Genomic DNA, 72,089 nt, shown 5'->3' on the forward strand with positions numbered 1-72,089 from the left:
TAATTTGAAACCTCATTCTTAAATCCCACTAATTCCCAAATAGGATAAATAAGTTCGCCTCTATTATAAGACTTAGCAGTCTAGGAGGAAGATCATGGTGGCTCAAACATGGGCTTGTTTCCATAATAGAGAACTGGAATGGTTTGAGGTGTGTTTGGAGTAAGATAACTGGACTTACTGATGGACTGGGTGTGGAGGTGATGGGAGAAGATCAAGTTAGCACAGGATTGTAAGAGAATAGATGTGGGAAATAGAGAAGGAAGAAAAACCCTTTTCATGGTTTTGAAAATTGGAAAACCCTTTCTCATCCACAGTCAGTGAAAGGCACTGACCTTCCAGTTTTCGCCTAACACTCATGGGCTCATAAAGTGCTGAAAGGAAGTATAATGTTCATTACCCGCCTCTTCATGGTATAACTATTCCTCTAAAAGTCCAAATGGTTACATCATAATAATTATTGTTTACTTGGACAGGTTATAATTTGCTTTCTTAGATTAATAATGTTGCCTAACATAGAGAGTAGAGAGATTCTAGTATATAAAAAGTCAATAGCTGGATACATTTAATGGACACTTAAAGTACAGTATAGAAAATAGTGAATGGTCTATGAAACCACATACCCACAGTCTGTTACTGCATTTTGTAAAATGCCTGCATAGATTCTCATTGAATTTAGAGGGTAGACATAAAAACTCTTTGACTGGCCTTTGAGATTTCCCCAAAGTTAGGCAGACATTCTTTAGCAAAGCTAAAGCTATGGAAAGGAGAGACCCAGATGATGGATGGCTGATTATGAAAAATGTATCTCTTCTTAATGATGACAACCTTAGGGACCTTCCTGACCATGATTTGGAAAACTGCACCCCTCACTCTAGCTTCCCAGGTGGCTCAGTGGTAAAAGAATCTGTCCGCCAATGTAGGACAGGCAGGAGACTCACGTTCGATCCCTGGGTCAGACTCTAGAGGAGGAAATGGAAACCCACTCCAGTATTCTTGTCTGGGAAATCCCATGGACAGAGGAGCCAGGTGAGCTACAATTCACAGGGCTACAAAGAGTCGCCTCTCGGCCTCCTTTCCTTTCTCCACAGTTCTTAACACCATCTAACTAAGTTGCATATTTACTTCTTTACTTTTTTACTGCTTGCTTCTCCTTTCCCAGATTCAGAATGGAGTTTTGCTATATGGTATATGATTTGTTTGCCACTGTGTCTTTGGCATAGACTAGCACCTCACACTGGAGAAGGAAATGGCAACCCACTCCAGTGTTCTTGCCTGGAGAATCCCAGGGACGGGGTAGGTTGGTGGGCTGCCGTCTATGGGGTCACACAGAGTTAGACACGACTGAAGTGACTTAGCAGCAGCAGCAGCACCTCACACAAGAAGTAAGCACGTAAGATCACTTGTGAAAGGAATAAATGCTTCACATTTGATTCTGGCTGAGGTCACTAGAGAATCTGCCATTTAACATCCATTCCGACTTTAGCCTTTTCAAGACAAAAGCAGGAGATGTCAACTTCCTTGTCACTTCTGACATCCCTGAACTAATATGTGATCAATGATTGTGTTGGCACATTGGCTATATCATATTTCATCAGTAACACAACATCTGTCATAGGGACATGGACTGAATAAGAAAACATTCACTTTTTTAAAAAGTAAGAATTATAGATGTAACTTGCAGTGGAAAAAAATCACATTACTTGCTTTTTTGTTTTGAAATTCTATTAGTCAAAGAAAAAAGGCATATTCTGTGTAAAACAGTACATATTTTATGAAGGTTTCAATATTCATTAAATGTAATAATAAAGCAGTTATTAAGGCCTCCCAAATATTTTAATAATTACCAAGTTAGTTTGACAGTTAATGTGTGTGTTAAGTGTGTCCGACTTTTTGTGGCCCCATGGACTGTAGCCCGCCATTCTCCTCTGTCTATGGAATTCTTCAGGCAAGAATCCTGGAGTGGGTTTTCACTTTCACTCCAGGGGATCATCCCAACTCGGGGATGAAACTGGAGTCTCTTGTGTATCCTGCATTGGCGGTGATTCTTTAACACTAGTGCCACCTGGGAAGCCAGGGGAAAAAAGAGAATATATTAGCTAAATGATGTATTTTGAACATAATATCCCTTTTATAGAAAAGTACATTTATAAAAAATTTAAGAGATAATTTTATCATACTATGACTCAAAAAATTAAAAAATATCTTTTAAAACTATATTTTATTTATGTCTGCTTAGACCAAGATTTGGAGAAGGCAATGGCAAGCCACTCCAGTACTATTGCCTAGAAAATCCCATGGATGGAGGAGCCTGGTAGGCTGCAGTCCGTGGGATCGCTAAGGGTCAGACATGACTGAGCGACTTCACTTTCACTTTTCACTTTCACACATTGGAGAAGGAAATGGCAACCCACTCCAGTGTTCTTGCCTGGAGAATCCCAGGGACGGGGGAGCCTGGTGGGCTTCCGTCTATGGGGTCACACAGAGTCGGACGAGACTGAAGTGACTTGGCAGCAGCAGCAGCAGACCAAGATTGTTACAAGAAAAAGTTCTATTAAAAATTCTTTATATATCTGAGGATGAAATAGAGCTAAAACAGTAAGCTTGCCACCTCAAAATTTCCTGAGAAGAAAAATCTCCAGAGACTTAGGACGTTTACAATAAATCATCTCCCATTCAGTCTAAAGAAGAACATAAGAAATACAAAGAAAAATGATGTATAAAAGTAAGTGAGGTACAAACAAACATATTTTGTTTTTATAAATCAAAATTTAACAACAGGTTTTCAAAAATGCATTAAGTGTAAGGTACACTTTTTATCAAGAGTAGATTTGTTCTAAATAAGGCAATTTCTTAGCGTGGAGTTTATTGAGGCTAAAGATGTAATCAAATTTGCTGAAATGATTGTGCTGGAATATCAAATATTTTGAATAATTGAAAACAAGATGATTTGAGAGCTACCCTAGGTACAAATGAGAGAAACAACTTATTTTCTTTAAAAAATGTTACTGAAAATCTTTTTTTCTGAATCATATTCTTCTGTAAAATACGGTTAGTGGTATTTAGTGAGCCTATAGCAAATAAGCATCTATGTGGATGCACAAATGTAAAAATCACAGTAGATAGCAATAATAAGCTGTATCAGTTCTGTTCAGTTCAGTCACTCAGTCATGTCCAAATCTTTGCAACCCCATGAATCACAGCACGCCAGGCCTCCCTGTCCATCACCAACTCCCGGAGTTCACTCAAACTCATGTCTATCGAGTTGGTGATGCCATCCAGCCATCTCATTCTCTGTCGTCCCCTTCTCCTCCTGCCACCAATCCCTCCCAACATCAGAGTCTTTTCCAGTGAGTCAACTCGTTGCAGGAAGTGGCCAAAGTATTGCAGTTTCAGCTTTAGCATCAGTCCTTCCAATGAACACCCAGGATTGGTCTCCATTAGAATGGACTGGTTGGATTTCCTTGCAGTCCAAGGGATTTCCAAGAGTCTTATCCAGCTCCACAGTTCAAAAGCATCAATTCTTCGGTGATCAGCTTTCTTCACAATCCAACTCTCATATCCATACATGACCACTGGAAAAACCATAACCTTGACTAGAAAGACTTTTGTTGGCAAAGTAATGTCTCTGATTTTTAATATACTATCGAGGTTGGTCATAACTTTCCTTCCAAGGAGTAAGCGTCTTTTAATTTCATGGCTGCAATCAGCATCCGCAGTGATTTTGGAGCCCAAAAAATAAAGTCTGACACTGTTTCCACTGTTTCCCCATCTATTTCCCATGAAGTGAATAAGCTGGTAGCTGATAATATTAAGAATCTAAGTCTTGCATTACTGATTGCCAAACTTGAAAATGTTCTTTAATGTCTATATTAAAGAATTCATTAATCAATTTTAAGATGAAAACACCTTTCAGTGAAATGTCTGTCTCGTAAATTACTGTTGTGTAAAGACGTTTTAGATACAGAACAGTAAGTTGTTTCATGTTTGAGTGCTTAGTTCTTAACGTGATGGAGATGCTCCTGATCCTGTGTACTGGGTGTTGATGACATAGCCTCCCACCAGGACAGCTCAACTTAGTGCATTTCATGGTAAGTAGTGGCACAAGGTGTTATTTATTTGATAGTGCTTTAAAATTGTTTATTGTAGCAAAAGGAAGATCAGCTCAAGAACAATTCTGACTGTCCTCTTAGAAGCATTAGCTTGACCCATGTTATTGCCACAATAAGCAAATTCTTTTTTTTAAAATTTATTTATTTTAATTGGAGGCTAATTACTTTACATTATTGTATTGGTTTTGCCATACATTGACATGACTCTGCCCTGGGTGTACATGTGTTCCCCATCTTGAATCCCCCTCCCACCTCCCTCCCCATCCCATCCCTCTGGTTCATTCCAATACACCAGCCCCTAGCATCCTGTATCATGCATCGAACCTGGACTGGCGATTCATTTCACATATGACTTGTTTCATATAATTATGCCATGAAATGGCCTTTGAAAATGGCATGGATTCTTTGATAAGAGCACAGGTTTTGAAAAATGCAGTTCTTGTATTATTTTCATATACATCATGATGCATGGTGAACACAAAGATTTTAAGAGTAGGAAATTTGTGTAAGAAAACTTTGAAACTAGCAATTTATCAAATAGATAAATTTTGCCTAGCTTTCTCTCAGTCACGCTTTTCTTCAGCCTGACCAACAAGAATGATCTTAGTCACCAATTTAACAATGTCTTCATGTCCATTGACTTCCAACAAAAGAAAAAGAAAAGATCTTGGTTAAAATTAGAATTCTTAATTAAAAGCATTTAGCAAAAATACAATATCTTTGTTGGCTTTAGGTTAATAAGAGCTACAAGATATTGATATAATCAATATCACATATTTATTATATAAAACATTAGAAAATACCTAGAATTTATGTAAATATAAATATTTTAATTTCTGTATTTCCTATGGAGGTATACTAAAAACAATCTAGAAATTATGTAAGTAAATCAGAACATTTTTATGTAAAGTTTTTATAGAAATAAATGTATATTGAAACCTAAAAATATTTCAATACACTGAAAACTTTTTTAAAAGCGTAGTATTGGCTATATCTTTTAACATATCTATACCCCATCAATTTTAGATATTTATGGAAAAGTAAACCAAATATCTAAATAAGATAATTTAAAATTTTGCTCCTTGTTACAAATCAAATGGAGAAGGTAATGGCAACCCACTCTAGTATTCTTGCCGGGAGAATTCCATGGACAGAGGGGCCTAGTGGGCCCCAGTCCATGGGGTCACAAAGAGTCGGACACAACTAAGCTACTAACACACACACACACACACACACAAATCAAAAGCATGTGGAAATTGAAACATGTTTTTGAAAATTTCTCATGTTTTTGGTGGAATATGCCCCAGCCATCTTTACCACCTACCATCATTGCCACCTACAAACATGAAAGTTTTCTCTACTGAAAAGAATGTTGAACGTTACCTCAGTAAACTGTATCAGGCTGGGAGCAAGGAATTTCATGTAAGAATTAGTATTTCCACCAGCTAACAGGAGAAAAAGCTGAAGTTCTGAGCCTCAGGATGCTCCACCTGCTGACTTCACTCTAGCAGCATGAAGTTCTGGAAGGAGGAAGAAAGCCCTGCCTCTTGGGGAGGGCCACACATTGCCAAGCTAGAAGAGCTCTGGTGGCATGTCCCCTTGGTGACCCCACTGACATGCTGAAAACTGTGGCTTCTGTTTCACTTTATAAATCTCTATGGGTTCCTCTCCTCAGCAAGTCACCAAGATCATTTCAGAAGAGGAATTTGAGAAATGTAGTTGGCAGCTTTGAAATGACTATTGACGGTGCCAAAGTGACAACAACGAATCAAGGGTCAAAAATACATTAACACTGTATTCATATAGTTTATTGAAGTATATCAAAAATTGAAGTAAATATATTAAGTTTCCAACATTACCTAGTCTTTGTACAGAGCATGAAGGGAGTGGCTGTAGCAAGGGTCCACTGGAAAGGGGCAGAGACTCTTTTGCCAGGTGTTTGGGAGAGAAAGCTTGAACTGAAAGTGGATACAGGTAGTGGGGTTGCAAAGATAGTCAAATAACATCCAAGGCCCTTCAAATACTGGCCTGCTAGGCAAATACTGGACTTTCATTCTTGCCATTTAAAAGGCTTTATATCTCCTTTAAAATAAAAATGTCTTACAATGGGTAGCTTTCAAGTAAGACTTGGCTATACCATTATAATCAAGAATCTGAGAGGAGATTTCAATTTTAGGAAAAGAGAAATGAGGATGTAAGCGCCCTAGTTCATTGAATGAAGAGCAGAGATAAAATGGACATACGTGTGTGCCTGTTTCACTCTACACGCAATGCCCTTAGCACTGCAGTGCTGAAGAAGACTCTTGAGAGTCCCCTGAACTGCAAGATCAAACCAGTCAATGCTAAAAGAAATTAACCGTGAAAAAAAAAAAAGAAGAAATCAACCATGAATATTCAATAGAAGGACTGATGCTGAAGCTGAAGCTCTAATACTTTGACCACCTGATGCAAAGAGCTGACTCATTGGAAAACTCCCTGATGCTGAGAAAGATTGAGGGCAAAAGAAGGGGTAACAGAGGATAAGATCATTAGATAGCATCACCGGCTAAATGGACATAAATTTGAACAAACTCTGGGTGATAGTGAAGAACAGGGGAGCCTGGCGTTCTGCAGTCCATGAGGCTGCAAAGAGCAAAGAGAAGGACACAATTTAGCAACTTAAGAACAACAACCATTTCCTCTGCTTGACAATAATGTTTGAACTGAGTCCGAGGGGTTTTTCCAAATGTTCTGACTTTCAGAATTACTTTTCTTTTTTTTTGGAGTGGGGATAGAGGTATAAACTATATATTCCAAAAATAGCCTAATGATATTATTATAAGCTTTATTATATTATGGTTCTGCCTTATTGTATGCATATATATATATATAATATATATATTATATATATATACAAAATAGTATCTTGATTAGAAAGTGATATTACAAACAATATTATTTGCCATGGTAAAAAGCACACTTGGTTTTGAAAGAATAATAATGGTTGCTGTCCTTCAGAGGGGGGATATCAGGTTTTAAACTTCCTTCAGCGTAAACTTAAGCCTAATAACCTACTTGTGTTTATCACTTAGTTGTGTCTGACTATTTGTGACCCCATGGACTACAGCCCACCAAGCTCCTCTGTCCATGGAATTCTCCAGGCAAGAATACTGGAGTGGATTGCCATTTCCTTCTCCAAATAACCTACTTATGAGGCCATAATTGTGTAGTGTTTTCAAATTAGGTGGAAAGTCTGTGGAAACTTTTAGTAATGCCTTTCACTGATACTAAAATTGTATTACCCATTACAAAAAACCACACCTGGAGGAGCCATAGAGGACAGAGTTAATTGAACTGTATTTTTAAGTGTTGCACATTTATAGAACATTTACTTTCTCAGAACACTGGAAAACACAGGTCTCAAAAAATAATTCTCCCAGTCATGAGGAAAGATGGAAAAAAATTCCAAAACTTATAAAATAGGATCCTGTTCCATATATAATTAATGCATTTACATAATTGAATCATCCAGTCCCCAAATTTCATTTCTCCTTGAAACTCATTCCAGAAAAAAAAATAGCCTCAGGGGAAATAGTTATAAATAGGTCTTCCACCAGGGTAGGTGTATTTCATTTTACTGAATAGAAAGTATTTGTTTCTATAATTGTTTTACTGGTCCCAGAAAATGTTCTTTGTTTTGGTGAGTAATTTGAGTTCAGCTAAAAGTTAGGCATTAAAACAAATCTATTAAGTTTGGGCTTTTATAATCATTGTTATTAGATTCAAAAAAATAAAATTCTATGAAGTGTCCATTTTCACTGTGGCTCTCCTCAGTGCTCCACAAAATGACTTTTGTCTTTCAAAATAATTCAAGGTCAGAAAAAAAAAATTATCACTAAGTCATGTCCTACTCTTTGAGTCCCCATGGACTGTAGCCTACCAGGCTCCTCTGTCCATGGGATTTCTCAGGCAACAGTGTTGGAATGGGTTGCTATTTCCTTCTCCAGGGGATCTTCTCAATCCAAGGATCGAACCCTGGCTCTCCTCATTACCGTCTGTGCCACCAGGGACAGAAAACTCTAGCATAAAATTGGAAGTGTGAGGCGCAGATTACTTACATGGTATATGCTGGAAAGGACAGAGAATGGAAGTTAGAAAATAGATGCTATCTCTTGCTGTTGTGTTACTGACAAAATATATGACTGTGAGTGTTTCATTTACTACTTCGGGTTTTGTGTCCCTTGTTTGTAATTTATAAGATAGGACAAGAACACAAGCGATCCCAACAGTGCAATATTTTATTACTATCGCTTTTTGTTACTGGTTTGAGAAAGGCTTTCAGAAAGACTGTGCTCCTAGGTAGAGAGGAAGGTGAGTCTGATGCTGCCTTTCCTGATGAAGTCCTGAGGGATAAAAGAGAAATTCTTCTAAGGTTTTTAAGAGAGGGAGTCCTAAGGATTTATATGGGGCATATAGCATGGCTCCCCCTGGGAACAGAAGAAGCTGTATATGTGCTTGACACCCAATAGAAAGACAGAAGTTTACCAACTGGTTAGTCTTTAGTGATGTTCCTTTCCACACATGGAGAAGTAGCGCAAAGAAGAAAAACCCAGTAATGGTTAAGAACATGGACTCTGGATCCTCCAGCTCTGTAGTCCCAGTTCTGTAATCCCAAGTCTACTGCTTACAAACCAAACAAATAACCTAGTTTCTTCATCGTATGTTGGGGGTCAGTTCTCCATGGTGCTTTCATATGTCTTGTGACAAATGTTACCTGGCATAACTTTCCAAGGGAGCTAGGCTAGCAAACAGTCTTGAAAGATAAAAATCAGTTCTCTCTGTGGGTAAGAAGGCAGATTTGTTTCCTGATTAAGGTAATATAGGTAATGACTCTCTCCAGGTTAAAGATTGTGCAGGTTTGCTAGGAGTCTCCTTTGTCAGTTGAGGTTTTATTAAGCTTGATGTCTCTTGCTTGTGACACGAAACCAATGTGTCCCTTTCCCGAAATACACATACATTTTAACTGTTACTGGCACATCTGTAGTTATTTCCATATTAAAAGCTCTATTTTGAAACCCAAAGACTTGCACTGGAATCCTGCTCCACTACTGATCAGTTTTGTGGGCTTAAGGAATTTATTTAACCTCCATAATGAGTACTTCTCTCAGTCCAAACTGTAAATTTAATTTTCTATACCTGAACTTAATTTCTTTTATAAGATCCATTCCATGGGATATAAAAAATAACTAACTAAATAAAAACAAAGCAATCCTTCATTAATTCAGGTTCTTTGCTTTGTTTGTCCTGGCTGCTGAGCACTGGAGGCCTTTGTGTTGTCTTGTTAGGGTTTGGAGAGCAAGGATCCTCAATTCTCTGCTGTGCATGCAGACAGACTGAGCTGGGTGTTATCTAGGAGTGGGTCCAGGTTTTGTATATATTGAAAATTGTACATTTAGTGATGGATGGAGGAGGCTGAATGAAAATAATACAAAATTAGGTACAAAAACAAAATTCTATTTAGAATGAGAAAATACATCATATCTATTTACAACTGTAAAACAGTTTTGACACCATAAATATACACTCTGGAAAAACAATACCTTACATTTTTACAATATTTTTTGCCTACAAATTTGACTGCGTATTAATCCCTTTGTCACATGACAAATTTTAAAGAATACACATAATTATGGGGTAGGAAATAGATAATTTACATTTTCTCCTTGGCGTTTTGTTATTATTGATAGGATTCAGTTCAGTTCACTTCAGTTCAGTTGGTCAGTCATGTCCGACTCTTTGCGACCCCAAGAACTGCAGCATGCCAGGCCTCCCTGTCCATCACCAACTCCCGGAGTTCACTCACACTCACATCCATCGAGTCGGTGATGCCATTGAGCCATCTCATCCTCTGTCGTCCCCTTCTCCTCCTACCCCCAATCCCTTCCAGCATCAGAGTCTTTTCCAATGAGTCAACTGTTCCCATGAGGTGGCCAGAGTATTGAAGTTTCAGTTTTAGCATCAGTCCATCCAATGAACACCCAGGATTGATCTCCTTTAGGATGGACTGTTTGGATCTCCTTGCAGTCCAAGGGACTCTCAAGAGTCTTCTCCAACACCACAGCTCAAAACCTCAATTCTTCGGCGATCAGCTTTCTTCACAGTCCAACTCTCACATCCATACATGACTACTGGAAAAACCATAGCCTTGACTAGACAGACCTTTGTTGGCAAAGTAATGTCTCTGCTTTTTAATATGCTGTCTAGGTTTGTCATAACTTTCCTTCTAAGGAGTAAGCGTCTTTTAATTTCATGGCTGCAATCAGCATCTGCAGTGATTTTGGAGCCCCAAAAAATAAAGTCTGACACTGTTTCCACTGTTTCCCCATCTATTTCCCATGAAGTGATGGGACCAGATGCCATGGTCTTAGTTTTCTGAATATTGAGCTTCAAGTCAACTTTTTCACTCTCCTCTTTCACTTTCATCAAAAGGCTCTTTAGTTCTTCATATTCTGTCATAAGGGTGGTGTCATCTGCATATCTGAGGTTATTGATATTTCTCCCAGCAATCTTGATATATACTATACCATCAACTATATGCCTGGAAGTTACAACCTCCTGACGGTGATAACTGGAAAACTTTCACAAGAGTATCTTCTAGTTTTCAACATGCAAGTTGGATATTTTAAAAGGGCACAGGGAGCCCACTGAAAAAGCTCCAATGGTTAAATATAAAATAATTTGAGCCAAAAAAGGAATAAATTAAGACTGGGTTAAACTCAAACTATAAAATAAACATCCAAGAGTCCATATAGATGTGAATAAGCTAATAATTCTGTGGTCTTCCTGGGTCCCTGAAGCCCATAACAGCAACAAAATCCTGAGAAAATCATCAGATAAATTCCAATTAAAGGACATTCTACAAAATGTCTGACCAGCTCCTCAAAGCTGTCAAGGTCATCAAAAACAGGGAGGGTCACAGTCTAAAAGAGTCTAAGAGACATGATGAATAAGTGTAATATGGTATCCTGGGTGGGATTCTATGCAGAGAAAAAGGACAAACACTAAGAAAATATCAGTAATGTATGGACTTTGAATAAGAATAATGTATCAATATTGACTCATGAATTGTAACAAGTATACCATACTGATTACAACACTAGTAACAAGAGAAACTGGGTGTGGGGCATTTGAAAACCTTCTGTACCAGCTTCACAATTTTTCTGTAAATCTAAAACTGTTCTAAAAAATTCCGGTTTTGAACAATTCAACTCTTCTCATCCATTCTCCATGTATTTCTTGTGTTGGGTAACCTTTGGCACTACACACTCAAGTTACTATATCTGCTGAGAAAGTGCAATGGGCAATAAGAATATTCTTGGAAACCCTCCATTCATAGGATGCTAGCAATAATAGATCTGAGAATCATCTAAATATGTCCCAGGAAATTAAAACTTTATGTATTGCCAACTCCTCTTCCCCTTTACCAGGTCCCTAAAATGCCTGCAAATATTCTAATGCCACTCCATCTCAGTGGAAAGGTGGTAGAGTAGAAATCAGTGAGAAAACAGACAGTGTGCTTAACTGATTTCAGCTAAAATATATTATTTCTGTAAATTTTAAAAAGTAGATGTCAGGTCCAGTTTCTGGAAATGACAGAGTATCCTACAGAAAACTAAAGCATCTTCCAAAGACGACTATATTTTCTAGCTTAATGAATTACTTTTTAAAGCAACTGTGAAGACACTGTAGGGTGATCAAAACTAGGCAGAAGCCAGAGGGGACATAATCCTTGAAAGAATAGGAAGAGACTAGGTGACATCTGGATCTCTTTTGTTTTTCTACTAAGCAAAACTCTTTAAATATATTAATAGTTCAAACTAACAGTGAAGTTGAAGTGGGCTGAAAAGTCAGAAAGTGAAAGTGATAGCCTCTCAGTCGTGTTGGACTCTTTGTGACTCCATGGACTGTAGCCTACTGGGCTCCTCTGTCCATGGAATTTTTCCAGGCCAGAATGTTGGAGTGGGTTGCCATTTCCTTCTCCAGAGAATCTTCCCCACCCAGGGATTGAACCTGGGTTTCCAGCATTGCAGGCAGAGTCTTTATGGAGTGAGCCACCAGGGAAGCTTGAGAAGTCAGAGCCAGAGTTTAAGAACAAAAGCAACTGAAAAGTGAGAAAGAAAATTACACAAAAAAGTGAGTCATAAATGGAGGTACCCAAAATGAATACCGACTTCCCTTGGACCCTGGGCTGCTTCTTGAACTATCCACCGTTGTTCAGTCACTAAGCCGTGTTTGACTCCTTGCGACCCCATGAACTGTAGCATGCCAGGCTTCCCTGTCCTTCACTATCTCCCAAAGTTTCCTTAGATTCATGTCCATTGAGTCAGTGATATTATCTAACCATCTTATCCTCTGCCACTCTCTCCTCCTTTTGACTTCAATCTTCCATAGCATCAGGGTCTTTTCCAATGAGTAGGCCCTTTGCATTAGGTAGCCAAAGTATTGGAGCTTCAGCTTCAGCCTCGGTCCTTCCAATGAATATTCAGGGTTGATTTCCTGTAGGATGGACTGATTTGATCTCCGGGGAACTCTCAAGTGTCTTCTCCAGCATCAGAATTAGAAAGCATCAGTTCTTCAGTGCTCAGCCTTCTTTTTGGTCCAGCTCTCACATCTGTACATGACTCCTGGAGAAAGTATAGCTTTCACTATACAGACCTTTGTTGGCAAAGTGATGTCTACTTTTTAATATGCTGTCTAGTTTTGTCATAACTTTCTTTCTAAGGAGCAAGCATCTTTTAATTTCATGGCTGCTGTCACCATCTGCAGACCCCAGAGTTTCCTAAAGTCCATCATCAAACCAGAGGAGGAGAAATGTTCACCTGATACATCCAGGAAGATGATTGTAATTTGTCAACTTCATACCACATCCATGTGTCCCATTGATTTTTCCTGCTGCAGAGAAAAGCACAGAGAAGGAGCAGATCACAATCCCACTAAATTTCTTAAAATCTCCAGAAGAGCACGAGATCAGATGATTCTTTACAGGGTCACTCAGGTGGAGAAGTGCAAATAGTGAAACTAACCAAGTAGGTGCCCAGACCTAAGATGCCTGCCACCTTCCTGCACAGACAGGAATGGGAGGATACTGGAATGACCACAGACAGCTGTCACTGGTAAACTCTGGGCTCCTGCAGATTCTCCTGTGTCTAGAGACATTACAAGAGTACAAGTGCATGATATCCTTGCACTGCCAAATCTGCTACTTTAAAAAATTATTTCTTCTTTAGGGTGGCTTATCTAAAAGACAGAAGAGTACAGGGAATAAGAATCTCCCAAGTCTCTCAGTTCTTTTCTTCGGGGCGGAAGCTTACCGAATTCTGAAGCCTCATTCTACTTCTTGATATCTACGTGTCTGGGAAAGATAACATATTTCAGGCCTGTGTAAGGTTTTATTAAATCACAGGTAAGGCTCTATAAAATGTATATAATCATAGTACATCTCTCCTAGTGTTTTTCAGAGTGTTAAATAAAATAATGTAAGATATTTACAAAAATTTCTGTCATACAGTAAGAACCCCAAATAAAATTGCTATTATTAGTTACTTGTTGGAATACAGTTTGAGAAAGAAAGGGGGATTATTCTCATTGAAAATTACAAAACTCTGTGGTATCTTACTGTTCCTGAGGTATTGGGCATAAAAAACCCTAGCTACAACTGAATAAAGGACAAGAGAGAAGGGTGAAAACACACTAATTGAATATGCAAAAATATTACCCTGATTCACTCTCCAGACACAGTTTTCTATGTAGAGAAAATAATATACTTACGAAGTTAATGTAAGGATTAAATAAGAAAATAATGATTCAAATTTCTTAGCATGATTCCTGATATACAGTAAGCACTCAATAATGTTAAGTGAATTGACTTACACAATCATTGTTTCTCATGAATCCAGAGGAGAGAAACACATAAAGGAAAACATTTATCAAGAATAAAATGTAACAATGGCTAACTGTATAGTGATTCCCAAAAACTGACCTGAGTAAATTAGACACCTAATAAGAATATTGATCCACCTACCTTTCTAATGTAATAACTTATACTAACATACTATAATAACTTATACTACAATCTATTACATAAAGTCCTATGACACTAATTGTCGGAAGTAATCCTCAAAAACTGTGAGATAGGTAATACTGTTGTCATTTAGTTGTTAAGTCGTGTCCGACTCTTTGCAACCCCATAGACTGTAGCCCGTCAGCCTCCTCTGTCCATGGAATTCTCCAGGCAAGAATACTGTAGTGGGTTGCCCTTCCCTTTTCCAGGGGATCTTCCTGACCCACATCTCCTGCATTGGCAGGCAGATTCTTTACCATGGAACCACCAGGGAAGCCTTGTGAGATAGGTATTATCTCTCTTTAATGAGAGCAGAGGAGACACAGGCTGTGTCAGAGCCAGGGTGAAACCCCATAAATTTTGATTCAAAGTCTCTGGACTTTTCCACCAACTCAGAAATATTCCATATGCAAAATTAGAGCCACCTATTTCTGCCCCTTCCCTACTTTTCTGATTGGGACTCCCTGGAAACCTCACTTTCTTATCCAAGTTCTTTCTGGCTTAGCTTTCAGTGAAAGTTTTTGCTCCTTATCTTTTTCTAATTAGTTTTGGAACAAAATAGTCACATATATTCTTTTCACTGTGTCTGAGCTACTGCAGAGCCTGAAAGAAAGGTGACAATGCATTGTGGGGATGGGAGGTATGAACACTTAAGAAATAAATGGGATTTAAATGTGTATGTCGGTTCAGAAATGGGCAGGAAAGAACCAAGAAAATGGTTTCCATTTATCTTCCTTTTAATCAAAACCTGCATTTGAGGAGATGAGGTCCATCCCTCAAGGCAGAAAGCTAAGGGCTCTATAATCACCAGATAATAATCTATGGTAGAAGAGACTCTACTCATCTAACTTTTTCCTAAAATGGGGAAAATTCATCTTTTAAAGGCACATCTTCAGTTTACCTTCCAGATAGATGAAATTTTATTTCCTGTAACTCAGATTTTAATTAATTTAATCAGATTTCATGTTTTGCCAGGATTCACTTGTTTTTTGTTATGAAAACATGTTAAATCCTCAAGATGGGAACCAATGAGGAAAGTTTGTATAAAAATAGATAACTTGACCACTAGGGTGATAAGTATAGTACTTAGCAGCATAAGAAATACTTTCTGTATTATTATTGGTATATGAAAAGTTTTAAATTGATTTGTCTATAACTGCTTCCTTGAATTTTAATGTTTTGATCAACTAACTATGATATTTCAATTTTGGGTGAATTTTCATGAGTTCAAGTATTCATTAGGATACAATATAATTATTTCTATAGAAGCATGTATTTTGGTTCAGTAATTTTTTATTGAATCATGTAATTATGAAATTAAATATGAAGAAGTGAGTATTGCTATTTAACAGTATCATAAACATTCATAATTTAAGAGATATGTAGCATTATACACTGAAATCCTGGCACATAAATTCAAAGTTAAATATTAATACCACCTTTGTTGGAGAGGACAACATAAAGTATTTGTATCATGTCTTGCTATCACAGGAAAAAAAATGCATCCCAAATAGATTTTTAATAATTCATGCTTCTAAGTCACAGTGACATAAGATAAAGTGGTGAAGATATCTACATTTTATTATAAAACAATATTTTCTCAATGGTTAGTATTCTTTTGAAAAAGAGAAAAAGGAAACCTACCCATTATAGGCCTAAGTAAAAAGATGACTCTTTGGGTGAAGATATAATTCATAAAAGGTCTAAATATAATCAACTTCAAGTGTAATTAAGAATAAGACCAAAACAACCAGTGGGGGTGGCCTAAAAACACTTTTTTTGAAATAATGTTAAATGTGGCTCCCTTGTATAAAAAAAATAAATCTTATTTAACTCAATTTCAAGAAGTTTCTACTGGTATAAGACTTTGAAATTGGGGCTGTTTCTTTACCAAAATGGAACAGAGTTTTCCAGATACCTGTGTTATCCTTCGGGTCCTCCCTGGTTTCTATAGTGGGATGGCTAGATTGATCTGAGTCCAGATTTGTGGCAATTAAAGCATGACAGGATCTCATTGACATTTTGGAATGAAGAGCTCATACATGTTGTTGGAATCCATGTCCCAGGCATTTGCCTCTTTGTCCTGCTTCTAAATTTGAGCTACTGGCAATTCTGCATCACTTCACAGGGCACAGGGTCTACCAAGGGTCACATGACAGCCACAGGATGTGACAAACACTGTCACTTCTGGACTTTCCCATGTGTTTCTTACTGCCTCGTGGCCTATGTTGGTCTGAAGAGAGGCCTTCTCTAGTGGGAAAATCTTCAGTTTGTTCTCTTGAAGTCTGCCTTTTGATATGTCCTACGGAATTCAGAAAATAGGCGTGTTCTTCTTAAAAAAGGCGTATTCTTCTTAAGACAGGCTGACGTTCAAGAGCTTTTCTGATGCACACTCAAAAATCTTGTTCTGGATACCAGAGGTTAAATAATGAACTCTTTGCTCCAACAATCCTTATGCTTTGTCCTTCAATCCTCTTCACTGCTTTTCTCTTGCCCTCCATAGATGAATGCCTCAAGAAACTGTGGAGAAGACTGGTGTGTGAAACTAACTGCAGAAGGAAAGACACACGCGCACACATACACACACACACACAAACACACATATATATGCTTAGTCACTCAGTTTTGTCTGACTCTTGTGACCCCATGAACTGTAGTCCACCAGGCTCCTCTGTCCATATATGCATATAAAAAATTAAAATATATTATTACCTCTGTTATACATATGTAAATTATTCTTTATTAAATAGCTTTGCTGGAAATATTGGTTTGAGTTTCTAACTACTTTTGTGATTAGTTATTTAAAAGAAAAATTATGTTGCTCATACTGTAGCAAATGTTATATTTTAAAAAGTATTATCCAATTGCATTCCAGAAGACTTGTGTGAGGGAGCCAAACTGAGCCTCTCCTGAACAACTTTATCTTTGCTAGCTGGTGGTGGTCGTAGGAGAGAGGGAAAGAGAATGAGCTGCTTTGAGAAGGTGAGGTTTCATTGTATTTACATAAAATGAAGTTGAATACTGGTCTCTTTTTTGAGAAACATTACTCACTCACATTTTGAGGGATGAGAAGGGGACGACAGAGAATGAGATGGCTGGATGGTATCACTGACTCGATGGACATGAGTTTGAGTGAACTCCGGGAGTTGGTGATGGACAGGGAGGCCTGGCGTGCTGTGATTCATGGGGTCGCAGAGAGTCGGACACAACTGAGCAACTGAACTTAACTGAACTCACATTTTTGTCTATTCTTAACTCTGGCAACATTTAAGACTGGTGTTATTCTGCTTTTGTTATCAGCTTTTATGAGCTCTTTATACATTGAGGTATCGAATCTTTGTCATATTTATTACAAACCATTTCCTTTAGTTTTATCTTTCTGAAGATATTCTTTATTATAGTTATAATTTTCATGATCCTTTTGCATTTTAAGATCTGTAAGCATATGAACCACAAGTGTTTTATTCTTTAGCTTATCCCAAGTACTTTAAAACGGTAACAATAAATACATGCTAATAAATGTAGCGACCTAGGGTGAGTTAATAATAAGGAATAAAGACATGAAAAATAAAGATTCAATTTTTGCTATATAGAATGATTTAGCTTGAATATTTTCTCTTTTCAATTGTAAGAACAGTTTTTACTTTTTCAAAAAACATTTATTCATTTACTTAGTTGCATTGGGTCTTAGATGTGTCACATGAGTCTGCGTTACAGTGCACAGGCTCAGTGTTTGTGGCTGGCTCTAGTGCTCCAGAGCAAGTGGTCTCAGTAGCAGAGATCAAACCAGGGTGCCCTGTGTTGCAAAGCAGATTTTTAACCACTGGACTTCCAAGGAAGTTCCACAATTAGCACTTTTAATACAAATTATTAGAAATTTAAAAGAGAAAATGACAGAGATTGAATGGTTTCATGAAAAATATAATTTTTATTGATATTTGGTGTTATCTCTACTGCTGCAGTCAATATGCCAGCAAATTTGGAAAACTCAACAGTAGCCACAGGACTGGAAAAGGTCAATTTTCTTTTCAATCGCAAAGAAAGGCAATGCCAAAGAATGTTCAAACTACTGCACAGTTGCACTCATCTCAGACGCTAGCTAAGTAATGCTCAAAATTCTCCAAGCCAGGCTTCAATAGTACATGAATCATGAACTTCCAGATGATCAGGCTGGTTTTAGAAAAGGCAGAGAAACCGGAGATCAGATTTCCAACATCTGCTGGATCATCAAAAAAGCATGAGAGTTCCAGAAAAAACATCTATTTCTGCTTTATTGACTACACCAAAGCCTTTGACTGTGAATCACAGCAAACTGGAAAATTCTTCTTGAGATGGGAATACCAGACCACCTGACCTGCCTCTTGAGAAATCCACATGTAGGTCAAGAAGCAACAGTTAGAACTGGACATGGAACAACAGACTGGTTCCAAATCGGGGAATGAGTACGTCAAGGCTGTATATTGTCACCCTGCTTGTTTAACTTACATACAGAGTACATCATGCGAAATGCCAGGTTGGATGAAGCACAAGATGGAATCAAGATTCCTGGGAGAAATATCAATAACCTCAGATATGCAGATGACACCACCCTTATGGCAGAAAATGAAGAACTAAAGAGCCTTTTGACGAAAGTGAAAGAGGAGAGTGAAAAAGCTGGCTTAAAACTCAACATTCAGAAAACTACCATCATGGCATCCAGTCCCATGACTTCATGTCAAATAGATGGGGAAACAATGAAAACAGTGAGAGACTATTTTCTTGGGCTCCAAAAACACTGCAGATGGTGACTGCAGCCATGAAATTAAAAAAAGCTCTTGGAAGAAAAGCTATGACCAACCCAGACAGCATATTAAAAAGCAGAGACATTACTTTGCCAACAAAGGTCTGTCTAGTCAAGGCCATGGTTTTTCCAGTAGTCATGTATGGATGTGAGAGTTGGATTATAGAGAAAACTGAGTGCCAAAGAACTGATGCTTTTGAACTGTGGTGTTGGAGAAGACTCCTGAGAGTCCCTTGGACTGCAAGGAGATCCAACCAGTCAATCCTAAAGGAAGTCAGTCCTGAATATCCATTGGAAGGACTGATGCTGAAGCTGAAACTCCAATACTTTGGCCACTTGATGTGAAGAACTGACTCATTAGAAAAGACGCTGATACTGGGAAAGATTGAAGGTGGGAGGAGGAGAAGAGAACGACAGAGGATGGGATGATTTGATGGCATCACCAACTCGATGGACATGAGTTTGAGCAAGCTCCAGGAGTTGGTGATGGATGGGCAGGCTTGGTGTGCTGCTGTCCATGGGTGGCAAAGAGCTGGACATGATTGAGCGACTGAACTGAATGGAACTAATTATCTCTATTTAGCTCTGAATGCATTTTGCATTTCATATATATTTTTGTGTACCCATGATCATATTGAATGTGCAAACCATTATCATTTAAAACTGAGTATATTAATAACACTGATTTTGGACTGATGTAAGTAACTTTGCTACTGTGTGTTAAGAATGATCAATTTGTCTGACTATATTGTGTTTACAAATCTGTATTGCTAACTCTTTCCCCAAGCTCTGTAAACTCTCAGTTCTTAATATTGGGAGTAATTTCAGATAGTAGTGTTAAAAGATAAACTGAGGCATATTAAAATTTTAAAGAGTTTATTTGAGCAAGTTTTAATTCAAATTCAGTTCAGTTCAGTTCAGTCGCTCAGTCGTGTCTGACTCTTTGTGACCCCATGAATCACAGCATGCCAGGCCTCCTGTCCATCACCAACTCTTGGAGTTCACTCAAACTCATGTCCGTCGAGTCGGTGATGCCATCCAGCCATCTCATTCTTTGTTGTCCCCTTCTTCTCCCGCTCCCAATAATTCCCAGCCTCAGAGTCTTTTCCAGTGAGTCAACTCGTTGCATGAAGTGGCCAAAGTATTGCAGTTTCAGCTTTAGCATCAGTCCCTCCAATGAACACCCAGGATTGATCTCCTTTAGGATGGACTGGTTGGATCTCCTTGCAGTATAAGGGACTCTCAAGAGTCTTCTCCAACACCACAGTTCAAAAGCATCGATTCTTCAGCGATCAGCCTTCTTCACAGTCCAACTCTCACATCCATACATAGGGAGGGCCAAATGGGAAGTGTTTAGGAGTGTTCCACTGACAGGAAATTTGGGAGGAGATTTTATAGAGAAAGGCAGAGTGAAAGTCAGGAAATCATTGACTGGTAATAGCTCAAAGAGTAGTTGACTCTTTGAGTCAAACAGTAGTGACTGGTTGTCTTTAGGTTTCAACTTTGTAATCTTTTTTTTTTTTAAAGATATGCATTTATTTATACTTATATATTTTGACATTCATCATTGTTTGTTTTCATTTTTTTAAATTTTTATTTAATAAATGGTACAAAGCACAATGCCAAAAACATTAACAGTTAAAATTTCACCAAATGAAAAAAATACTGTAGAATACACAGTTGTAAAAAGCTACATTAAGTTATTTTACAACTGCCTCAAGCAGCAAAAAGAAAAAAAACCCAATGCCATACCTAAGTTATCCCTCAACTTTGTAATCTTAAGGCATTTATAGGTTTAGAGTTTGCTTAGTTTATAAAGGTCACCAAAACACTAGAACCGGGTCACTCTAAGGACCTCATTGTTTAATTAGTGTAATTGTGGTGGTTGTTGTTGCTTAGTTGCTAAGTCATGTCTGATTCTTTTGTGACTCCATGGAGTGTAGCCCACCAGGCTCCATTGTCCAAGGGATTTCCGAGGCAAGAATACTGGAATGGGTTGTCATTGTCTTCTCCAAACAGTGGTTATACTTTTCTTAAAAATATGTATTCAACTGACAGCAATTGCAATTCTAATACTAACTGATTAAAGCAATGGATAATGCCAAATGAATGATTATATATATCAGCAAATCAACATGTATATCAGCATACACTTGAAAAATGAGATATTCAGTCTGTAGCCGTGTCATATGGATTTCCAGACCAATACCAATTTCCACTTCCAATACCTCTGTTAAACCTCAGTGTCATTCTCTCACTCAGACCCCTTCGTGTGTCTCATACATCATGAACCAGTGTTTGAAGAAGAAAGTCTATTTCAGTCATCCCCCCCATATAATAATCCGATGAAAATGAACAAGTGAAAAGTGAAAATGAAAGTGTTAGTTGCTCAGTCGTCCTGCCAGCCTCCTCTGTCCATGGAATTTTCCAGACAAGAATATTGGAGTGGGGAGCCATTACCTCTCCAGGGGATCTTCCAGACCCAGGGATCAAACTTGGGTCTCCTGCATTGCATGCAGATTCTTTACCATCTGAGCCACCAGGAAAGCCCTAAAATGAACAAACGCTTTAAAAAATGTTTGGTATGTTTGCTGTTTTTCCTCAAAGCTTAATTTTCTAATTCTCAAAGCAGACATTTTGAAAGTTACTTCCTTCTTGTCAATCTTTCAAGACTACAAATGGCTTTATTTATTCGGCAAAACTCAAGGATAATTTGAAGAATTATGTGCTGGCTTCTTCACTTCAAATCTATGTAAGATACTCTGACATATTTTACAGTGGAGAGGAAAGTTGGCATTTTTAGAAGACAAAAGAGCATTTTGTTTTTTTCATCAGGAGACATTTCAATATCTTAAGTGCTCATTTACAATCCCATAAAATGCTTTTTTTCTCTTTAAATGTCAAGGTGATGTTTTCCTGGTAAATGTAAAATCAAATTCTCAGCTTGTTCTTTGCACCATAAGTGACATTAGCAGGTGGGAGACAAACAATTATAAGTAGGTATTCCTGAGGCTAAATCAAAAACACCTTTATTAGGATTTAAATTCATATATATGTGGTAATAATTTATAAAAGCATCTTTTCTGCTCTAAATATTATTAAGATGCAAAATACATGCTGAAGGACCTAGAAGGCATTCATACACTCAAAGCAAATGTAACTGCATATCAGGTATTGAAGCATCTATCTTCAAATATCACTATCATTACTCAAACAATCAAATTTATTTTGACTGCAAAAATTGCACATGCAATATTAGGTCCTACACTTTGTCACTGACTACATATCTGAATTACAGTATTATCAGAGTTATGTTGCTCACAATAACTGTAGGAAGTATGTAGATTAAGTATTATTGTCCTCATGAAAATTCCAAGGCAGAAAGAATGACAGGGCCCAGCTGTAAATCACACAATTAAAAAGGACCAGAATCAAAATAGCTTAATTCTCTGCCAAGCTTGTATTCAACTAGAGTAGCTCTATTGGCAATAATATAAAATGTTCTATAATATTTAATATTTATAAAGTAAGTCAATTCTATAGTTGATGTTTCACATTAAAAATGTAAAAACAAACAAAAAATACATTGTGAACATCCCTGACAGGAAAAAAATGTTATATCATATCAATATAAATGATAATATTGTGCTGGGCAAGTGTTCCCGCCCATCCCCTTGTCCGATCTCCCATAGCAATGGCTCCAACCAGATCTGCTTTCACAGTTTCAGTTTCAGGTCATCTGGTCTGAAGTGATCACCCTAATATACAGTCTATATTTCTATCAGCATTCTATACATAATTACTTTGCATTCTCTAAGAAGGGGGAAGATATATTCTCCTTTCCTTTCTGAGCTCTCACCAGGATGACTCTGAACAGCCCATGGGCTTTTTCTAACTTGCACTTCAAAACTCTTCCAGCCCCTAACAATTACACAGTTCCAAAACCACTTTTGTATTTTAAGGCTTTTGTTAAGTGACATGCTACTAAATCTATTTTAGTTCAGGCTGCTATAACAAAATACCATAGACTAGGTGGCTTAATAAACATTTATTATATCAATATTAATCAATAGTTTGAAATAATAAAAAAGTTTTCTGATCAGAACAATTAATTTTGTTCTTTATTTGTTGCCTGCTACATCTGACTTTATATATGTGTTCACACTAGAGATGAAAAAATTTAAATACCAATCTATAATTAATTTAAGAAATTTATTATACCTTTATAGTTATTTGAGCTCCAGGGTTCCTTTTGAGAAAACATCACTGAAAAGATATTGAGGAAAAAGAAAAGGTGAGAAGGAAAGGTAATTTTAGTAATAACAGAAAAATGTACCATACATTGGAACTTCAGTTTGAAAAATAAGTGTAGCATTTTGTTATTATTGTTCAATCACTCAATTGTGTCTGACTCGTTGTGACCCCAAGAATTGCAGCATGCCAAGATTCCCTGTCCTTCAATGCCTCTGAGTTTGCTCAGACTCATATCCCTTGAGTCAATGATGCCATCCAACCATTTCATTGTCTGTTGCCTCCTTCTCTTGCCCTCAAGCTTTCCCAGCATCAGGGTCTTTTCCAATGAGTCAGTTCTTCACATCAGGTGGCCAAAGTGTTGGAGCTTCAGCTTCAGCATCAGTGCTTCCAATGAATATTCACGGTTGCTTTCTTTTGAGATTGACTGGTTTGATCTTGCTGTCCAAAGGACTCAGCAATTAGAGTAATAAAAGACAGTAAGTAAAGCAATATATCTAAAGTTCAGACCTTGAATATTGAATGAATATTTAATTTGATTTGATAAAAGCAATTGTTATCTTTTCTGATGACATGAAAAAGAATTGGCTTATAAAATTTAAAAAAAATGAGTAGAAATGTATGAGTTAAGCAATTGTATATTTATTTTAAAACTGAATATACTAACAAGAAATAAAGGAGCACTTTTATGAGAGCAAAATGAAAACTGTGATTAATATTGACATTATCTGTGATTAATGTCATGTGGAAATAAATACCTGTCAAGAATTGGTACATTATTTTGTTGACAGTACATTCTCTTGTAGAAAAGTCACAGTTACATCTGTTTATCATTAAATGGGGCTCCCCTGGTGGCTCAGATGGTAAAGAATATGCTTGCAATGCAGAAGACCCAGGTTCTATCCCTGGATGGGGAAGAAACCCTGAAGAAGGGAATGACTACCCATTCTAGTATTCTTGCCTGGAGAATTCCATGGACAGAGGAGCCTGACAGGCTACAATCAATGGGGTCTCAAAGAGTTGGACATAACTAAGTGACTTTCACATGGTCATATATTTCTTAAAGTGTCATTTGTGACATCAGAAAATATTTTTTGTTAGGCGTTTGAAATGTAGCAAAAATAATCTTAGCTTCCATCATATGAAGTGTTGAAAACACTTAAGTAAGATTATCATTGCATAAATTGGGAAAGGAGTACACCAAGGCTATATATTGCCACCTTGCCTATTTAGCTTATATGCAGAGTACATCATGTGAAATACCGGGATAGATAAAGCACACCTGGAATCAAGATTGCTGGGAGAAATATCAATAACCTCAGATATTCAGATGACACCACCCTTATGATAGAAAGTGAAGAACCAAACAGCCTCTTGATGAAAGTGAAAGAGGAGAATGAAAAAGTTGGCTTAAAGCTCAACATTCAGAAAACTAAGATCATGGCATCTGGTCCCATCACTTCATGGCAAATAGATGGGGAAACAATGAAAACAGTGGCTGACTTTATTTTGGGGGGCTCCAAAATCACTGCAGATGGTGATTGCAGCCATGAAATTAAAAGAGGTTTGCTCTTGGAAGAAAAGCTACAATCAACCTAGACAGTGTATTAAAAAACAGAGACATTACTTTGCCAACAAAGGTCGGTCTAGTCAAGGCTATGGTTTTTCCAGTAGTCATGTATGGATGTGAGAGTTGGACTATAAAGAAAGCTGAGCACTGAAGAACTGATGCTTTTGAATTGCGGTGTTGGAGAAGACTCTTGAGAGTCCCTTGGACTGCAAGGAGATCCAACTAGTCCATTCTAAAGGAGATCAGTCCCGGGTGTTCATTGGAAGGACTGATGTTGAAGCTGAAACTCCAATACTTTGGCCACTTGATGTGAAGAACTGACTCATTGGAAAAGACCCTGATGCTGGGAAAGATTGAAGGTGGGGGGAAAAGGGGATGACAGAAGATGAGATGGTTGGATGGCATCACTGAATCAAGGGACATGAGTTTGAGCAAGCTCTGGCAGTTTGTGAAGGACAGGGAAGCCTGGCGTGCTGAAGTCCATGGGATCACAAAGAGTCAGACACAACTGAGTGACTGAATTGAATGATTGAAAGAAATGGAGTTGTTCAAACAATTTCTACCTCAAAATTTTACATACAAAATATGAATTGTCAATGTTTTCAAGGTAATTATAGTAGAACATAATATGGAAATAATATAGACAACGAAAAATAGAAACTGTTCATTCAAAGGCATTTGTGTTTTTTCCACCATTGCCACTTATTTCATCCAAATAAAAATATTTGCCATTTATATAACTGACAGCATCTGAAAAGTCCATTTGGTAAGTTTATTCAGATGCCTACCCTCAAAATAATGCTAAACTATCTCATGAACAATTCTTTTGGTGGGCATGTTTTTGTTTTGTTTGCCATACATTGTCCTATATCACCTTGGTTACAGCTGATTAATCCAAAGCAAAGGGTTTACCCAAGGGCAATGAATATACAATCTGGTCAGATGTTTCTAAAGTAAAAGATGAATAAATTACTCTCAAGGAAATTTGGATTAAATCTGAGAGATTGAGTTATATACAATCACCAGATGAATGGAATAAGGAAGAGTTACAATAAAAAAAAAAACCCACACAATTGAAAATGTTCAAGTTGAAGTTCTGCAGAAAAGAAATTGTTCTTAAGCAGAAGACTGTTATTGGTAGAGAGAGGTATATGGTAACAATCAGATACACAGTGAAAGAAAAGAAACTGATGTTACAGTGTGGCATAGCCCTATTGGTTTGAAAAGGCTTCCACATCTGCCCCATAAACATCTTCATAGTAGCATTCTTTCTTTGACTGAACATATCTTCCTTAACAAAATAGTGCTTTGCCAGAGCTAAAGAACTCAGAGAGTAATTTGTAAAACCATACGGGGAAGAAATCTTACATGTCAACAAAAATTTCCCTGAAGAATTCCTCTAAGGACAACTTTTATTTACCAAGTCAGCAAACTGGGTTCCAAAAGTTATTTCATGTGATAAATATATATCATTACAAGAACCATTAATTCCCTACTTCTTAGGTTAAGAATCTGTAGAACTAGTGGAATTATCCTCATAAATTTCCAACAAGACAAACAAATTTTTGTGGCTGAATTCTCTAAAGCAGGAGTCCCCAGTCTCTGGGATCTAATGTCTGATGATTTGAGGTAGAGCTGAGGTAATAATAATAGAAATAAAGTGTATGATGAATGTAACATGCTTGAATCATCCTGAAACCATCCCCCTCCCCTCTGTCAATGGAAAAGTTGACTTTCATGAAGCTCGTCCTTGGTGCCAAAAAGTTGGAAGCCATTGCTTTAAAAATCTAAATAAAAATTTTAATACACATTGAGGAAAAAGTAGGTACTAATCTGCATTTGTGTATTAAAATAAAAACATCTTAAGGACACTAATGAAGACAGCTGATAGACACAAAAGGATAAGCTTGAGTATTGATTGCCATAGCCATCAGAAGAGGACCACTTTATTTTTAAGAGCCTTCCCTCCTTGCCCCTCCCCCCTCAGGTTTTGCATATTAGAAATTGGAACTAGAAATCTCATTGTAATACTTTTGCATTATTACATTATAGCACTTAATTCATCTCATTTTCACGAACTTAATTGTTATAAATATTCACTTTGCAGAAAGCCCCATTGACTCTTTATTGAGTGAAACTATTGTGCTCATTCCAATACAGTTAGTAATCTGTTGCATTTTAATTTTTACTTTGAGATAGTGAATGTTGAATAAAATTGAAATCGCTTAATATGTTATTTCAATATACAATTCAAAAAACAAAATATAAAGGAGTAAAAGGGCACCTGTCCTAATACTGGATCCACTTAAAAGAGAGTGTCTATCTAGTAGAGATCCCCAGAGGGACAAAAATTCAAAATGAGTTAACATTTTATTTTTATATTCCCTTCTTCTGCTTAAACTTTAAATTTCTGAGTGAGTTATACTAATCTATATTCAACACTGTTTTCTTGGGGTAAAAGGGCAATGATTATGTGTTAAAATTCATTTGAGAAAAGAACAAGATCTACAAAGAAAAAAAAATCTTTTAAATAAAAGAGAGCAATATTTATTATAAGAACTACAGTTTTGATCTCTTTTCTTTGTCATTGGAAGAATTTTAACTGAAAAGAAATATCATTTATACATTTTTGCTATTCTCCTAAGTTAGTGACAGGATTAGCTGGCAGGAATCTTGGGGCCAACTTGAATAGGAGGTTTCCAAGGGAGAAAAGCAAGTCAAACTCAACTTCCATAAGTTTCTCTGCTACACTGCCTGCCTAGGAGTCTGCCTCATTGTTCTGTGTCTTTCGTGGGTTAAGACCCAGGAATTTTTGCCCTGAATGTGGCTCCCCCATGTCCATGTCTGAATCTTAGGATGTCATAGTGCTTCTTAGACTATGGGAAGTCATTTGAGAATTATCAAATGCATGAGGGTTATAAGTAATGATTTTATACTTCTCATTTAGGTCCAGCTGGGAGTCAGAAAAATATGATTTATATTTAGCATTTTCAAAGAAATTTTACAAAGCATTCCTGCAGTACTTCTTGCTCATCCCATTGTTTACAGGTTGTAAGCATGCCAGCTCTCAATTATTCCAGTCAGTGGGTAACTGTCAATGAGCAGAGGGTACTTTCATTTTTAAGCAATTGTTACAATTTCCTCTTCCAACTCATCTAAAATGTCAACATAATTTCCTGGAAATATATTGAACTATTTTTCCTTTATTTTCTTGTCTCCTGGTACAACTCCCACATTGAAATTGCTCTTGTGTGAATCACCAAAAGTTTTCACGTTATGAAAGCAAAAGGATGTTTTCTGGTGGTGTTATCTTGCTTAACCTCTTTTCATTCATTCATTCATTTAATGAGTTATTGAACATTTACTATTGCCAAGCACTGGAGAAACAGAGGTGCACAATACAGAGTATGGACCATATCCTTATAGTATTTATAATTAAGTTTGAAAGACAGACTGAACAAGTAATTACAGAGGAGTTAAATGTCAGGAAAAGGTGCCACGGGAACATATATAGGAGACCTACTCTAGCTTTGAAGTCAGAAAAGGTCTCTCACTGGAAGCAATTTTTAGTTGGGGTCTAAGTGTAAGCAAAGAGTTGATTTGTGAAACAGAGATAAGCAAGACATTTTTTTAACAAAGGGAAAAGCAATTTTCACTTTTTCAATTTTCTTTCAGTTACCACCTACTCAGCTACCAAAGTAGCACTAAATCTAGATAAGAATTCATGAGGATTTAAAATCAGGGACAAAAAGAATGAATGTATTCAGGTACATTAGGGATGTGTATTTGGTGATTGCATACATGCGAAGATGTGGGAGAAGGGAAAGTCAAGGAAGTCCTGAGTTTATGTCAGCCCACTGTGTAGGTGATAGTGTCCCTTACTAAGACTGGGAACACTGAACACCTGCAGGTTTGGGAAGCGATCATGAATCCACTGTTGCATGTGCTGAATTTAAGGGGTTTGAGAAAAAACCATTGGGAATGTTAAATAGTCAACCCAATGTATCTGGACCCAGAAGAGAGGCTGAAGATGCGTATGCATGCTAAGTCACTTCACTCATGTCTGACTCGTTGCAACCCCATGGACCATAGCCCACTGGGCTTCTCTGTCCATGGGATGCTCCAGACAAGAATACTGGAGTGAGTTGCCATTTCCTCCACCAGGGGATCTTCATGACCCAGGGATTAAACCTGTGTCTCTTATATCTCCTACCTTGGCAGGTGAGTTCTTTACCATTAGTGCCACCTGGGAAGTCCAAACATATAGCCATCTTAAAAAACAAACAATAAAACCCCCAAATTAACTCATTACACACAGCAGTGTATTAATATGACGTCAGTTCCCTGATATCTTTGTGATCATATGATCTAGTATCCTTGTTGTCATCAAAACCAGAGACAAAGATGTATTTATTCCTCATATTTTCTTATTCTCCATGTCTTTCCCATCACCATGTCCACCCAATTCCATTTCTTAAATTTCCTCAGCCTCATCCTATAACACTTTTGGCTTTTCTGGGGAATTCAGTTCAGTTCAGTTCAGTTCAGTCGCTCAGTCGTGTCCGACTCTCCGCGACCCCATGAATCACAACACACCAGGCCTCCCTGTCCATCACCAACTCCTGGAGTTCACTCAAACTCATGTCCATTGAGTTGGTGATGCCATCCAGCCATCTCATTCTCTGTTGTCCCCTTCTCCTCCTGCCCCCAACCTTTCCCAGCATCAGAGTCTTTTCCAGTGAGTCAACTCGTTGCATGAGGGGGCCAAAGTATTGCAGTTTCAGTCCTTCCAATGAACACCCAGGATTGATCTCCTTTAGAATGGACTGGTTAGATCTCCTTGCAGTCCAAGTGACTCTCAAGAGTCTTCTCCAGCACCACAGTTCAAAAGCATCAATTCTTCGGCGATCAGCTTTCTTCACAGTCCAACTCTCACATCCATACATGATCACGGGAAAAACCATAGCCTTGACTAGACGGACCTTTGTAGGCAAAGTAACATCTCTGCTTTTTATTACAATCGCCTAATTCGAGCTCTTTCCTCAGTATCATCATTAAAATGAACATTTATACTGCTGTCAGAGTGTTATTTAAGACAGAAAAGACGCCTATGTTTTCTCTTTTCTCTTCTTCCTTATGTTAACTTCTAATAGGTCTAAGGCTTTTTGATGTTACCAGCAGAATCTTCTCTCTCACTTTTCCCTACTTCTCTTTTTCTAAAGCATATATGGAGGTAAATTTCCTCGAATAATTTTCTCCTTTGCCAGTTGTTTTACTTAATCCTAGCACGGAGATTGTAAAGCATTACTTTCATCATGAAAGTCACAGATAAGAGTAAGACAATGGATGCCAACATAGTCCATGGAGAAAGATACTAGCATTCAGAATCCAGCCTCAGTATCTGCCAGCTTGGTGACCTTGGATAGTTAAGCTACCAGTGCTTTATTGCCTTCACATTTAATAGTGACTATTTCATAGTATTGTTCTGAGGATTGAATTAGTTAATACATTAACATGCTTAGTATGGTACCTGATACAAAGAAAACAGCAAGTCACTTTATTATTAACTATTTAAGGGTTAATTTCTGGATACTAATACAAGAGGAACTTCATATATTAACTAAATTAACTTGGCTATTAAGACAGTTAAGATTTCTTATGTAGCTGATGTGTGACAGTCCCTGCCCCAACACTGGTTATACAGGAGCAAACATAAACAGCATGGTTTCTTTCATCATGAAGAATAGCACCTGGATAAAGAAATGTACAGGACCCATATGTGATGAGTGATGTGCTTATCAACAGCTGATCATTGCGTGGATATAGCATATTTAAGATTTCTGAAATAAGATTTATCTTTTTATTCTAAACCTACTTTATCTTTGCTTCTTGGTTTCAATAATGGAAATATTTACTAGTTTCCTCTAGTCAGAACTGGGAATCGTCCTTCACAACTTGCCCATTTATTCATGTATTTAACAAGTATTCATTGGGTGCATTCTTGGGCGATATGACATTAAACATGATAGACAGAATCCCAACAATCTCAAAACCCATCCTATTATGAATATCTGTGTGATCAGGCCACCCCGAAATGGCTGTTCTCTTGTTCTCTGTACTTCCCCTGCTGGACCAGTATCTGCTTCACCTACAACCTACTCACATGACTGACCTTCCTACATACTTGCCCCTGACTGATCCAGCTAGTGACTGTTCTAACTTTTTGATCAAAGCATCACCACCAAGATAGCTTATTAGAGGGATGGTGAGGGGCGTGCCCTCTGCCAGTTTCCCTGGCAACTGATAAGCCAACCTATTGGCCTGTGCTGTGCCATCCAACAATATTTCACATACATGGCTTATTTTCCTTAAAGAGGTAGTGGTCTTGCTGGTAAGAAGAAATTAAACATTTAAAATACTAAATTATGTTAAATAGTTAACTCATTCAAGGATACAACATAAGAGCTGCTATAAGGTGGCAAGTGATGCTAAAGGGAAGGAAAGAGAATTGCAGTGTTAAAAGTAGCCATCTTGCTCAGGAAAGATCACTGATGCTTTTTATGTTGGAAGTGGGATTTATGAGACTGTGGTCCTTCTAAGGAATGAGGAACTACAACATTCTAGAGAGGTTGAGTCAAATACATTATTTACTCATTAAAATTAATCATTTCCCTTTAGTTTTTGACCAAACACCTGACTGTTGGGATTCTATCTCAGCCCCAGATTGGAGATCTAGATCTTAGTAGTAGAAAATGACATTGAAGAAGATTAAAAATTACTAAATTTTATTAGCAAGTACCTTACTAATGTTGGGGGAGTGTGTATTTTCCTCGGTTCTATCTTGTCACAAGAAAAATTTGAAGTGATGGACCAGCATTAGAGCCCTTGGACAGACTGTGTCACAGCTGTCGGACAGATCAGAGTTACAGCTCCGTGTTACAGCTCAGCTTTATTTAGAACATAAAGGAAAATACATCCTCAAGGCATGAGGGCATGCCAACCCAAAAGATGCAAAGAGAAGAGAGAGAGAGCGTGCGCGAGAGAGAGTGAGAGAGAGAACAAGAGACCCCCTGGCCCTTTGGCTCCTCTTTTTATGTTTTCTCTCCTCCTCCTGCGTCTGCCCTATGTAAATTGGGCTAGCCAGGAGTGTTTGTTTGTTTTACCTGAGGTCCTCACTCTGGTCCTTGGACCTTCCTTTGTTCTATTTTCACGGGCTTGCCCTTCCTTGTCTTTTAGCCACGCCATTCTGACCTCCTTTGTTCTATTCCAAGTACCTAACATTTCCCCCTCAAGAGATGGGAGGCCCAATTCTTTGGGAATAGGGGTGTCGAGGTCTTTCTGGCTACTTCCTGCTGAACTGGGATGGCGAGAGAACTTGGGCCTCCCCATCTTGCTATTCTCAGGCCTCAGAGTCCTTATAGCAGTGTCCATCTAAGGATGAGTGATATTTTCTGTGGTTGGCTGTAGTTTTATATATCCTTGTTGAACTGGTGCTGCATATTGTAGCTTGTTGACCTGGGCAGAGACAAAACCGGTTAGACAACTGATAATACATGGAGCAATCATAAACAGCATCAATATGGCATAACAAGGACTAGTAGGGGCATTAGCCAACTCCAAATTCCCAGTGCCAGGATGGCTCAAATCCTTCCTTGTGCAGGGATCAGAAGAGCTATATCCTGTCTGTTTTGGAGTATGACTTCTGCCAAGATGTTTTGGGTCTTTAGAGCTGTTCTGAGAAATCTTATCCCCAGAAAATAGATTTTGGGGGTGTTCATTAGAATGACACTCATGTGTAGTTCTGAATAGATATATGAGATCTCCAAGGGGCTCATAGGTGTATTGAGTGTCCTCTTCTATTTTCTTCCACGGCTTGACTCATGTCCTGGTACCTTGACTCCTGTGGAGGTAGAGAGCTTTACAGGGTAGAGGCCCTTCCATATGGGCTGGAGCTGAGCCTTTGGGGACCCATCTTTCCAGACTTTAATTAAGACTTGAGTCCCTGGGGCATATAGTGGTGACTCCTTAAAATCTTTTGGGTCCTGGTTGACACCCCACAATCCTGTTGGAATTGTCCAATGGCCATGATATAAGACTGGAGGGTCTGAACCTCTGGATCCAGGAAGAGGTCAGTGACATAAACAAAAGGTCTTCCATATAGCATCTCATAAGGACTAAGACAAACCTGTTCCTTAGGGGTAGTACAGGTGCAGAGGAGAGCTATTGGTAAAGCCTCCTTCCATCACAGGGTGGTTTCCTGGGTTATCTTTTTTATCGCTGATTTTAAGAATTGGTTGGCTCTTTCTACTTTTCCTGAAGACTGAGGCCTCCTGGCACAATGGAGATAATAAGTAATGCCCAGTGCTTTAGAGACCCCTTGGGTGCCCTTAGAAGTAAAGTAAATGATGTTCCATTGTCACTTTGTAATGACCTGGGCAGACCAAATCTTGGAATAATTTCATGGAGCAGTTTTTTTTACCACCTTCTCAGACTTCTCAGTCCAGGTGGGAAAGCCTTCAATCCATCCTGTGAATGTATCTATCATCACTAATTGGTATATATACCCTTGAGAAACTGGCATCTGGGTGAAATCCATCTGCCAGTCCTCTCCTGGGTAGGTCCCTCATCGTTGGACAGGCTGGGCTAACGGGGTATTCGAGTTCCTTAGAGATTGTTTAATTGTTTAATATGCTTGTTTGGACGCCTGTTCCTCTGAAGGACCTTTCTAGTAATCTTTGGAGGGCCTTTTCCCCTAAATGAGTGGTGGCATGTTCCGTTGGAGCTTTCCAGGCAGAAAAAGGAGTCCCTCCTTTTGGAACCACCCCATATGATCTTGAAAGCCCTCATTCTTAGTTTTAAGAGTCTTACCTTCAGTATATGAAGGAGATTCTGGCAAATTAGTCTGTGGAACTAAGTTGGCAACCCCTATTAGGTTATTATTCTGTAATGCTGCTCTCTTAGCTGTCTGATCAGTTGCTTGGTTCCCTCAAGCCATTTCCATGATCCTTTTTGGTGTCCTTTACAGTGGGAGACTGAAACCTTAGTGGGCAGAGGGACTGCCTCTAATAGTCTTAAGGATTTGATCACCATATTTGATTGGAGACCACCGGGTGGTCAAGTTGTCTCTTTCTCTCAAAATAGCAGCATGTGCATGTAGCACTAGAAAGGCATACTTGGAGTCAGTGTAAATGACTACTCTTCTTCCTTTTCCTATCTCTAAAGCCCGAGTCAGGGCTATGAGCTGAGCGAATTGGGCTGAAGTACCTGGTGGCAAAGGTTTAGCCTCTATGGTCTCAAAATTGGAGACTACTGCATTTTCGACTCCTTTTTCAATCCAAGACAAAGCTGCTTCCATCAGTGTAACAGATTTCCTCAGGGTTGGTCAGAGGAACTTCCAACAATCCCTCTCGGGATTTTGTCCAGTGGTCCAAGGTTTTTAGGTAAGAGTGAAAGGGGAGAGAGTCCTCGGGGGTAGGCAGGATGGTTGCTGGGTTGAGAACCTCACAAGAGGCATTATGGTGAGGCCTGGGTTTTCCATCAGCACTATTTGATATCTGACGATTCTTTGATCAGACATCCATAAATGGCCTCTCTCATTTAGAAGTTGTTTCACTTGGTGACTGGAAAAAATAGTTAGTTTGCCCCCAAAAGAGAGTTTTAAAGCATCTTCTATCAAGATTGCAATAGCTGCAAGATTTCGAAGGCGGGAGGTCAGTCTTGGGCGGTTGGGTCTAGTCTCTTGGATAAGTCAGCTACAGGCTGGGGCTCAAATCCCAACCTTTGAGTTAACACTCCCAAGGCTATTCTTTCCCTTTCGTGGACATAAAATTGAAATGCTTTTTCTGGGTCTGGCAACCTCAAGACAGGTGCTTGAGTTAAGGTTTGTTTTAGTGTAACCTCTGCCTTCTTTTGAGGAATTCCCCACATCAGAGGGATTGAATCATCCCATCCCTTCAAGCTTTCATATAAGGGCTGGGCAATTAGACTATAGTTGGGTATACAGATTCTACAATACCCAGTTAGCCTCAGGAAAACTCACAATTATTTTTGAGTCGTAGGGGAGAGCAACTGGAGAATTCCTTGTAACCGATCAGAGTACAACCTCTTGGACCTGTGTGTAATCTGAACTCCCAGGTAAGCGACCTTTGTCTAGATCATTTGTGCCTTAGCATGGGAGACTTTATATCTCCTCTCTGCCCAAAAGTTTACAACCTGAATTGCATGTTGTTGGGTATTTTTTCTCACCTGGAGAGCAGATTAGTAGGTCCTCTATGTATTGTAATATATTCCCATTAGGTCCTAGTCCAGATCTAGGAGATCCTGGCTAAGAACCTGTCCAAACAAGTGGGGACTATCGCTGAACCCCTGAGGTAATACTGTCCAAGTCATCTGTTGGTGTTTTTCTCCTGGACCCTCCCGCTTGAAGGCAAAAAGATATTGGGATTCTTTAGCGAGTGATGTGCAAAAAAAATGCATCTTTGAGATTCAAGACTATAAACCACTTGGCACTAAGTGGGATTTCTCCCAAGATTATGTAGGGGTTGGGTACTGTGGGATAGAGGGGGACTACAGCTTTGTTTATGATCTGGAAATCATTAACCAGGTTCCATCCTTTTTCTTTACTGAGAGGATCAGGGTGTTACATGTCGAATTGGTGGGGTCCAATAGCCCACAAGCAAGATATTTATTTGAGGCTGTAGTCCCTCCCAAGGCTCTTCTGATGGGATATTGGTTCAGGTTAGGAAACTGAGTGGCATCTTGGAGGACAATGATGACCAGTTCAGCCTGATGGGCTCGTCTAGGAGTCCCCTGGTCCCACACCTGGGGGTTAATTTTGTCCTCCTGTAGTTTTTGGTCCCTCTGTATTGGAGAGGGTGTAATGGACTCTTCAGTAATAACCAGAAGCTGTAGGGCTCTAGGGGCTGAAAGCTTCCCATCACAAGGGTGGTTTCCAGTTTAGTGAGTATATCTCTTCCCAGTAAGGGAGTAGGAACTCAGGGATCACCAGAAACTGGTGGGAAAATATTTGTCCATCCCAGAAACAAAGAAATGCTCAGGTGAATCTTTTAGTAATTGTTTTTCCTGAAGCACCCCAAATAGTACAGGTTTGGGAGAAGAAGGCTCTGGAGTAGGAAGTCAGGACAGAGTAGATAGCCCCTGTGTCAACCAAGAAATTCTCAGACCAACCTGCCACATCCAGTTGCACACTTGGCTCCAGCCCCATGATGGTTATTTGTGACAGGTGGGCTGGCTGAAGTGGGCCACTTCAGTCCTGTTGAACCATCATGAGGGAAGGCTTGGCGCTTGACCTTGAGGCTCTTGGGTCCTGAGGACAGAGTGCCACCCAACGTCCCAGTTGATGGCATTTATAGCAGGCAGTTTTAGGAGACGTATCATGGTTTGGACACTCTTCGGCCCAATGCCCCTCCTGGCTACAGATTAGGCATTTGCCTCGTGTCTTGTCCTTCGAGGACTCGAGGTTTGCCATAGGGCTTCCCTGGAGGGTGGTCAGCATCTGGGCATGACTTGTGTCTTTCCTTTGGTGGCTGTCTGGACCCTCTCATCTAAAGAGGCAGAAGGGTCCTGTTGCTGCAGCTGTTGTAACTTTATTCTGATGTCTGATGCACATCGGGACAGGAATTTGTCCTTTAAAATCACCTGTCCCTCATAACAGTCGAAGTCCAGATTGCTAAACTTTTAGAGGGCCTCTTTTAGCTTTTCCAGAAAGGCAATGGGGTTCTCACTGGGCTCCTGAGTTATTGCTGAGACCCAGGCATAGCTGATTAATTTTTTCTGGGCTGCGTTCAATTCCGCCTTCACACAGATCAGAAATTGATCCCTTTCCCAGATGGGCTCAGGGTCATTATAATTACAGTTAGGAACTGAGGAGGAGACTGCAGTTTCCCCTACTGGGTATTTACCACCATTTACCCATTGCATACATTCGGGCTTCCTTTAAGACCCTGGTATGCTCAAGGTCAGATAAAGTTTGACTAATATGCCACGTCAAGACAAAGGCCAAGGTAATGTGTTGAAATATATCTAAATATTTGCCTGGGCCATCTGTATAGGTCTTGTTTGATCTGTCTTAGTTCTAAGAGGCAGAAGGACTTATGGACCTGGGTTAGTCTGAATTCTCCAGTTTCAACTAGGGGACATATGTGAGTTGGCTTTTTTTGAGGGGTTGCTCCCAGATATGGGGACACATTTGGATACAAGGAAGGAGCACCGGGCAACTCAGGAGCTGTGGGAGGTGAGCCTTCATGGGGGGGGGGGCGTTCCTTCTCTTGGTTGTCTGTGCCTAAAACCATTTGTAGGCTCACTTTTAGGGCATACAACAATCCCATACTTAAGACAGAGTTCCTTCATATCTCTTAGTAGGAAGAAAATTTGGACATAGGGGATCTCTGTCCATTCCCCTTGTCTCTTGCGGAATAACTCTAGCTGAAGAATGGTATTATAATTTAAATTCCCATCCTCAGGCCAGTGTTCCTCATCCCCCAGAGAATACCATGGCCACACAGTGGCACAAAAGAATTTTAAGCGGCTTCTCCTTAGAGTTAGAGGACTGAACATCTTCCAGTTATCAAGGATGCATCTCAAGAGTGTCTGCCTGGAAGTGGATTGGTTATTTCCCATCTGAAAGACAGTCATGACAGGGAGGAAAATAAAAAAGAAAAGAAACTAACAGGCCCCCTTCAATTTCCATGGGTGGACTTCCTTAGGGGTGAATCTTTTTGAAACTTATCCAACCCAGTACTGTTGCGACCTGAGAGCCAGCTGTCCCCAGGTCAGGGTTCAGATCCCCAGGCAAGCTGAGGTGTTACAGCCTCCTGGAGATTGAATCCTCGGGCAGGTCGAGGCAGGTCAGCCTCCCAAGAATTGGGTCCCTTAGCAGGTTGAGGCATGATGACCTCCTGGGACCACTGGACTGATGGATCCCTGAGCAGGTTGAGGAGTGACAACTTTTCTAGGACAAGATCCCTAGGCAGTTCGAGGCAGTTCAGCCTCCTGTGATCCCCCAGACTGGAGTTGGGCATCCCCAGGGTCTCTAGCATGACCTGTGCTGGGTAGGATTAACGGGATTTAATTTTAACTCATTTCCAGTTTGTTCACCACAGATGGGAATAGCTATCATGATGTAAAGCAATCCAAGCCTGTGCCCTGATACTGGGAACCTGGTGAAACAGTCATAAGCCTTATCCTCTTACTGCTCTAAGGGAATGTAAGTCACTGATTTCCTCCCCTAGTCCTCCATAAGTACAAATTAGGGTGTTTCCAACGGTAAACATTTCGTTGTTATAGACCAACTTTAGGTAATAACAGAAGTAATGACAAAGGAATGGGTTATCTGGCCCTGTTAGGGGCATTAAGAGCATTTTAATGATAGGCAGGATGGAGCAATGTTGCCTAAAAGGGAGAAGGGTCCTGTTGCAGGAGTTAGTACTTGACTAAAGAACAAATTGGTAAGAGGCAACAGATCAGATGTTCCATAAAAGTGGAGTGGAGGTTTGATCCAGAGATTTGTTTGTAACTTTAGGAGAAGGGTGGTAAGGGTTTGGGCCCAAACAGCCTGCAGGGCTAACTCCCAAAGTGGCAAACATTATCCCTGGAAGCCCAATTGCCTTTGAAGGGATTCCAGCAGATGGACTTCTAGCAGGCATTGTGTGCCTGTTTCCCACCCTAGTGGGTTCACTGAGAGATGCTGATGTTGCACATGTTGTAGAAAACATGGAAGATGAAGGCCTGAATATCTAGAGGGATTGGATATAACATAGTATTTCCCTCCCAAGAGCCAGCTATTTTTTTGTTGTCCCTCCAGAAGATTGTAGAGGCAACACTGTGGGCCCAGATGGGGCTCAGGAAAAGAGCATGAAACAGGAGGGAAGGGGGCAGGGCCCAACTGTTGAAAGAATGACATAGCACAAGGGCATAACATAAACTGATTAAAATCAAATGGGTCCAAGGTAGCAAGTCAAATTCAACTAAACCTTGATCCCCAATCTACAAGCTGATACACCCAGGTGACAGGACAGTTCCAAGACACTGTCAAAAGACAGAGGAGTGGGTGGTTCACCAATGGTTGGGATGATCCTTCCACTCAGTAGCATATGAATTCACCTTGCTCACAAAGCCTAGCCATACCACATTCCGTGGATTAAGCACTTGCCCTCTGCAATGGCCCACACCCTACAGAGTGTGCTTCTCTCCAAATCCAAACAAATCCATCTCTTACCTATTGCTGTGTCTTTAACTGAATTTTTGCAATGAGACATCAGAGCCTGAGCTTCATTAGGTCCTCAAGTCAAGCATCATGGGGTTTGGCTGAGCTCAAGTCCTGGGAGAGAAGAGCTGAAGGATGGGAGGAAAAAGCAGTGGGAATAGCATGCCAAGGAATCCCCTTCATAACTTGCCAGAAATGCTGCTAAGTACCTGACCTGTGCTCACAGTTTTCATTGACCTGCTCTATGGCACAAAGAAGATAAGGACAGAAGAACCCCTACTGGCTTGGGTAACAGCTACTGGGGCTCAGCAGATAGTGGAACCTTTGGGACATACTGAGGAGTGATTGGGGGCAGGAGGAGAAGGGGACGACAGAGAATGAGATGACTGGATGGCATCACCGACTCGATGGACATGAGTTTGAGTGAACTCCAGGAGTTGGTGATGGACAGGGAGGCCTGGCATGCTATGATTCATGGGGTCACAAAGAGTCGGACACGACTGAGCGACTGAACTGAACTGAACTGAACTGAACTAAGGAGTAGCCTCTCCAGAGTCCCTCAAGTGCACCCACTGCCAATAGCCTATTCGCAGGGGGGTTTGAGGAAACAAGAAATGAGAGATTATAAAGGAATTAATTTTTTTTTTTTTAAGGCATATGTCCTTCCAACCACAGAAGTGAGGACTTCCTTCCTTAACCGGAGATCTTCTGGAATCTAAGACTGAGTTGTGTGAGCTTTCTGCTGAGTTTTTTTTCTGATGTCCCAGTTTACAGCACACTAGGTGTCTTGTCACTTCCCCTGCACTGGGTTATCTATGCGTTCAGCTTCCACCATAGGTGCTTTCACTGAACTGGGCTCCGGCTGTGCTTGGCCTCCTCCTTGCAGGGGCTGTGCCGAGGTTATTTCAGCCATGTTAAATAGGAGTCATGGCACCATAGATGTCGGGGGAGTATATCATTTCCTTGATTCTGTCGCATCACAAGAAAAATTTGAAGCGACGGACCAGGGTTACAGCCCTTGGACAGACCGTGTCACAGGTCTCGGAGAGATCAGTGTTACAGCTCCATGTTACAGCTAAGTTTTATTTAGAAAATAAAGGAAATACATCCTCAAGGTGTGAGGTCATGCTGACTCAAAAGACAAGACAAGAAAAGAGAGAGAGAGCATGAGAGAGACAGCAAGAGAGAAAACAAGAGAGAGAGTGAGAGATCCCCGGCCCCTTGGCTCCTCTTTTGGTATGTTTTTGCTCCTCCCCCGGGCTGCCTTATGTAAATTGGGCTAGCCAGGAGTGCTGTTTGTTCTACCTGAGGTCCTCAATCTGGTCCTCGGACCTTCCTTTGTTCTATTTTCATGGGCTTTTCCCTTTCTTGTCTTCTAGCCACGGCCATTCTGGACTCCTTTGTCCTATTCTAACTACCTAACACTAACATCCACCCGACTCCCAAATCTAGCTCCTGATTTGTCCATTTCCTCCAGAATTGTTTCTGTAAATGATTATTAAGGATTTCTTAAATGACCGAATGGATCCAAAGTTATGACCATAGTGTTAGAATAAATTTTAAGAGAGCTTATCTTGGACATAAAACCCATGGAGAAAATTTGAGAGGCCCAATAGAAAAATAGAATTAGACTTACAACTCTAGAGCTTGCTTTGTCTGCACTTTCCTGAAAACTCAGTTAGCCTTATCTATTTTCTCCATGTTTATCTCTGCTGATTCTTGTTCCCATCAGGACTGTCTATAGATTTGTTTATTCCCCTGCCCAATTGACAGAGCCCTTAGCACAGGCTGTGCCAGCAAACATATGTTGTGAGCTCATGATTATTTGTCTAAATTCTGCCCGCTCTATGACCCTGGCTTTCCAGACAAATTTGGGGTTCCCCATTTAATATAATTCCCTGATCTGATACATAGTCATTTAATGAAAGAAAGGTATCTTAATTAAAACATATGATTAGCTTTGTCAATTCAAACAAAAATGACTCTAATTTAGACATAGGCATAGAATTTTAAAGTTAGAAGGGGCCTCAAAGATCACCTAGTAAATGAGTGGTTTTAGTAATTGTTCTTCCCTGCTGTGTGCATTAGCATCTGAATTTTATTCACTGATGTCAAATACATACTTTAAAGAGAGATAATAAGACCTTAGGAATATGCAAAGTTCCTAATAGTTGCACTTCTTAACAATCTTGCTAAAGTCCTCTGACCTTACAGTTCATGACATAATTATTTATTAGGCTGGGATAGAATCATTTATGGCTTAGAGTAGATAATAAAAGGGATTACTACCCAGGCCATTTCTTCCTTAAACTCACAGTTTTCCTAATCTCTTTCCCTATGGCAACGGAGCAATTACTTTCCAGCATGTTGATTCCTTTGTACTTTAAATATAGATAAATGTAATCATGCTGACAACCTGGAGGTTAGCGAGTGTTGCTGAATTGAAATCCTTTAACTACAGAAAAACATTGATTCATGGCTTAGTTTTCTATAAAACCTGGTTACAAGTGTATGTAAAAAACTAGATGACTCTCAAGCAAATCTGTAACTGTCATCACTATGAAGAATAAAGTCTAAAATGTGTAAATCTTGATTAAAATATTATTTCTGGAAAATAGAGTAAGGTTTTTTTTTTTTTTAAGAATTACAAGTAAAACTTGGTTGATATACAAATAAAATTTATAAAAAATAAAAGGATGCTTGGTTTAAGATAGGGGAGAAGGGAAATGATACAGTGACTGATAATAATCTCTGGAATATGTCAGAGTGTATTTTTTTTCAAGAAATACATATTTGTGTACCTCATAGGAAATGAGTCTTTCAAAGATTAGAACTACTGAATCAAGAAAAAAATTTCTGCAAGTCTGGGTGTGAATTTGCCCTCAAAGACAGTCAATTACACCAAAAACCAAAAGTCCATCTAAAACACCATGAGAATTCATGGACCTGATGTAACCCACCCTATTTTTACAGGCTTCCCAAGTGGTGATAGAGGTAAAGAACTCACCTGCCAATGAAGGAGACATGAGAGATGTAGGTTTTGTCCCTGGGTTGGGAAGATCCCTGCAATAGAAAATGGAAACCTACTCCAGTATTCTTGCCTGGAAAATTCCATGGACAGAGAAGTTTGCTGCCAATGCTGGAGACATAAGAGATGTGAGTTTGATCCCTGGGTCACAGAGTTCCCATGGAGAAGGGCATGGCAATCCACTCCAGTCTTCTTGCCTGGGAAATGCCATTGGCAGATGAGCCTGGTGGGATACAGTCCATAGTGTTGCAAAGTGTCAGACATGACCGAGCATCTAATACTACCCCGTTTTTATCTGGCGTGCTGTGATTCATGGGGTCGCAAAGAGTCAGACACGACTGAACAACTGAACTGAACTGAATGGCTCACAAAACATTTATATATATTGATATACATATATATATATATATCATAACTGGGATAGTTAGATTTAAAAAAATCTATGGCAGGAACTTGTATTCTACACCATTATCAAAGTAAACTGGGTTAGGAAGACTAAAGAGCAAATAGTTCAAGTATCTGATTTTCCTCCCCTTTTCAAGAATAATATTAAAATCTATCACTCTGTCAGGGAGCAAGACATTTTTCTCTACACTTCTAGGTTTCTTCTGACTGGCCCAAGGATTAAATTTACATGAGACAGACTAATGGAGAAAATTTAGTAAAGAGTATAAATGGGAATTTTTGTCATTGTTTATTTGCTCAGTCGTGTCTGACTCTGCGATCCCATGGGCATTCAGGCTCCTCTGTCCATGGGATTTCTCAGGCAAGAATACCAGAATGGGTTACCATTTCCTTCTCCAGAGAACCCAGGAAAAGTGAATAAAACTTACCAAAATGCCTGAAATCCTCACCTTAAGTACTATCTTCAATTAAAGACAAAACAGGATTTGTTGAATAGTGGTTTGGGACTTCAAAGGGGAGAAAGGTAATTCAGACAGAGATGGAAAAGCAAATGTTAGGTAAACAGACACGTGCTGGGCCACATGAGACAATGGGACACAGAGTAGACCCTGATCTCTAAGCTCTGTAGTTCTCCCTCCAAACCTCGCCCATGTTCTCTGGCATCTTTGCAAGTAACTTATTCTGTTCTCCTATATCATCTTTCAGTGCAATAGCTAAAGTAGTATTTTGAATCAGATTCTTAGTATTAACTGAATAATGTCACCTCTATCTTTAACTGAATAATCATTTGTATTCATCCCTATATTGAGGCCTTGTATACATATTGATACAGGTGTTAGTTTGGGTCCTACTATGCAGAGTAGATGAAAGCAAGACAAAAAAAGCTGGTTTTAGATCATGAAAAGTCCTGACTGTGTTCAGAATGTTATGTTTTATTCACTTAGTCAATACTGGCCCAGAGGTAATAATTTTAAGCAAAAGAGTTAATATAATTAGATCCATCACTGAAAGGTGATTCAAACAGCATGCTGCTACTGCTGCTAAGTCACTTCAGTCGTGTCCGACTCTGTGTGACCCCACAGATGGGAGCCCACCAGGCTCCCCCGTCCCTGGGATTCTCCAGGCAAGAACACTGGAGTGGGTTGCCATTTCCTTCTTCAATGTGTGAAAGTGAAAATTGAAAGTGAAGTCGTTCAGTCGTGTCCGACCCTTAGCGACCCCATGGACTGCAGCCTACCAGGCTTCTCCATCCATGGGATTTTCTAGGCAGTAGTACTGGAGTGGCTTCCCATTGCCTTCTCCATCAAACAGCATGAGAAGGGACTAATTAGGGAAAGATGGGAAAGTCACCCAGTTCTAGTAATCCACATAGAAAATTTATGGTGTCAGGACAAAAGGTATTAGGAAGAAGATGGAAAGGATTAAAAAATAATCAGGAATTAGAATTGTATGTGCCTTACTTCTGATTTGATATGGGCAGAGAGAAAAATAATATTCCAGGATAACAACTGCATTTCTGGCTGGGATATCTGGTGTATAGGACTTCCCACGTGGCTCAGTGGTAAAGAATCCACCTGCTAGGCAGGAGAAGAGGGTTCAGTCCTTGGGTTGGGGAGAGCATGGAAAGAGGGAATGGCAACTCACCCCAGTATTCTTGCCTGAGAAATGCCATGGACAGAGGAGCCTGGCAGGCTATAGTCTATGCAGTCGCAAAAGAGTCTGGCATGACTTGGCGACTGAACAACTGCAGTGATCTAATGAATGATTGTTTTATTTTCTTAGGTAGTGGGTATGAAAACAGGACACATTTGAGAAAGGAAAATTTTCGTTGTGCTTGGAATACTTAGAGCTTGAGGTGGGTGTGTGAAAACAGCAAGCAGGTTGAGTGGAGAATTTTCGTTACTTAGACAATGAAATAATAAGCATGGTTGTGGTAGCCCAGGGAATGAATACAGAACAGAAGACAACTAAAATTCTCAGAAAAATTGCCTTCAGGTTGAGAAACACTGCTCAAAGGATGAGTGGAAAAAAAGCTGTAAAGCAAAAAGAGGAAAATCAACAAAGTCTATTGTCTAATTAGCCAAGTTTTGATAGTGCTTTTTGATAAAACTGAAATAATGAATATTGTCAAGTCTAACTTCAGAGGAGGAAAAAGAATGAAAAGATGCCTTTTGATTTGTGCATAAAGATACCATTATTATTCTTTATTCATAAGTGTTATTAGGAAGAGATAAAATAGGCCTAGAAATATTTTAATTTTAAAAGTTAATTTCCAGAACTGGAGGAGTTTTATAGAGCAGACAGCTTCAAATTTTGATGAGAAACACTTATTAGTTAACAAAATTGATCCCACTGTTCATATAAAAGTATAAATTATATACATTCAGTACTCTAATATATTAATATACTATAGGATGATTTTGAGAGTTGGACTGTGAAGAAAGCTGATCGTCGAAGAATTGATGCTTTTGAACTGTGGTGCTGGAGAAGACTCTTGAGAGTCCCTTGGACTGCAAGGAGATCCAACCAGTCCATTCTAGAGGAGATCAATCCTGGGTGTTCATTGGAAGGACTGATGCTAGAACTGAAACTCCAATACTTTGGCCACCTCATGTGAAGAGTTGACTTATTGGAAAAGACTCTGATGCTGAGAGGGATTGAGGGCGGGAGGAGAAGGGGACGACAGAGAATGAGATGGCTGGATGGCATCACCAGCTCGATGGACATGAGTTTGAGTGAACTCTGGGAGTTGGTGATGGACAGGGAGGCCTGGCGTGCTGTGATTCACGGGGTCTCAAGGAGTCAGACACGACTGAGTGACTGAACTGAACTGAACTGATAGCATGACTAAAATGAGTATATAGTTTACTAAAGTAGATATAATTAAAATATTTAAAATAAATATATTTCAGCTGATGTTATACACGTGCTTGCTCTCAGAAAATATGTTCAGTTCAGTTCAGTCGCTCAGTCGTGTCCGACTCTCTGCAGAGAGGGAGTAAATCTTCAACAGTCTTCTCTGATGATATGAAAATGTTAAATTAATTGATCAGAATCACCTTGACCAAGTCAAACAGGAACTTATGTTCTCTTTCAAAGATAACTTCAAAGTTTAAAGGAATCCTCTCTAACATGCAGTTGTTAGTCCGAATAAAAAAAGAAAGCTGTGGTTTACTTTTAAAGGGAGGAGGATGCATACTGACTATTATTATTTAGATTATTTTGATCAAAACATCTACTGTTTATCACTGAAGAGGAAGGCAATTTCTAAAGTGAATTCGTATCCTAGGAGGGGAAAAAAATCCCATAATAATTATCTCACTACTCCCCAGCACTTCCACATATCCCAAGGACAAAGAAATGAAAATCATTTCAAAAGCTTTCAGAGGTGAGCTGATTGTCTTGGTGATAAAGACAGGAGTATTGTAAATTCTCTGAGCATAAACCCCTTCCAGATAGCAGTACACTCATTTCATTTAAGCAATTTGCCCTAAGGACGAGTTTATTTTTACATATATTATTTGAAAACCTTTTCAAGAAACACATATACTTCTTTAAAGAGAGATTGATTTTCATTAGCAATGTGCACACAGGCATTTCACTTGGGAAGTAAACCATGTCACTAAAAACTTATTTTTACCTGAAAAAGTCATTAGCTTTACTTTTTTCTATTAGCTAGTAGTAGAGCTCATAGAAGGCAATGGCAAGCCACTCCAGTACTCTTGCCTAGAAAATCCCATGGATGGAGGACTGGTGGGCTGCAGTCCACGGGGTCGCTAAGAGTTGGACACGACTGAGAGAATTCACTTTCATTTTTCACTTTCGCACATTGGAGAAGGACATGGCAACCCACTCCAGTGTTCTTGCCTGGAGAATCCCAGGACAGGGGAGTCTGGTGGGCTTCCGTCTATGGGGTCACACAGAGTCGGACACGACTGAAGCAACTTAGCAGCAGCAGCAGCAGCAGTAGTAGGGCTATGACACCACATTTACCTCTATCAGGTAACACAAGCATCAAAGACAATGTGTTACCTCTTTCTATACTGAATTTTATTTTTTCTACATGTGATCAGGTATTTATTTCACTGTTAGCAGACTCTCCATGGGGTAACAAATCTGTTACATAATTTTAGGTCAGAAAGTTACATGAATTAAAAAAAATCAGATTTAGATGGGATATTAGGATCTTGGTTCACAGATATAAACATACAATTTAATAAGTGAGACAAAAGAATAAGCTGAACAGTGAACTCTGCCTCATGTTAATCCTTAATTCAGAAGGACACTGTTGTGGCCTTGACTCATCCGTTAATCAGATTCATCTTGAAAAGTGAAGCAAGCAGCCTATCTCATAGGGATTTCAAGATTCAATGGTAATTAATTACTGATTACAACATATTCTGAAGAAGCAAGCTCTCATTAAGTAACAGGCTGTAGGCAAGGTCCTTTCTCCTCCCCTCGCCAGTGAGCTCTGTGTGAGTTTGAACAAACCACGTAAAGGCTTGGGGCTTCAGGTTCATCATCAAGACAGGATAAAGTCTAAATTGCCTTGGATGGCATCGTAGGTCCCTTTGGGCTTTCCTTGACTAATTAGTTTAGTCTTATCTTCTGTTCTCCCTCTTATTACCCTCCCCTCCTTATTCACATCTTATGCTCCAAGAATACTTAATGACATAGCTCCCAGAAAATGCTCTATATTCCCAGGCTTCCATGTCTCGCATGCACTATTCTTTTTGTGCAGAAAGCTTCTATCTGAGGTGTTGGCCTGAACTGATTCCCTTCTCTTTCATCCCATCCTGCAGCATTTCTCCCTCTGAGAAGCTGAGGTGATCTCTAAGGTCTGTGGTTTCTAGCAATGCCCACACCACACTTATTCATTCTACCTACTCTTAAATGAGTCATGTACATCTGCCTGGTATACCATTAAGTATTAAGCTCCTCAAAGGACTTGAACTTTTTCAAGGATATGAATTTCATCTCCCTCTTCATATATAGGAGATGTTTAACCCTTTACTGAATGTACTTACACAATGGGTTTATTGAATATACTCATTTTTTAAAAAAAAAAAGTAGAAAATTAATCATTCTCTATGAAACAATCAATATTGAACCACATTTGAAAAGGGTTTACTGAGCAACTGCTATGTACTAGGACAACTGATAAACACCAAAAATATAAAGTTAAATGGTACAGAATCTCTGTCCTAGACCTGTGTAAGACCAGAAAAGCAGGCAGAGTTACTATCAGACCAATAGGAGAACAATCTGGTAAGTTCTCCTGAGGGATGAACAGAGTTTTTGCACTATGTGAGGGCAGAAAATAAAGAAACTGACCCTGCCAGAAGACCTAAGGATCATCAAACTGGGAAATTTAAACTGGGTTTAATGTTTTGATAAGAGAAAGCGAGAATGACTGACTATTTTAGAAGGCGTGAGTGGAATATGCAAAGGTAAAGAGTAGTGAAATATTTCAGATCAAACAAAGAATGAATTGCCAAAATATCTCAGAAAGGGTCTCAGAAACTTTTCTTTAGAGAGATCAATAATTTTCCAATGTGGAAGAACTTCCAGGACCGTGGAAGAAGACTTATGTTTAATGAGTTTTCAGGAGGGAGAACTAAATGATGGTATGAACACCTTACAGTACAGGAATTTGTCTGTAAGCATTTGAATTTCATTCCTCAAGCAGCCAAACAAAGCATTAGGAGTCATTGCCACCATATTGTGGTTTTTGCTTTCTCTGCTCTCTTGTGTGGATCTCTTTAGTTTCATTAACTTTCAGGGTCATCATGTTTTAAAATTGGGAGGGAGTGAAAGGACTCACTCTTCCTGCCAAGTAACACATTAGCATCTTACATTATTTCATAACTGCATCCAATTGCAAATGTCACCAAACAGCTATTAAACAGCAAATTCTCTGCACAAGACTCAATGGTGTGTGACACCTCTGATTAGGTGCAGTTTTTTCTGAAAGGGTGATTATTCTTAGAAGGAATATTTCATTACCCTTAATCTGAGTCCAGTTTATGCAACCATAACCTGAAGCCCCATAAAGATATGTAACCACACTTCAATATAAATCTATCAGTGCTTGTGGGTTATCTTGGTGAAGCATCTGTATGATTGAAAAGCACTATTCCAAGTTATGTGTCAGAGATTGTTAAAACTCTCATCAATTGCATTGTTGAAATTTTAAAATAGTTCTACTATTTTAATGCATGATTTGTATTACCCTTCACTTGAAACAAAGCGGTGTTCTCTGCAGTTTCCAAGCAACATATCTTTTTCAGTTACTATTTAGCATTAAATTCTGGCCCTAGATCCCTAATGCACTTCCCTTCCTCACTATGTGTATATTCAGTCTTGCAGAGGAATATTACTACTGCCTTACTTTGACCAAATCTATCGTGTGTCATATGTAAACCTTATGTAAATATGATAAATGCACTAGGGCATTCAAACTGAATTAAAGTAACTCAACTTACTTTCAACAGAAGAATTCAATTTAGTTAGAACAATTCAAAAATATTTTTACTGATTGGATTTATCCTCTTATTTAAGAAAATATAGAGTAACAATTCTGAACCCAGATACCATATTCACTCTTACCTTATAAATTTTCTAAAACTTAACAACTACATAGCAGAAAGAAAAGGAAGTTTGATTACAATAAGTTCATAAATATAATGATGATGACAATGATAACAATGATGATAGATACACTTACCTAGGTTTATCATGTGCTTGGCCTTGATCTAAGCCTTCAATGTATTTTAGCTTCATTAATGCTCAAACCAATGTCTAGTTTGATGGATAAGTTAACTACTAGTATTAGTCTTACTTTATAGATGCAGAAACTAACAAAGAGGGACTTTACCTGACATGCCCAACATAAAAATATTAAGTATCAAAGGCATTATTTTAGCATAGATAGCCTGACTTCTAACAAATAATTAGTCAATGTTCTAAAATTAATTGTCGTAATTTATACTCCTAGTTAAAACTAAATCCAATGATCTACTGAAAGAAATTACCAAAGAGTTTCAGCACATCCAAAAGTACTGTTGAGTTTTATGACAAAAGTTGTATAGTGATGGTTTTGCAAAAAGCAATTATGATTTTGTGATAAATCTTATTGCAGAAAGCATTACTGGAAGTAAAATGAGGCATTTCATTTTACAGAGGATTTCCATACTTACTGTTATTCTTCTAAGGGCCTCTCTTAACATCTTTCTTCAGGAGTTCCACTGCTGTTTCAAGTAATCACAGTAATCTCCCCTGGAAGAATGACAACATGGGAAAGACTTCTAAAAGTGACTGTTGTTGTAGACAAGTGATTGTCTATTGACTGACTCTGGAAAAAGAACATTGTTGGGAATGGAACTTCTTTGTCTCTGTGATTTCTCTATAGCTCTGTATGCTATTGTTATCTTCTAGACCAGAGGGAAAATCACAGTGAATAAAAACATCTCAGTTCATCATGTGGCATAATCTATTCATTTGCATTAACAAATATGGTATGGTTTTTCCAGACACACACAGTAATTTATAAGCTTTTTAGCTTCCTAAATAACACATATTGACAAAGTGACATTATCCAGAAGACAAAAATTGGCCATTGAAAAACATTTTTAATGCTTGGTAGGACTCTTTACCATCTGAGCCACCATGGAAACCCTTTATTTGGGTAGTGGACAGAATTTGTACATAATGAAATGATACCGTGCAGGAGATTAAAGAGCTTTGGTATAAGTATCCAGCACAATGATATAAATGTCTTAGAAACATACACTTTCTTCCCATTATAATCAGGCCAATCTAACAACATTCTTGCCCATATGACTACCGTAGCCTCAGAGTTTGTCATCCTACATTTTCTTTTCCATAGAAACTGAGGAAAAGATAAACCTCTTAAAAACCCTACACATTTAATCATGCTGGATGTCACGTTAATGTACTCTGAGTATGCATTGGCCTTAGGAAAACAAACTCTTTAACCTGATTGACAAAAGCCCACTGTAGTCAAAATTGTCTAGCTAGTCAGCTTCATTTTAATGAACTGTGTGTTTTGTCCACCTCGTCTTCATTTCTTCACTGAAAATCTAACCTCACCTTCCCTCCTAAGATCTATACATATCCTCTATAGAAATATGCTCCACAATTTTCTAGTCTTAAAAATTTCTAATCTTTTTCAGATTCTTTTCCCTTGAATTCTGTGCCTTCTACTGAAAGAGGAACTCCCCAGGTCGGTAGGTACCCAAAATGCTATTGGAGATCAGTGGAGAAATAACTCCAGGAAAAAGGAAGGAATGGAGCTAAAGCAAAAATAACACCCAGTTGTGGATATGACTGGTGATAGAAGCAAGGTCCAATGCTGTAAAGAGCAATATTGCATAGGAACCTGGAATGTTAGGTCCGTGAATCAAGGCAAATTGGAAGTTGTCAAACAGGAGATGGCAAGAGTGAACATCGACATTCTAGGAATCAGGGAACTAAAATGGACTGGAATGGGTGAATTTAACTCAGATGACCATTATATCTACTACTGTGGGCAGGAATCTCTTAGAAGAAATGGAGTAGCCATTATGGGCAACAAAAGAGTCCAAATGCAGTAATTGTATGCAATCTCAAAAATGACAGAATGATCTCTGTTCGTTACCAAGGCAAACCATTCAATATCATGGTGACCCAAGCCTATGCCCCAACAAGTGATGCTGAAGAAGCTGACGTTGAATGGTTCTATGAAGACCTGCAAGACCTTTTAGAACTAATAACCAAAAAAGATGTCCTTTTCATTATAGGGGACTGGAATGCAAAACTAGGACATCAAGAAATACCTGGAGTAATAGGCAAATTTGGCCTTAGAATACTGAATGAAGCAGGGCAAAAGCTAATAGAGTTTTGCCAAGAGAACGCACTGGTCATAGGAAACACCCTCTTCCAACAACACAGAGAAGACTCTACACATGGACATCACCAGATGGTTAACATCAAAATCAGATTGATTATATTCTTTGCAGCCTAAGATGGAGAAGCTCTGTACAGATAGCAACAACAAGACCAGGAGCTGACTGTGGCTCAGATCATGAACTCCTTATTGCCAAATTCAGACTTAAATTGAAGAAAGTAGGGAAAACCACTAGACCATTCAGATATGACCTAAATCAAATCCCTTATGCTTATACAGTGGAAGTGAGAAATAGATTTAAGGGACTAGATCTGATAGATAGAGTGCCTGATGAACTCTGGATCGAGGTTCGTGACATTGTACAGGAGACAGGGACCAAGACCATCGCCATGGAAAAGAAATGCAAAAAAGCAAAATGGCTGTCTGAGGAGGCCTTACAAATAACTGTGAAAAGAAGAGAAGTGAAAAGCAAAGGAGGAAAGGAAGTCCCATTTGAATGCAGAGTTCCAAAGAATAGCAAGAAGAGATAAGAAAGCCTTCCTCAGCAATCAATGCAAAGAAATAAAAATGACAGAATGGGAAAGCTTAAAGATCTCTTCAAGAAAATTAGAGATACCAAGGGAATATTTCATGCAAAGATGGGTTCAATAAAGGACAGAAATGGTATCAACCTAACAGAAGCAGAAGATATTAAGAAGAGGTGGGAAGAATACACAGAAGAACTGTACAAAAAAGATCTTCATGACCCAGATAATCACAATGGTGTGATCACTGACCTAGAGCCAGACATCCTGGAATGTGAAGTCAAGTGGGCCTTAGAAAGCATCACTACGAACAAAGCTAGTGGAGGTGATGGAATTCCGTTTGAGTGGTTTCAAATCCTCAAAGATGATGCTGTGAAAGTGCTGCACTTAATATGCCAGCAAATTTGGAAAACTCAGCAGTGGCCACAGGACTGAAAAAGGTCAGTTTTCATTCCAATCCCAAAGAAAAGCAATGCCAAAGAATGCTCAAACTATTGCACAATAGCACTCATCTCACAGCTAATAAAGTAATGCTCAAGATTCTCCAAGTCAGGCTTCAGCAATACATGAACGTGAACTTCCAGATGTTCAAGCTGGTTTTAGAAAAGACAGAGGAACCGGAGATCAAATTATAAACAACCTCTGGATCATGGAAAAAGCGAGAGAGTTCCAGAAAAACATCTATTTCTGCTTTATTGACTATGCCAAAGTTTTGACAGTGTGGATCGCAACAAACTGTGGAAAATTCTGAAAGAAATGGGAACACCAGACCACCTGACCTGCCTCTTGAGAAATCTATATCCTGGTCAGGAAGCAACAGTTAGAACTGGACATGGAACAACAGACTGGTTCCAAATAAGAAAGTAATATGTCAAGGCCATATTTTCTCACCCTGCTTATTTAACTTGTATGTAAAGTACATCATGAGAAATGCTGGGCTGGAGGAAGCACAAGCTGGAATCAAGATTGCCTGGAGAAATATCAATAACCTCAGATATGCAGATGACACCACCCTTATGGCATAAAGTGAAGAGGTACTAAAAAGCCTCTTGATGAAAGTGAAAAAGGAGAGTGAAAAAGTTGGCTTTAAAGATCAACATTCAGCAAACTAAGATCATGGCATCCAGTCCCATCACTTCATGGGAAATAAATGGGGAAACAGTGAAAACAGCAATAGACTTTATTATTTTGGTTTCCAAAGCCACTGCAGATGGTGATTGCAGCCATGAAATTAAAAGACGCTTACTCCTTGGAAGGAAAGTTATGACCAATCTAGACAGCATGTAAAAAATCAGAGATATTACTTTGTTAACAAAGGTCCATCTAGTCAAGGCTATGGTTTTTCCAGTAGTCATGTATGGATGTGAGAGTTGGACTATAAAGAAAGCTGAGCGCAGAAGAATTGATGCTTTTGAATTGTGGTTTTGTAGAAAAATCTTGATGGTCTCTTGTACTGCAAGGAGATCCAACCAGTCCATCCTAAAGGAGATAAGTTCTGGGTGTTCATTGGAAGGACTGATGTTGAAGGTGAAATTCCAATACTTTGGCCACCTGATGCGAAGAGCTGACTCATTTGAAAAGTCCCTGATGATGGGAAAGATTGAGGGTAGGAGGAGAAGGGGACAACAGAGGATAAGATGGTTGGATGGCATCACTGACTCAATGGACATGAGTTTGGGTGAACTCTGACAGTTGGTTATCGACAGGGAGGCCTGGAGTTCTGCGGTTCATGGGGCCACAAATAGTCAGACACGACTGAGTGACTGAACTGAACTGAACTGTATAACCTACCATGAACTCCATAGAACATTGTCTTTATTTTTCTTCACTCTTTCCTCAGCCTTATTTCTACCATAAAGAGATACTAAATGAAAATCTGCAAAAGGAATGTTGAATAAACCATGCAATTATACTACTAAAGTTTTTTTTTTTCCTCTTTAGCTATCCCTTAGCTTCAGCAGAATTTGAAGACCTTAGAATAAATCAGAGAAATAAATCAACTATAGAGACTAATGGCGCTCATGTTTGGTTTCCAATTCCCTGTTCTTCTGTGTTCCACAGGTTTAAAGACTCAGTATTAATGGTTTACTAGACTGGTGGCTCTTCCTATTGTTTAGCATACCCAGTAATCTATGTTACTTTGGACTTTGAAAATTGCATAAGATTCATTTCAGTTCAGTTCAGTTGCTCAGTCTTGTCCGACTCCTTGTGACACCATGAATTGCAGCACGCCAGGCCTCCCTTTCCATCACCAACACCCAGAGTCACCCAACCTCATGTCCATTGAGTCAGTGATGCCATCCAGCCATCTCATTCTCTGCTGTTCCCTTCTCCTCCCGCCCCCAACCTTTTCCAGCATCAGAGTTTTTTTCATTGAGTCAACTTGTCGCATGAGGTGGCCAAAGTATTGGAGTTTCAGCTTTAGCATCAGTCCTTCCAATGAACACCCAGGACTGATCTCCTTTAGAATGGACTGGTTGGATCTCCTTGCAGTACAAGGGACTCTCAAGAGTCTTCTCCAGCACCACAGTTCAAAAGCATCAATTCTTTGGCGATCAGCTTTCTTCACAGTCCAACTCTCACATCCATACATAACCATGGGAAAAACCGTAGCCTTGACTATACGGACCTTTGTTGGCAAAGTAATGTCTCTGCTTTTTAATATACTATCAAGGTTGGTCATAACTTTCCTTCCAAGGAGCAAGCGTCTTTTAATTTCATGGCTGCAATCAGCATCTGCAGTGATTTTGGAGCCCAAAAGAATAAAGTCTGACACTGTTTCCACTGTTTCCCCATCTATTTCCCATGAAGTGATAGGACCAGATGCCATGATCTTTGTTTTCTGAATGTTGAGCTTTAAGCCAATTTTTTCACTTTCCTCTTTCACTTTCATCAAGAAGCTTTTTAGTTCCTCTTCGCTCTCTGCCATAAGGGTGGTGTCATCTGCATATCTGAGGTTATTGATATTTCTCCTGGCGATCTTGATCTCAGCCTGTGCTTCTTCCAGCCCATATTAGAACAACCCATGTTTATATGTACTAGCTTTTTAAACTACCATATTTGAGCTTCCGAGGTTTAAATGAATGACTTGAAATTTGTGTATTACTAGAGTCAAGGATAAATACACATTAATTTATTTCATGCTTTATTAAAATGCATGAGGAGACCTGTAAAATATATCAGGAGAATAAGTTCTCAAAATCTTGTCATTTGACTTTAAAATTTCTTCTTCTACCTAATTGTAGAACAATGAATGAATGACCATCTTAATAGTTGTCACTTTCAAAAATGTTCATCATGCATTCATCAAATAAACTGTTCCAAAATTTTTCAGGTTACCTCATTGGATATTTGCTCTTAATTTGCAAATGTGATATCCTATTTGTATTCCTGTCCAACTACCATGAAAATTTAATATGTAAAATAGCAGTTGGTCCTTTCAAAAGCCTAGACTCATTACATAAAATTGAAATAGTGTATATTAAAAATAAAAAAATGGAATTTTGTAATTAAGGGTAATATTTTTTCATGTAAATTTGTGTAAGTTTAATAATATCGTAACTGACTAAACATAGTTTATATCACAGTAAACAGAAAGTGAGAGTAATATAAATTCCCTTCATAGTGTATATACTTATTTAGTCTCTATCTTCAATCAAAATTTCAATAACTAAAATGAGAATCATTGTCATTACATTTCAGTTAAAACATGAACAAGCAAAAAATCAACACACAGCAGAGGATAGGAAGACCTGCAGTAAAATAATCTTGTACTGTTGCAAAACGACTTTGAAATTGCTATGCTCCCAAGTGTACAATGCTCAGATACAGAAACTCAAATACATCTAAACCACTTACATTGAATGATAGTATTCTTGATATATATAGCAATATGCCTGTTTGATGATATTTATCAACTACCATTTTGTTAAAAATTGTGGACTGAATGACAACTTGTGCTAAAAGTATATCTTTACACTCAGAGAGACATGATATGATAAAGCTATAATGGAGTGCAGAGATTAGAAGTCAATGTTTAAAAAAGCGTTTTACCCATGAAACTTATTTGTCTTTATCAATCTGTTCCTTCAGAGATAGTACGGAATTGACAAATGTCATGTTCTTCTGGGTGGGACTGTAGCGTTTTGTTCCATTCGTAGAGCAGTCATAACATGGCCATTTGATTTCAGTTAGAGATTCTTGCCTGGAGAATCCTGTGGACAGAGGAGCCTGGTGGGATGCTGTCCATGGGGTCTCACAGAGTTGGACACGACTGAAGCGACTTAGCATGCATGTGTGCATTGGAGAAGGAAATGGCAACCCACTCCAGTATTCTTGCCTGGAGAATCCCAGGGACAGAGGAGCCTGTTGGCCTGCTGTCTATGGGGTCGCACAGAGTCGGACATGACTGATGTGACTTAGCAGCAGCAGCAGCAGCAGAGATTGTTCAGTTAATGCTTAAATATTTGCAACATGAATAAGCAATTTAAAACAGAAAGTTTCAGTTATATTCAAAGACTAAAAACCTAAATTCTTATGAACTTGCAGTGGAATATTCAAATAAATAAATGCATTTTTTTCTGATTTCATTCAGTGTTTTTTCCCATGGGAAACCAGCCTTTATATAACACAATATACACAGAAGCAGTGAGGCCCAGAGGAATGACAAATATCTATATTCAAATGCTAATTCCAAGAGTATGAGTTCTCTCTGCAAGACAAATCCCTTAGCATCTCTGAGATAATTTTGTTTACCTTGAAGCAAGATTATGAGAATTGACGATAATAAATATAAATTGACCAACCATGCTGACTCCAGACACAAAACATGTGGTGGATGTTTTTATTAGATGGTCAAAATGAATCCTACATCTCTTAAATTATTTTTCATCTCTATAAGATGGCAGAGAAAGAATAAGAACAGAAATATTTTTCAGAATTATGGAGGAACAGAGAATCTTTCTTAAACAAGAAATTGAAGTACAGTTGGCCTTTGAACAATACTAGTTTGAACTTCACAGGTCCACTTAGAGTCAGATTTGTTTTTCAATGGTAAGTACTACAGTACTGCTCCACTAGTGGTTGGTTGAATGTTAGGATTCAGAGGAACCAAGGATGTGGAAAGAGGGCTGATTGTAAATTATATGTGAATTTTGGACAGCTTGGAAGGCAGGGTCCCCTAACCCCCAATAAAGGATCAACTGTAATAGAAAGCAAAGAAAGGTAACTAACATTTAAATGGAGCCACTTTTGTGGTACAGAATAGAACTGTACCTATGCTGTACAATTCTTACCCAAGTCCCATAAAGTAGATATTTTAAACTTCAGATCTCTCAGGAGAGTCCAGAGTTGCCAAGAGCTTAATATAATCCTCTTGTTGACTCCAAAGCCCACATTCATGCTGTCTAAGGTTGGGTTCCAGAATCTTTGGAACTGTTGGCCATTATTCAGGAAAAGCATTCCCTGGGTAAAGCCTAGACCTGCCGTCTAGTAAAGGGCAAAAGACAGGACCCAGGCAGAGGAAAGCTGGATCTAATGAGCTTGTCCACATGTTAATGGAACTGAGGACACATAGACTTTTTGTCCAAATTTTCAGGGGGCACAAGATGGCAAATACTGTTCTGTGATATTCTGATTCTTTATCTGGATGGTTGTTGGTATACAAGTGTGGCAAATTCCAGAAAATATATCAATCTATATCATTTTAATTTTTGCATTTACATATATATTTATGTATGCATTCATGCTTAGTCACTCAGTCGTGTCCAACTCTTTGCAGCCCCATGGACTGTAGCATGCCAGTTATCTGTCCATGGGATTCTCCAGGCAACAATACTGGAGTGGTTTGCTATTTTGTTTTCCAATATATTTATGCATAAACACATATTATTATATATACCCACAATATGTATTTATATATTCATTTCAATCAAGTTAGCAAAACAAAAAAAATCAATGTCCAGTGTGTGCTTAGAATAAAGGAATCTGGAACTAGCTTGAATGGAGTCAGACAGAGCTCACCCAATGAAATGGCACACAAGTTTTGACCGGAAAGAAGTATCTAGTCAGTTACATGACATTAAAAACAGGTAGAAAATGATATAGAGGTGAAAAGACTTTACAAAGGGACAAGGAGATTGAGAGACAAACCAGAGAATCCCTGGAGTGATCTGGATAAAACAAGCTGCTCTATTAGTGGTGTATTTTGTGAGTAAAATAACAACCTTTACTAAGAATATACAAAGTCAATAACTTTTCAGTTCAGTTCAGTCGCTCAGTCGTGTCCGACTCTTTGCGACCCCATGAACTGCAGCGTGCCAGGCCTCCCTGTACATCACCAACCCCCAGAGTCCACCCAAACCCATGTCCATTGATGCCATCCAACCATCTCATCCTCTGTTGTCCCCTTCTCCTCCTGCCCTCAATCTTTTCCAGCATCAGGGTCTTTTCAAATGAGTCAGCTCTTCACATCAGGTGGCCAAAGTATTGGAGTTTCACCTTCAACATCAGTCCTTCCAATGAACACCCAGGACTGATCTCCTTTAGGATGGACTGGTTGAATCTCCTTGCAGTCCAAGGGACTTTCAAGAGTCTTCTCCAACACCATAGTTCAAAAGCATTAATGCTTCTGCGCTCAGCTTTTTTAGAGTCCAACTCTCACATCCATACATGACTACTGGACAAGCAATAGCCTTGACTAGATGGACCTTTGTTGACAAAGTAATGTCTCTGCTTTTTAAAACGCTTTCTAGGTTGGTCGTAACTTTACTTCCAAGGAGTAAGCATCTTTTAATTTCATGGCTGCAATCAGCATCTGCAGTGATTTTGGAGCCCAAAAAAGCAAATTCAGCCACTGTTTCCCCATCTATTTGCCATGAAGTGATGGGACTGGATTCCATGATCTTAGTTTTCTGGATGTTGAGCTTCAAGCCAACTTTTTCACTCTCCTATTTCACTTTCATCAAGAGGGTCTTTAGTTCTTCACTTTCTGCCATAAAGGTGGCGTCATCTGCATATCTGAGGTTATTGATATTTCTCCCAGCAATCTGGATCCCAGCTTGTGCTTCCTCCAGCCCAGCGTTCCTCATGATGTACTCTGAATATAAGTTAAATAAGCAGGGTGACAATATACAGCCTTGATGTACTCCTTTTCCTATTTGGAACCAGTCTGTTGTTCCATGTCCAGTTCTAACTGCTGCTTCCTGGTCTGCACACAGGTTTCTCAAGAGGCAGGTCGGGTGATCTGGTATTCCCATCTCTTTCAGAATTTTCCACAGTTTGTTGCGATCCACACAGTCAAAGGCTGTGGCATAGTCAATAAAGCAGAAATAGATGTTTTTCTGGAATCCTCTTGCTTTTTCCATGATCCAGTGTATGTTGGCTATTTGATCTCTGGTTCCTCTGCCGTTTCTAAAACCAGCTTGAACATCTGGAAGTTCATGGTTCACGTATTGCTGAAGCCTGGCTTGGAGAATTTTGAGCATGACTTTACTAGCGTTTGAGATGAGTGCAATTGTGTGGTAGTTTGAACATTCTTTGGCATTGCCTTTCTTTGGGATGGAATGAGAACTGACCTTTTCTAACCCTGTGGCCACTGCTGAGTTTTCCAAATTTGCTGGCATATTGAGTGCAGCACTTTCACAGCATCATCTTTTAGGATTTGAAATATCTCAACTGGAATTCCATCACCTCCATTAGCTTTGTTCGTAGTGATGATTCCTAAGGCCCACTTGACTTCACATTCCAGGATATCTGGGTCTAGGTGAATGATCACACCATCGTGATTATCTGGGTCATGAAGATCTTTTTTGTACAGTTCTTCTGTGTGTTCTTGCCACCTCTTCTTAATATCTTCTGCTTCTCTTAGGTCCATACCAATTCTGTTCTTTATCAAGCCCATCTTTGCATAAAATATTCCCTTGGTATCTCTAATTTTCTTGAAGAGATCTCTAGTCTTTCCCATTCTATTGCTTTCCTCTATTTCTTTTCATTGATTGCTGAGGAAGGCTTTCTTATCTCTCCTTCCTATTCTTTGGAACTCTGCATTCAAAGGGGTATATCTTTCCTTTTCTCCCTTGCTTTTTGCTTTCCTTCTTTGCACAGCTATTTGTAAGGCCTCCTCAGACAGCCATATTGCTTTTTTGCATTTCTTTTTCTTGGGGATGGTCTTGAGTCCTGTCTCCTGTACAATGTCATGAACCTCCATCCATACTTCGTCAGGCACTCTGTCTATCAGATCTAGTCCCTTGAAACTATTTCTCACTTCCACTGTATAATCATAAGGGATTTGATTTAGGTCATAGCTGAATGGTCTATTGGTTTTCTCCACTTTCTTCAATTTCTGTCTGAATTTGGCAATATGGAGTTCATGATCTGAGCCACAGTCAAATCCTGTTCTTGTTTTTGCTGACTGTATTGAGCTTCTCCATCTTTGGCTGCAAAGAATATAATCAATCTGATTTCGGTGTTTACCATCTGGTGATGTCCATGTGCAGTCTTCTCTTGTGTTGTTGGAAGAGAGAGTTTGCCATGACCAGTGCATTCTCTTGGTAGAACTCTATTAGCCTTTTCCCTGCTTCATTCTGTATTCCAAGGCCAAATTTTCCTGTTACTCCAGGTGTATATTGACTTCTACTTTTGCATTCCAGTCCTCTATAATGAAAAGGACATCTTTTTGGGGAAGGAAGCAAATGTTAAAATCTCACTTCTTAAGTTAATAATAGTCATAACCCAGATCTTTTTTTGCAGGAATACAAGGTATTCATTATGATTAGAATACTTAAAGGGAAGTCATGCTGTGAGAAAAGTTTTTTTTTAATTGGTTGCTTCCGTATATTATGTGAAATGCACTTTTAAGAATTAACTCCTTAGCAGGAAAATTGACATTTTGCAATAAGTGTGGCACCTCTATTATAATGAGACTAAGGCATTTTTTTTTTTTTTTTTTAGGGATAGAGCAAGGCAGAAAAGATTTATATTGAGTTTTTAAATAATCAAATAAGAGCAGAATTTCTCAAGTTAGCTCAAGATCTCTTATTATCTATGATTAAGAATTGGTTGGGACAGAGAACAAAGTTGTGTGATTAAAGTCTGGACTTTTCTGAGAATCTATGAAGTTTACTCTTATTTAAGGGGATTACTCTCAAGGTATCATCTATCAAGTATCACTCCTAGCATCACCTGGGTACTAGTTAAAACTGAAAACTCTTTGGCCCTAACTCAAATCCATTGAACTGGAAACTCTTGAAGTAGGACCAGCATTCTGTTTTACAAGCCCTCTAGGTGATTCTGATGAAAGCTACATTTTGAGAACCAATACTTACAACTTCCTGTTGGAAACTACACAGTAGAAGGAGGTCATGCATATTCAAGAACCCCCTAAGGTATCACATCTTAGTATGGTTTCTGTACATGCTGCCAACATTCCACAGCAAATTTCAGGTTAGATCCTTTCTTCTAACACATAACCCAAAGCAAGAATCCATCTTTCCCTTATCCTACTCCAGCATCAACTCTTCATTTTTCAATTTATGGTTGCCTGACTTCCAATTCAGAGAATCTACTTCACTTAGGTTATTCCCTTGAGCTTCTCATTGGTGTCAAATCATGGTCATCAGTTGCACAATTGTTTGTTTATTATCTATCTCCTACCATAATTTAATCTCCATTAGGAAGATTATTTTTCTCTTTTTTCACTGTTACATCTGCAGTGTCTGGAAGAGTAACTGGTACCAATCAGCGGTTCAAAAAAGTTTTTTTGAATGACTGAAATAGCTTGTTCTCATTTCTCATCCTACACTTCTTGAAGCACTTTTTTAAGGTTAACAAATGTCATTAAAATAAACATTCAAAATCATCAAATCTCTACCCTTGATGTCAAAAGTACTTCAATCTTCTGGCTTTCCTCATACGCCTCTCAGTCTTCTCTCCCATTCTCCTTTGCTGGAGATGTTTCTATTTCTGGGCAAGCCCAACCATTTACAGAGAGGCAAAAAATGGTAGTAATTAAAGAAGGCAAATTTTAAATTCAGAATTGAAGCAAATTGCCCTCTATAAGCTTCACTTTTCTCATCTATAAATTTGTGTCCTGGTGAAAGAACAAGATAGCAGAGGAATAGGACAGTGAGACCACTCTCTCCCCTACAAATTCATCAAAAGAACATTTGAATGCAGAGTAAGTCCACAAAACAACTTCTGAATGCTGGCAGAGGACATCAGGCACCCAGAAAAGCAGCCCATTGTCTTCAAAAGGAGGTAGGAAAAAACATAAAAGATAAAAAGAGAGACAAAAGAAGTAAGGGCAGAGCTCCATCCCCGGAAGGGAGGCTATAAAAAGAGAGAAGTTTCCAAACACCAGGAAACACTCTCACTGGCGAATCTGTGGTGAGCCTTGGAAGCTCAGAGGGCAACATAAATGGGAGGAAAAAGAAAGAAATAATTAAAACCCACAGATTACCCGCCAAACGGAAACTCCCAGCGAAGAAGCAGCGCAGACCCCTGCATACGCCATTAGCAAGCGGGGGCTGGGCAGGGAGGATCCGGTTGAACTGCTTAGAGAGAGGACTGGGCTTGAATGCTGCAAGAACAATCTGAGAGAACTGGGGATAGCAAAGCAGACTGGGATAGTGTCCCCGCGAAAAGGCGGAAAGCCCTAACCTAAGACTCCGCCAGCCCCGCTCACAGAACAAAGGGCTGAGCAGAGCGAGCTGGCTGTGGTTGGCCCATCCCCCATCCACCGCTGAGACAGGCAAGGGAGGGCAGCCAGAGCCGGAGGGGGCAACCACAGCCCCAGAAAGGCATCCGACGCAAACTGCAGGCAAGCTTGTTGCTAATTAAGACTTCTTGGGCTTGGGCTGGTCAATATCTGCCTGAGAAGGTGCACCGGATGTACACCCAGAAAACCGAGTGGCAGGGACCGGAGAGGCGATAAGTCACAGCTACCGTGCTCGCCAAACACCTGGTCACCTGAGCTGCTCGGACCAGGGAAGGCACAAAACGCAGGCCCAACCAAGTCTGCGCCTTTGTGGAGTACCTGAGAACCTGAACTTGAGCCACTTAGAACTGGGAAGTGCATACAACCCAGCACCGGCCATGGACAGTTCCCGGCAGAGCAACCTAGAGCCTGTGCAGTGTAGACTGGGACAGCACACGTGCTGTGAGCAGGGGCAAACCCAGTGTGGCCAAGACGCTGTGAACACTCCCCACAGATGCCAAAGATATTTGTCAGCAGTGTTCCTCCCTTCCCAGAACAGGACTGAATAACTGAACCTTAAAAAGTGTCCACCTGTCCCCTAGTATCAGGGCGGAAATTAGACACTGAAGAGACCAGCAGACAGAAGCTAAAACAGAGGGAACCACCTTGGAAATGACAGATAGAGACGTCTAGAGGCTACTCCAAGAATAAGACTAAAAACCAGAGGCAAGAGGTTTAAGCCCAAATCCTGAGAACACCAGAGAACTCCTGACTCCAGGGAACATTAATTGATAGGAGCTCATCAAATGTCTCCATACCTACACTAAAACCAAGCACCACCCAAGGGTCAACAAGTTCCAGAGCAAGACATACCACGCAAATTCTCCAGCAACATAGGAAACTAGCCCCGAGCTTCAATATACAGGCTGCCCAAAGTCACTCCAAACCCACTGACATCTCATAACTCATTACTGGACACTTCATTGCACTCCAGAGAGAACAAATCCAGCTCCACCCACCAGAACACCAACACAAGCTTCCCTAACCAGGGAACCCTGACAAGTCACCCGTCCAACCCCACACACAGCGAGGAAACTACATAATAAAGAGAACTCCACAAACTGCCAGAAGAGGGAAAGGACACCCCAAACAAAGCAATATAAGCAAGATGAAGAGGCAGAGAAATACCCAGCAAGTAAAGGAACAAGAGAAATGCCCACCAACACAAACGAAAGAGGAAGATATAGGGAATCTACCTGATAAAGAATTTCAAGTTTTGATGGTGAAAATGATTCAAAATCTTGAAAGCAAAATGGAGTTACAGATAAATAACCTGGAGAAAAGGATTGAGAAGATGGAAGAAAGGTTTAGGACTTAGAGGAAATAAAAAAGAGTCAATATACAATGAATAATGCAATAGATGAGATCAGAAACACTCTGGAGGGAACAAACAGTAGAATAATAGAGGCAGAAGACAGGAAAAGTGAGCTAGAAGATAGAATTGTAGAAATAAATGGAACAGAGAGGAAAAAAGAAAAACAAGTGAAAAGAAATGAGGACAATATTAGAGACCTCTGGGACAATGTTAAACGCTCCAACATTCGAATCATAAGAGTCCCAGAAGAAGAAAAAAAGAAAGGCCATGAGAGAATATTTGAGGAGATAATAGTTGAAAACTTCCCTAAAATGGGGAAAGAAATAATCACCCAAGTCCAAGAAACCCAGAGAGTCCCCAACAAGATAAACCCAAGGCGAAATACTCCAAGACATATATTAATCAAATTAACAAAGATCAAACACAAAGAACAAATATTAAAAGCAGCAAGGGAAAAGGAGCAAATAACACACAAGGGGATCCCCATAAGGATAACAGCTGATCTTTCAACAGAAACTCTTCAGGCCAGGAGGGAATGGCAAGACATACTTAAAGTGATGAAAGAAAATAACCTACAGCCCAGATTACTGTACCCAGCAAGGATCTCATTCAAATACGAAGGAGAAATCAAAAGCTTTACAGACAAGCAAAAGCTGAGAGAATTCAGCATCACCAAACCAGGTCTCCAACAAATGCTAAAGGATCTTCTCTATACAGGCAACACAGAAAGGGTGTATAAACTCAAACCCAAAGCAATAAAGAAAATGGCTATGGGATCATACTTCTCAATAATTACCTTAAACATAAATGGGTTGAATGCACCAAACAAAAGACAAAGGCTGGCTGAATGGATACAAAAACAAGACCCCCATATATACTGTCTACAAAAGACCCACCTCAAAACGAGGCACACATACAGACTGAAAGTGAAGGGCTGGAAAAAGATAATCCATGCAAATAGAGACCAAAAGAAAGCAGGAGTAGCAATACGCATATCAGATAAAATAGACTTTAAAACAAAGACTGTGAAAAGAGACAATGAAGGAAGCTACATAGTGATCAAAGGATCAATCCAAGAAGATATAACAATTAAAATATTTATGCACCCAACATAGGAGCACCGCAATATGTAAGACAATTACTAATAAGTATGAAAGGGGAAATTAACAATAATGCAATAATAGTAGGAGATTTTAATACCCCGCTTACATCCATGGATAGATCAACTAAAGAGAAAATTAACAAGGAAACACAAACTTTAAATGATACAATAGACCAGTTAGACCTAATAGATCTTTATAGGACATTTCACCCCAAAACAATGAATTTCACCTTTTTCTCAAGAGCACTTGGAACCTTTTCCTGGATAGATCACATCCTGGGCCATAAATCTAGCCTTGGTAAATTCAAAAAAATTGAAATCATTCCAAGCATCTTTTCTGACCACAATGCAGTAAGATTAGATCTCAATTACGGGAGAAAAACTATTAAAAGTGCCAACATATGGAGGCTGAACAACATACTGCTGAATAATGAACAAATCATAGAAGAAATCAAAAGAGAAATCAAAATATGCATAGAAATGAATGAAAATGAAAACACAACAACCCTAAACCTCTGGGACACTGTAAAAGCAATGCTAAGGGGGAAGTTCATAGCAATACAGGTATACCTCAAGAAACAAGAAAAAAGTCAACTAAATAACCTACTCTACATCTAAAGCAACTAGCAAAGGAGGAAATGAAGAACCCCAGTGTCACTAGAAGGAAAGAAATCGTAAAAATTAGGGCAGAGATAATTGCAAAAGAAACAAAAGAGACCATAGCAAAAATCAACAAAGCCAAAAGCTGGTTCTTTGAGAAGGTAAATGAAATTGACAAACCACTAGCCAGACTCATCAAGAAAGAAAGGGAGAAGAACCAAATCAATAAAATTAGAAATGAAAATGGAGAGATCACAACCGACAACACAGAAATACAAAGGATTATTAGAGAATACTATCAGGAATTATATGGCAATAAAATGAATAACCTGGAAGAAATGGACAAATTCCTAGAAAAGTACAACTTTCCAAAACTGAACCAGGAAGAAATAGAAAATCTGAACAGACCCATCACAAGCACGGAACTAGAGGCTGTAATCAGAAATCTTCCAGCAAACAAAAGCCCAGGTCCAGACGGCTTCACAGCTGAATTCTACCAAAAATTTAGAGAAGAACTAACACCTATTCTACTCAAACTCTTCCAGAAAATTGCTGAGGAAGGGAAACTTCCTAACTCATTCTATGAGGCCACCATCACCCTAATCCCAAAACCTGGTAAAGACCCCACAAAAAAAGAAAACTACAGGCCAATATCACTGATGAACATAGATGCAAAAATCCTTAACAAAATTCTAGCAATCAGAATCCAACAACACATTAAGAATATCATACATCATGACCAAGTGGGCTTTATCCCAGGAACGCAAGGATTCTTCAATATCCACAAATCAATAAATGTAATACACCACATTAACAAACTGAAAAATAAAAATCATATGATTATCTCAATAGAAGCAGAGAAAGCCTTCGACAAAATTCAACATCCATTTATGATAAAAACCCTCCAGAAAGTGGGAATAGAAGGGACATACCTCAACATAATAAAAGCTATATATGAGAAACCCACGGCAAACATTATCCTCAATGGTGAAAAACGGAAAGCATTTCCCCTAAAGTCAGGAACAAGACAAGGGTGCCCACTCTCACCACTACTATTCAACATTGTTCGGGAAGTTTTGGCTACAGCAATCAGGGCAGAAAAAGACATAAAAGGAATACAGATTGGAAAAGAAGAAGTAAAACTTTCACTGTTCGCTGATGACATGATCCTCTACACAGAAAACCCTAAAGACTCTACCAGAAAACTACTAGAGCTAATCAATGAATACAGTAAAGTTGCAGGATATAAAATCAACACACAAAAATCCCTTGCATTCCTATACACTAATAATGAGAAAATAGAGAAATTAAGGAAACTATTCCATTCACTGTTGCAACGAAAAGAATTAAATACTTAGGAATATATCTACCTAAGGAAACAAAAGACTTGTACATAGAAAACTATAAAATACTAGTGAAAGTAATCAAAGAGGATACTCATAGATGGAGAAATATACCGTGTTCGTGGATTGGAAGAATAAACATTGTCAAAATGAGTATACTACCCAAAGTAATTTTTACATTCAATGCAAACCTTATCAAGCTACCAAAGATATTTTTCACAGAACTAGAACAAATAATCTTACAATTTGTATGGAAATACAAAAAACCTCGAATAGTCAAAGCAATCTTGAGGGAGAAGAATGGAACTGGGGGAATTAACCTGCCGGACTTCAGACTCTACTACAAAGCCACAGTCATCAAGACAGTATGGCATCAAGACAGAAATATAGATCAATGGAACAAAATAGAAAGCCCAGAGATAAATCCACGCACATATGGACACCTCATCTTCGACAAAGGAGGCAAGAATATAAAATGGACAAAAGACAGTCTCTTTAACAAGTGGTGCTGGGAAAACTGGTCAGCCACTTGTAAAAGAATGAAACTAGAACAATTCCTAACACCATACACCAAAATAAACTCAAAATGGATTAGAGAGCTAAATGTAAGACCAGATTCTATAACACTCCTAGAGAAGAACGTAGGCAAAACACTCTCTGACATAAATCACAGCAGGATCCTCCAAGACCCACCTCCCAGAATATTGGAAATAAAAGCAAAAATAAACAAATGGGACCTAATTAAAATCAAAAGCTTCTGTGCAGCAAAGGAAACTGTAAGTAAGGTGAAAAGACAGCCTTCAGAATGGGAGAAAATAATAGCAAATGAAGCAACTGATAAAGGATTAATCTCCAAAATATACAAGCAGCTCCTGAAGCTCAATTCCAGACAAATAAATGACCCAATCAAAAAATGGGCCAAAGAACTAAACAGACATTTCTGCAAAGAAGACATAAAGATGGCTAACAAACACATGAAAAAATGCTCAACATCCCTCATAATCAGAGAAATGCAAATCAAAACCACAATGAGATACTATTTCACACCAGTCAGAATGGCTGCTATCAAAAAGTCTACATGCAATAGATGCTGGAGAGGGTGTGGAGAGAAGGGAACCCTCTTACACTGTTGGTGGGAATGCAAACTAGTACAGCCACTATGGAGAACAGTGTGGAGATTCCTCAAAAAACTGGAAATAGAACTTCCATATGATTCAGCAATCTCACTCCTGGGCATACACACCGAGGAAACCAGAAGTGAAAGAGACACATGTACTCCAATGTTCATTGCAGCACTATTTATAATAGCCAGGACATGGAAGCAACCTAGAGGTCCATCTGAAAACGAATGGATAAGAAAGCTTTGGTACATATACACAATGGAGTATTATTCAGCCATTAAAGAGAATGCATTTGAACCAATTCTAATGAGGTGGATGAAACTGGAGCCTATTATACAGAGTGAAGTAAGCCAGAAAGAGAAACACCAATAAAGTATACTAATGCATATATATGGAATTTAGAAAGATGCAAATGATAACCCTGTACACGAGACAGCAAAAGAGACACAGATGTATAGAACAGTCTTTGGGACTCTGTGGGAGAGGGTGAGGGTGGGATGATTTGGGAGAATGGCATTGAAACACGTATGTTGTCGTATGTGAAATGAATCACCAGTTCAGGATTGATGCATGTTACAGGATGCTCAGGGCTGGTGTGCGGGGATGACCCAGAGGGAGGATAAAGGGAGGAGGGAAGTAGGAGGGGGTTCAGGAAGGGGAACTCATGTACACTCGGGGTGGATTCATGTCCATGTATGGCAAAACCAACAAATATAATATTGCAAAATAATTAGCCTCCAATAAAAAAAAAAGAAATGCAAAAAAAAAAATGACTTAAAGCTATCCTCCTCACAATTTAAAAAAAATAAAATAAAATAAATTTGTGTCCTGACACTGTTTATCTTGTAGCATTATTATGAAAACTAGGAATGATATTTGTATATTATTTCAGATGACCCTTACTATATTTTTTATTCTTTGTTATTGATCTTCCTCATGTGATAGAAATCAGTAACCTTTAGCAATGCTTCAAATCTACATTTGCAATTTCCTATCAACACAGAGATATTACCTGAAATCTTTCTACTCGTTTAATTCCAGACTCATTAATTTTCCTCCTCATTCAGATGATGTGGCTTCTTTGGCTGGATGCTTTCCTCTCAACTTCCATATCCCCAGCTTGCTGTCCATAATTCTTTTAAAATTGCTTATTATTTATCCTTTCACATTCATTTTTCCCCCCACTGCTACAAGATGTGTTCAGTTCAGTTCAGTTCAGTCGCTCAGTCGTATCCGACTCTTTGCGACCCCATGAATCACAGCACGCCAGGCCTCCCTGTCCATCACCAACTCCTGGAGTTCACTCAAACTCATGTGCATCGAGTCGGTGATGCCATCCAGCCATCTCATTCTCTGTCGTCTCCTTCTCCTCCCGCCCCCAATCTTTCCCAGCATCAGAGTCTTTTCTAGTGAGTCAACTCATCGCATGAGGTGACCAAAGTATTGGAGTTTCAGCTTTCGCATCAGTCCTTCCAATGAACACCCAGGATTGATCTCCTTTAGAATGGACTGGTTGGATCTCCTTGCAGTATAAGGGACTCTCAAGAGTCTTCTCCAACACCACAGTTCAAAAGCATCAATTCTTCGTATTACAATAACCTACAAAAGCTGCATGTTTTCTCTACTTCCTGTGTTGAATATGTTACCATTCTGCAGCCAGAGAGCTTCTTCTGAAACACAGATATGGCAATAAAACTGTTAACTGCCTTCTCACTTTTTGGGGTCCAGGGGCCTCAAGCTTGTTTAGTGCAATTCCTATCCTCTAATGCAAAGGGGACTTTGTTCCCTGAAGCATGCCAGAGTCACTGTGTATAGAATAGCAACAACAGGCAGATGGACGTGGTCATGCAAGGCTGAATAAAAATCAGAAGGCCCCACATTTGGCCCTGATTTGAGATCCCAAATGCCTATGAAGTCCTCACACAAATATGTCTTGCAAATTCAACTCATTTTCTATTTCCTTTTGGACTATTTGTTTAAAAATATACCCCCATTATGATTTTCTGGTTTCTCAGTCCTTATAATATAACATCTTCTACCTTCCGTCAATTCTAGGGTTTCTGGATTCACATTTTATCTTTCCAAAGGAAAGAGGAGGAGAGGTAGGGAGAAACAAAGAGAAAATCTTATCTTTTTTTTTTTTCTCATTTGGCATTTCATTAAAATTACAATATAATTGTTTTTTCCCCTGATCCAAAGGACAGAAAGGGTTTTAACTTCAAATACACCTAGGATGTGAGGAAATATATGCCCTATATCTTTCTTATGTATTTTTGTTGTTCAGTAGCTAAGTCATGTTCAACTCTTTGAGACTCCATTGTTCATATGCCAAACTTCTAATGCATTCAAGAAAGTAAAACTAATGCAAAAGTGATTGAGTGTCTAAATCCTATCATTAAAAGAGAGAAATTCTTAATATGGTCTGCACTGACTATCCTTGCCCAGCCCTTAGCTGTCTCTTCAGTCTCCTCTCATACCAGGACATTTTTTGATTTGTATGAGTTCCTTAGACTTTCCATGCCCTGTTTTGCCACCAGAATTGCACATGCTGTTTCTATAGCTTGAAATACCCTTCCTTTTCTTCTTTACTTCATCCTTACTGTTTTTTATTTTTTTAAATGTCATCATTCATCTCATCTCTTTGACTATGTAAAAAAAAATCACTATTTTACACTATAACTATTTAACAGCACTATACTCTTAGGTATGAGACTTATAGTAAGCACCCAATAAGTGTTAACAAAGTCAGAATTAGCAAATATGTTAATAACTTGCTTGTGCAGGGTCTGTGTAGGATCTGTGATCTACATTCGCAATCATTTTTTTCCTTTTGTTTCCTCCTCACTATTACTGATGCTACCAAGAATGAGTTCTTCATTCTTTGCTCTAACAAAGTCATTGACTCACATTTCTTCCCTAGATTGTTTATATTTCCTGCTGAATCCATTGTTATGATCTCAAATCTCAAATACAGTCACATTCTTCATTGCTTAAAATTCTTCATTGTCTCTTCATGTGCAAAAGGAATAAATACAAATATCTTGGCATAGTAAGGTCTTCTCAAGTCTGAAAGCTTTATCATTTACCTATTTATGAGAATCTCCACAAAATATCTTCTGTGTTAACTGCAGTGAAATATCTGCTATTCCATAGATATTTACTCCAACTTCCTAAAGACTGATAAATAAATATATACAAGGGAAACTGAAAATACACTGCAATCAATACAGGTCAGAATCAAAGAAATAAAAGGACTGAGAAAACCTGGTTTTCCTTAATATTTCAAAGAGAATTTCTTACCCTTATGCCAGACATATATTTTATTTCTTCATGTTTGTTTCTTTCTTAATGTATTACTTAAATTATTTTAATAGCTCTATCTTATTTTTAAGTATTGTAGATTTATTTGTAAACATGCTGCAAATAAACACTACTCGCTGAATGATTGATCATTATACTATTAATAATACATGCCAGTCAGAAACAGGGGAAACAGAGTTTATAACTTTATGCATCAAAACAACATTAAAAATGAGAATAACAGGTTATTTTTCTTACCAGTTCAACTGGATATGATGGTAGTTAAAAGAACTCCTGCAAAATTTAAGTGAATACTGACTGTGTATATGGAACACTGTTAAGCCTAAAGGAAGAATGTAAATGTGATTAGAAAGAGACCACTGTCCTCATGAAGCTTAGTTTTTCCTGAGTGGGCAGGCACATCATTACATTTAATATAAGGCACATAGTATAAAGTGCCAAAAATTCAATAAAAAACAAAGCACCTTGGCAGGGCCTGGGCAGAAAGACATTAATTTTTACTGAGAAGAGTGAAGCTGACTTATTTGTATACGTGACATTTGACCTGAGTCAAAGAAAGAGAAAGATTTCATTAGTCAGAAACAGGGAAAGAGTTCATTCCAGGCTAAGGGGGAACTAGAAGGCATAGCACAGAGC

This window comes from Moschus berezovskii, chromosome 13 (assembly GCF_049115385.1).
Source record: "Moschus berezovskii isolate FMDL1 chromosome 13, NW_MosBer_1.0, whole genome shotgun sequence".
NCBI classification, from domain to species: Eukaryota; Metazoa; Chordata; class Mammalia; order Artiodactyla; family Moschidae; genus Moschus; species Moschus berezovskii.